Source organism: Stylophora pistillata, chromosome 2, assembly GCF_964205215.1.
Source record: "Stylophora pistillata chromosome 2, jaStyPist1.2, whole genome shotgun sequence".
Classification (NCBI taxonomy): domain Eukaryota; kingdom Metazoa; phylum Cnidaria; class Anthozoa; order Scleractinia; family Pocilloporidae; genus Stylophora; species Stylophora pistillata.
This window is the reverse complement of record NC_142520.1, coordinates 8,957,778-9,028,978: the sequence shown is the minus strand read 5'-3', so window position 1 is coordinate 9,028,978 and position 71,201 is coordinate 8,957,778. Positions and strand designations below refer to the sequence as shown.

General features: G+C 37.4%; 7 protein-coding genes across 9 annotated transcripts in view; 2 read left to right on the top strand and 5 right to left on the bottom strand.

The window, feature by feature from the left end:
• Positions 1-190, top strand: part of LOC148737019 (uncharacterized) — a 5,890-nt gene extending 5,700 nt beyond the window's left edge. The window contains exon 5 of the mRNA XM_088750783.1: positions 1-190. This exon is cut by the window's left edge and continues 1,564 nt beyond it. Within this exon, the coding sequence (XP_088606909.1) occupies positions 1-4 (4 nt within the window). The 3' untranslated portion in view covers positions 5-190.
• The window catches only part of LOC111347455 (polycystin-1-like protein 2), a 31,373-nt gene extending 13,581 nt beyond the window's left edge, over positions 1-17,792 (bottom strand). Inside the window, exons 1-10 of the mRNA XM_088749235.1 lie at positions 17,774-17,792; positions 16,500-16,877; positions 12,971-13,348; positions 6,539-6,965; positions 5,551-6,139; positions 5,071-5,232; positions 3,453-3,578; positions 2,922-3,125; positions 2,408-2,656; positions 1,145-1,876 (exon numbers count right to left, since the gene is read on the bottom strand). Coding sequence (XP_088605361.1) covers positions 1,145-1,876; positions 2,408-2,656; positions 2,922-3,125; positions 3,453-3,578; positions 5,071-5,232; positions 5,551-6,139; positions 6,539-6,965; positions 12,971-13,348; positions 16,500-16,877; positions 17,774-17,792 — 3,264 coding nt within the window. The remainder of the gene's footprint in view (positions 1-1,144; positions 1,877-2,407; positions 2,657-2,921; positions 3,126-3,452; positions 3,579-5,070; positions 5,233-5,550; positions 6,140-6,538; positions 6,966-12,970; positions 13,349-16,499; positions 16,878-17,773) is intronic.
• A 14,209-nt stretch (positions 17,793-32,001) lies between these two features.
• LOC148737018 (uncharacterized) lies at positions 32,002-38,241 on the bottom strand. Of its 2 annotated transcripts, none has more exons than XM_088750757.1 (8): positions 37,992-38,241; positions 35,497-35,627; positions 35,316-35,397; positions 35,139-35,198; positions 34,904-34,992; positions 34,350-34,470; positions 32,991-33,287; positions 32,002-32,866 (listed from the first exon to the last, which is right to left on the bottom strand). In XM_088750757.1, the coding sequence occupies exons 1-4, from the start codon at positions 38,239-38,241 to the stop codon at positions 35,170-35,172; spliced, it is 492 nt and encodes a 163-aa protein (XP_088606883.1). In that variant the 3' UTR covers positions 32,002-32,866; positions 32,991-33,287; positions 34,350-34,470; positions 34,904-34,992; positions 35,139-35,169. The 2 variants fall into 2 exon arrangements, with proteins under 2 accessions (XP_088606883.1, XP_088606884.1); XM_088750758.1 differs by having other exon boundaries at positions 32,991-33,032.
• A 211-nt stretch (positions 38,242-38,452) lies between these two features.
• Positions 38,453-47,912, top strand: LOC148737017 (uncharacterized). Of its 2 annotated transcripts, none has more exons than XM_088750688.1 (3): positions 38,453-38,638; positions 43,622-43,692; positions 44,386-47,912. In XM_088750688.1, exon 3 carries the CDS (start codon positions 46,246-46,248, stop codon positions 47,590-47,592), a length of 1,347 nt encoding a protein of 448 aa, XP_088606814.1. In that variant the 5' UTR covers positions 38,453-38,638; positions 43,622-43,692; positions 44,386-46,245; the 3' UTR covers positions 47,593-47,912. The 2 variants fall into 2 exon arrangements, with proteins under 2 accessions (XP_088606814.1, XP_088606816.1); XM_088750690.1 differs by lacking the exon at positions 38,453-38,638 and adding an exon at positions 42,036-42,058.
• A 1,635-nt stretch (positions 47,913-49,547) lies between these two features.
• On the bottom strand, positions 49,548-54,228 carry LOC148737016 (polycystin-1-like protein 2). The gene is made up of 3 exons (XM_088750785.1): positions 53,076-54,228; positions 52,160-52,328; positions 49,548-51,749 (listed from the first exon to the last, which is right to left on the bottom strand). The coding sequence occupies exons 1-3, from the start codon at positions 54,150-54,152 to the stop codon at positions 50,077-50,079; spliced, it is 2,919 nt and encodes a 972-aa protein (XP_088606911.1). The 5' UTR covers positions 54,153-54,228; the 3' UTR covers positions 49,548-50,076.
• A 1,090-nt stretch (positions 54,229-55,318) lies between these two features.
• On the bottom strand, positions 55,319-61,861 carry LOC148737015 (sperm receptor for egg jelly-like). Its single transcript, XM_088749234.1, has 7 exons — positions 61,221-61,861; positions 60,200-60,800; positions 59,625-59,795; positions 58,834-58,959; positions 57,222-57,407; positions 56,701-56,949; positions 55,319-56,143 (listed from the first exon to the last, which is right to left on the bottom strand). The coding sequence occupies exons 1-7, from the start codon at positions 61,493-61,495 to the stop codon at positions 55,319-55,321; spliced, it is 2,433 nt and encodes an 810-aa protein (XP_088605360.1). The 5' UTR covers positions 61,496-61,861.
• Positions 61,862-66,677: 4,816 nt separating this feature from the next.
• The window catches only part of LOC148737014 (macrophage mannose receptor 1-like), a 4,588-nt gene continuing 64 nt past the window's right edge, over positions 66,678-71,201 (bottom strand). The window contains exons 2-3 of the mRNA XM_088749233.1: positions 69,974-70,351; positions 66,678-67,117 (exon numbers count right to left, since the gene is read on the bottom strand). Of these exons, the coding sequence (XP_088605359.1) occupies positions 66,678-67,117; positions 69,974-70,351 (818 nt within the window). The remainder of the gene's footprint in view (positions 67,118-69,973; positions 70,352-71,201) is intronic.

Below are 71,201 nucleotides of genomic sequence, written 5' to 3'. Positions count from 1 at the left end.
CTGATTCATGTCAACTAAAATAATTTGTATAGGCTGGCTTTTACATACACTGTACAAACATAGGCTTGCATGTATGGCATAGACATGACACGCACTGTATATAACACTATCACAAGAAAAGTTTATCAATCCACTTTTAATCTACAAGTATTTAAAAATAGTCCTTTAATAAAATTTTCATGTTAAAAATCTTACAAGTCTAATATATTAGACTTTGTCTCAACTGTAACATGAAGTACATATATCGGTAATTTAGTTTCAATATCAGCCATTTATTCCAGCAAATAGCAAAAATTTCAAAACTTAATGGCTCTGTAAATTCCAAGCCAACTCATCCCCCCGGGCAATTGTCAAGTTGTACAATTGTGTAAGGTATCCGCAGTGGGTCATTTGCTAGCAAAGAGCTGCCGGCCCGTGGCAGGACATTTGACATAAAGAATTATAGAGCAGTGCTCTTTTAAGACAAAGCCCGCTTTATTAGACATCAAAAGGATTAAACCTGAGTAAAGGTTTAACTAAATAAAAACTCGTGCCCCACCACCACAAAAATTCTTGTCTTGTTGATCTTCACGTGCGAGAAAATCGAGGGGGAGGTGAGTATATAGTGTGAGTTGTGAGTTTAACAAAAGGGCATGCAATGGTAAAACAGATCATACTTTTTCTTTTTTAAATATCCACAGTTCTTGGAGAATAAAGACAAACCGCTAAGTTTATCGCTAATAATTATGTTAACAGAAGCTTACCTCGCCTGCCGCGTTCTCTTCCAAAGTACATATTTTGTAAAAACGGGTGATAAATGATTCCTGATTGCTCGACACCAAAGTAACTGTAAAAATCCACGATTACTGAAATCTTCCACGGAAAAGAACCCCTGTGTAAACCGGCCATATCTGGAAACAACACTACGACGACATATTTTTGTCCGGCATTCGCCGCCATATTTGTTTTGCAACAGGAGATTTTATAAGGGCTTGGTAACCACGCCCAAAAAAAAATCGCAGCCATGCCTTAATTTTCTTGAGTTAATGAAGATTATTATAAAACCAGGACTCAGGAAGGAGCGAAGTATCTGAAATATGTTGAAAGCAGTGCAAAAATAGAGCAAAGACGATTTCCTAAGATTCATATTTAACTTTACACTTACCCGACAGCCAGATGATATCCACTTGTCAATTTTTTCTGACCAGTAGATACAACTACCCAAGGCCACCTTTAGGGTATAGTTCTGATCTGTGTTGGAATCATAAACTGGAATTACAGGGACATTTTTACTCTGGGGTGGGGTGGGTGGTGGATCTTTGACTTCGACGCAGGAGCGCTTCCCTCGCCTTTCTCCAAAACAAGATCTTCTCTGTCTTTTGTAAGATAAGTTCATTGTGGCCTTTGCATTTTTTACGCCAATAAAGTATTTCCCAGGATGCTCAGCAAGAACTTGTATCGGTGCATATGGATAGAAAGAGCAGTTTGTTTGTCCTTGACTTTTGGCGTGCGCACTTAGCATCGAAACACACTTTTTGTCTTGAGAGATTGTTGCATTGAGGTCGTGGTCTTGAGATGTTGGCCGCTGACCAAAACGCATATAGACAAACAAATGTACGGTTGGGTCTTCGGGTTTCATGTTGAGAATCAACGTGGTGTTTTCATAGTTGACGTTTATCTCGTGGAAACGTACGTCATCATTTTTCGTAAAATACCATGAATTCTCTAGAGAGTTTTTTTGAGATTTCAAAGGCGTAACGATGACAATGTTCCCTGGAAGATTTGATACTTTAATAGGCTCGCTGTAGTTGTCTTTCAACTTAAGGGTTACAACATCAGATCCAACTCGCTCCTTTGTGCCGTCCCAAGTGTAAGGGTTGAAAGAGAATAAAAGCATCTAGAAGAAGAGCAACATTTTAGCTTTGTTTGTTTGTTTTTACAAGGTCTTTCGTCGTGCTATTGAACTTAAGCCAATGCACTGATGAGGCTTAGAAGGCTGAAACAGCACTTTCTACTTATATGTCTATATTTGGAAAAAAATTAAATAAAAATACAATTTTCTTCGCGTGGTCACTTTTTTGAAATATTTGAAAGCAAGAACTTTCGGGCCAGAATGAAAAGCGATTACTAAGGTTTTTGACAGACTTGATGCTTTTTTCAACTCAGTTTCAACATCTATTTAAGGCGATGTTAGGAAAATCAAGCTCCATTCTATTCGATTCCGTTCTTTTTAATGTACCAAGTATTAGAGTTGAACAAGTCAAAAGCAAAATAAGTAGTAGAATTGCTTCTGGTTATAAGCAGTCTTCAATGTACCTGGTGTGCTACTTTATTAATTTAACTTGTCTGGCGTCGGTATTTGCTGACACATACTTTCCCGATTTTGTCACGATTAAATTGAATTTACCTTTAGGTCCTGAGTACTTACCTGAGCATCTACAAAACTTGTTTTATTCACACCGGAGACTATGAATTTGCTTTCAGACGGTAACATAAACCGCCCTTTTCCTGCTTTTATTTCCAGTCCTGAAAGTCTCTGGGGGCTATATCTTCCAAGTGTCATGAACAATTGCCCAGCTGTGATTGATATCGCTTTTTCATCAGGGACAGTTAAGGCCAACACTGAGTCTGAAACTTTATCGAGGACCTTCATCGCAATCTTCACCAACATCTTACCCTGTAGAAATGACATAAATAAACATAGAATATAAGCAAATTATGAGTCGTCAAAAGTTCGAAACAAAAAGGTCCGAAATCTGGATGAAGAAGGAAGTGACGGTGAAGTTAAGAGCAATCTGCAGTAGGCCACTCACCTATGAATTAAAAAGTAATGACCGTAAGGTGGAAAGAGAAAAAGAGGGATTTGCTCGCATACAAGGGTACGTTAAAAAATAGTGTTTTTCGTAGACCTCTCGACACCACCTAAATGTACATTACAATACCTGTTCTTGAAAACCTGATTCTGAATCCTCTGAAGCCATCACTGCTGCCGCCTTCAACACGCTGTTTAAACATAAAGCCAAGTTTTCTGCTGACTGAGTTGTCAGCTGTATGTCTGCTATGTCTCTTTTCTGGGCAAGAGACCACAGAAGGGACGTCATTGAACGGACCGCAGATAAGGAGATATTCGCCAGAAAGGAGATATTCTGTGGAATGCAAATTAATTTCAGCAGCTGAAATTGGTTATTTTTCAGTTTTGTTTTCATTAAACTATGAAGAGATATTCTGCGATGAGCTAATAAATGTAAGTTCAAAACCATAAACCACTAAGCATGAGTTGTCTTTTTCGTGTACTGGTTTTCATCTTGTTTAATCTTTGTTGTTGTTGCTGCTGTTGGGTTTTGAGCCCGTTTGGCTTAAATTTGTCACGGTATGATAAGTCGACATAACGACCAAAGATATTCAAACATTAGTATATTGCATTTGTCATTTTCTCATTTGTGTCGCATTCAGAGAAATACAATGTAACTTACCAGTGACTCGTGGTTGACTTTATCCAAAACCTGAAGAGCAGAACCAATAACTGAGGAGCTTTGAAGCAGGTCCGCGACACTTTTTCGTTCCAAAGAAGAAATTTTTACAAGGATGTTGTGCATTACCTTCAAAGTGATAAACATGAAGAGCTAAAGGTCGATTTTAGGCAGGAAAGAGTCAAGCAGATAGACTGTCTCCCACACATGAGGCTCTTGCCAGAGGAAATCGTTCTAAAGGTATCATTAGACTCAGGCTTCCCGATAATATTGCCACTAACAACCATAAAAATGATACATTCGCAAGTATGTGATTGGTCCTAACACATCGCAAGTTCAAATATAGGTCCAAGCTGAAAGTAAGGGATGTGTCTGGGTGATTTACGCTAATGAAACATTTTTCAAACTTCATTTTCAAGACGTTAAACATACTCGTTGCAAATTGAGTTTAAGGCTGTAGACCGTTCTCCATTCTGACCATAACATAACATAACATAATATAACATTTATTCAGGACGTTACAACGCAAATATAAAAAATACATCCTGAAAAGGGAAAATCGTGAGGTTAGCCCTGTATAAAAACAATTTCCCAGACTAAAAACATACAAAAGCTTAAATTTAATGGCTACAGATTCAATAAATATTTAATAAATATTCATATAGATTTTAAGTCTACTCTTAAAATGACTATGATTCGGCCTATTTGAAGCCCTATTTGAAGTTTCAGACGCAAAAAACAATAGAGAGAAGACATAAATCATATAAGCCATGATTCTTGAGCGTCAAAGATCTCAGATATTGAATTTGTAAGCCTCTGATTTACTAAAAGAAATATGCTATACACTTAATGTAATAGACTTGTTTGTTATTCGAGAGTTGATGTTTTGTTTTTTGATTTCCAATACATTCTTATTCTGTTTTTCTCCAGGGAGAATCTTTGTTTCTTAGGCTTTAAGATCATCACGAATTCTCTTTTGCTTCATTATTTAAAGGAGCACTCTTATGAAACCTTCCTGTAATTTGAAAACCCGAGAAATCCAAATATTTTTACATAAAAACTTGAAATGTTCACTAGTTAATCGTCTCTGAATTTGTTTTCCTATTTGTCACACGGGAAGATCCTCAAATTCGCGATTTTCTTTTGACCCGCTATAAGTTTACGTAATCAATTGACAGACTCAAGAAAACTGGGGCGAGTTTTGAGCGTGACGTAGATCACTCATTTGACGCGCAAGGAGAGTGGTCTTCCATATTCAAAACAGTATTTTGATCGCATATATTGCTTTTATAACACTAAGACTAAGACAATTTGACTAAATTTCACGAGGTTTCCCTATATTAATAAAATGACGCCAACAGTCTTGTGAGTCATCTACGTCACAATGGGAGTGACAGCTGACCAAAGATAAGTTGGCCGTGAGTTTGAAAATTAATGGCGGGACGCTTTTCAAATCGTAATTTCTCACCCTATAATTGACTTTCAACTAAAATTATTATTGAAAAGACTTTATTAACCGCTAAAAACTCATATAATAACATAACTGAATTTTTCAGGTTTTGAATTGTAGGGCAGTTTCATAAGAGTGCTCCTTTAAGTATGCATTAGGCTTTTAAAGTACCGTGTATCTCTTCTGCAAATCCGTTGAGTTTTCTTTTAAAACTGATTGTAAGACAGAGTTCGCAAATAACGCGGCTTCTCTCAGGTCTCCGCCTTGGATTAATTCATTGAATGAACTGTCATTTGCCTTAAGAAGGTTTGTGATATTGAGAAATGGTTTGATCTGAAAAGAGTCAAAAGAAAGTATCGACTTGGTTACATGCCTAAAGAAAATTTGATGACATAATTTGGTTTTATTGACTAAGTTGGTAATGTAACTAAGTTGATAATGACCACCGTAAAAAGCTTTTGGAAAAGCTTTTGTTACACACCCCCACCAAGGTAGCACTGCGGTTTCTTTAAATCCTTACTCTCTTTAAAGAGAGCCTCTTAATCTAAACTAATAGAGACCAAAAAGAAATTTAATTCTTTTTGGTAACACCTTAAAAGGTGTTACCACTTCACCTCATGCTAGAAATTAAAACAATAATTATCGACCTACCTGGACCGTCAAAGGGAATGGGGAAGCAGAAATTCCAAAACTGTCGGTCACCGTAACGTTAAACTTCACAGTAAAGTTATCTGCCTTACTCCCAGGCGGTATCCGAGAGGCACTTATGGTGTTGTTAGCGCCACGATATAACACGCTAGACAGACCGTTCTGTAGCCTGTATTGAAACTCGTAGGACAGAGGGGTGCTTTTACTTTTCCAATTGCTACAGCTCAGATCGAAGTTAGTCTTTAGTGAGATACCGCTTGGCGGAGTGATCAAGCATTTTCCTCCTGTTGGGGGTGATGCCGTGGAAATGTCGTAAGCACTCATTCCCAATACATCGTCCTTAGTTCTAATTGATAATGCTAAGCGGTACTTGCTTCCACTAGTAAGGGAGCCTCCTTTAATAACAATATTACTTGAATTCAGAGGTGTAATTGTGATGTTTCGTAAGTCGATGATGTAGGAGTTTCGCTCTAATTGCTGGTAGAGTGTCCATTCAAAGGAAGCTATTTTAGAGCACTGAATTCCATGGCATAAAGACTGGACTCCAAGTTTAACCAAGGGACTTATTTCACGTTGGCAGTTAAAGAAACACCTACAACGAAGCAAAAAGATTAGGTGATTACTCAGTGGAGAAAGGGTTTTGAACTCCTCTTGTCTGACAAGGGCATGTTAATCATGAATAGCACCAGCAACAGTAACTGCGAAATAACATTAATGTGAGCACCTGCTGGTAAAGTAACTACAACAACAATGAAGACAACAACGAGTATCATTAACAAAACTATAAAAAACGAAAACAACAAAAATAACGCATACTAAAAAAAAAACGGAAAGAAAGCAGGAAGAAAAGAACAACGGAGGCATCAGCAGCGAAAATAAAAGGCAAAAGCGAGGTCAAGAATGAATAGAGGTATTAACAACGGCAGCAAAAAAAACATCAAAAACAACACGAACAACCTAAAAACTGCAGTAGACAAAATAAATCCCTAACCTTTGATCTATTTTTGGGGGGTCTCCTTCTAACAGATGGATTATTTGATAAACGGTGGAAATGCGAATGTCCTTGGTCACCTCCAGTTTAACTATGTAGGTCTGATTAGGAGACAAAGCTTCCGTGTTTAATGAAATATTTTCGCCAGATGCTGTTCCATTATAATGTATAGCTGACTCGTTTACTGCCGTTGAGAAACTTCGTTGAGAAACTTTCTTCGCTTTCCTCTTCACTTGTTTGCTGGATTGGTCTGCTGTGATTTTGCCATAATGCCAAGTAAAGTTCATTCCTGATCGGTTGCAAGGTCCAGCTTCGGGGTCATATGACAGTGAAGCACTCAATGTTATGTTTTCCTGAAGTCCTCTGGTTACCACAGCACCACCAGAAATGACTGCGACAAGATCCTGTCTTGTTTTGCTAGAATCATCTTTAGTTTCAGAAAAAAAAAAAAGGATTTTTGATGGGAATAGTCTTGATTAATGTGACCGATATTTTTTATTAAACTTTCAATGTACAAAATTGTAGCCGCTACGAGTCATTCGGTTTTTTTTTTTCTACTGTGACAGCCTATCTCAGACACCCCAACTATTTCTCGATAAGAATCGAAATACGACGATTAGAAGGGGACTTAAATTGAGCTCTGTTTTACGGCCTCTCCTCATGATATCCTGGCTCAATTTGAAAATTTAGTACTTAGCACCGTTATAAACGCAAGGTCTCGCAACTGATTAGATTACATTTTGTAGATTTGCTTGTCTGATAACGGATTCTTTATCCTACCTGCAATTGGTACATATTTTACAATATTATAATATTAAAAAGCTCTTCTTACTATATCGCTGGTTACATGGTGGTCCAACGTAGTCCTCATAGTAGCCCTCTGAATAATTTTGTCCTGAATCTGCTGCCAAAATATTACAAATAAAATGCAGGGGAAGTAAATTATTCAAAAAGGAAAGTATGTTGATCTGTTATAGGAATTTCTACTATTTCTAATATTTAATAAAGCATTGATTCATTTTTGTCAACCGCTGCTTTGCGCCTGTAACAAATTTGAAAAGGACACATGCTTTGTTAACAAAATCAATTTAATTCCAATCAGATATTTAACAATTATTCGCCTCAGGTTCGGTGAATATCGTCGAATAATTCCCGAGACGAAGTCGAGGGGATTATTCGATAATATTCACCGAACCTGAGGCGAATAATTGTTTTAGTATAGTTTCAGAGCTGAACAACAGAGAAATGTCTAAAATCATAACATTTTAGTAACATTTTAGTAACATTTATTAACATTTTATTTTAACATTTTATATAAACCGCGTGGAGCGGTTTATATAGCGTCATATAAGGAACCGCTCGACCAATCAGATCGCTGGAAACTCTTTGCTCAGCTCTGAAATTATACTATATATATATATATATATATATATATATATATATATATAATTCTTGGACTTGATTTGAATGTATTTCGAAGAGCGCTCAACTCTTAGAGGAGCATTAATAATTATTACGAACTGATTCAAGACTTCAGAGGTAGTTCATCATTTTATTACGACAGCTCTGTTTCGTATGGTCGAAAATGACCACACTCATCAGGTAATTTCAACGATTGACCGTTAACTTACAATTACTGGCTATAAAAGCTGGAGTACGGTTGCTACTGGAGGTACAAAAACAACGCTACTTATCCATAAAAGTCATGTGACTGGTACGCATAATTTCGGAGATTGTTACTTGATTATGAAGTTTTTAACGAGGTATCTGTTTCAATGGGGGCATGAGCTTGCTAGCTCATTTCGCTTGTTTAGACTGCAAAGTTCCTTTTTACATATAATCGTGAATTTTTCTGTGATGAAATTTTGTGGGCCGAGGCCAGGAACGTGTTCGATAATTGAGTCAGTTTGCTAGACATAACGTCTCGTAGTCACGTTCGACGCACTAAAAACTACTATAAAACGAATACAAGAATTGTAAAAACGTGTAAAATGGTATATAAAAAGTCACTTGTAAAAATGTAGCGGAATTCCAAATCGATTTCGATCAATTACGATCCTCATCAGTAGTACTCCGCCATATACCATTTTACACGTTTTTACAATTCTTGTATTGTATTTTTACAATTCTTGTATTCGTTTTATAGTAGTTTTTAGTGCGTCGAACGTGACTACGAGACGTTATGTCTAGCAAACTGACTCAACGTGAATTTTTCAAAAAGACATAAATTACATCTCTTAGTAATATTGTTGTACGGTTTGCATTGTTTGATGATTTTCCACGCTAGCTTGAAAGGTTTGTTATTGTCCTTCAGTGTCCATATGTGTTTAGATAATTCAGTCTCGTGTCTCATGTTTTGGTGTCGGAATGAAGCTGTGTGGTTTCTGTACCGTTCTTTAAAGTTCGTCGCGAGTCCCACATATGAATCTGTTGACGTTTCAGTTGTGACTGTTGCTTGGTAGACTACGTTTGATGTGAGGCATTTTCCCTCTAGGGGGCATTAGTCTTCAAAATAACCACCCACCTGCACTGCTAAAGAACATCCCGGAAAATATAAACAAGCGATTAACCAAAAAGCCCTCTACGAAAGTGGCTACGACTATAAGCTTACATATGATCCACAGCCAGCCCTAAAGCGCAACAAACATCGCAAAGGAAAAGTGATATGGTATAATCCACCATGGAATTCCAGCGTGAAGACCAATCTGGGAAGAAAGTTCTTAAATATTGTTGACAGATGCTTCCCGAAAAACCATCCACTACACAAGATCTTCAATCGCCACACACTAATGATAAGGTACTACTGCATGCCTAAAGTCAAAACAATCATAGCGTCACACAACAAAAAGCTGCTATCAGATTACAACCAGTCACAAAATTCACCACAAACACTAGACAAAGAATGTAACTCCCGGAAAAAAGACCAGTGCCTCCTAGAGAGAAAATGCCTCACATCAAACGTAGTCTACCAAGCAAAAGTCACAACTGAAACGTCAACAGATTCATATGTGGGACTCGCGAAAAACTTTAAAGAACGGTACAGAAACCACACAGCTTCATTCCGACACCAAAACATGAGACACAAGACTGAATTATCTAAACACATATGGACACTGAAGGACAATAACAAACCTTTCAAGCTAGCGTGGAAAATCATCAAACAATGCAAACCGTACAACAATATTGCTAAGAAATGTAATTGATGTCTTTTTGAAAAATTCACGATTATGTGTAAAAAGGAACTTTGCAGTCTAAACAAGCGAAATGAGCTAGCAAGTTCATGCCCCCATAGAAACAGATACCTCGTTAGAAACTTCATAATCAAGTAACAATCTCCAAAATTATGCATACCTGTCACATGACTTCTATGGATAAGTAGCGTTGTTTTTATACCTCCAGTAGCAACCGTACTCCAGCTTTTATAGCCAGTAATTGTAAGTTAGCGGTCAATCGTTGAAATTACTTGATGATTGTGGTCATTTTCGACTATAAGAAAGAGAGCTGTCGTAATAAAAAGATGAACTACCCCTGAAGTCTTGAACCAGTTCGTAATAATTATATATATATATATATATATATATATATATATATATAAATATTATGAGAGGAAAAAAGGACGTAACTACATTTCCCGACAAGCCTGTTTCGTGAATCGCTTCACTCTTCAGGGGTTTAATGAAAGAATATTCATGTGACTATCGTTTATATACTAGGAAAATTTGCATAATGCGCGGTAAACTTAAAAACTTTAAAGTTCAGTTGTTGCGTAGCAACGCTTTGTTTCTGTGTCGGCATGTGTGTACGCAACAACTGAACTTTAAAGTTTTTAAGTTTACCGCGCATTATGCAAATTTTCCTAGTATATAAACGATAGTCACATGAATATTCTTTCATTAAACCCCTGAAGAGTGAAGCGATTCACGAAACAGGCTTGTCGGGAAATGTAGTTACGTCCTTTTTTCCTCTCATAATATTTATTCTGCTCTGCTTCAACGTATTGAGCACTGTTCCACGCGAAAATCGACTTGCAGACTTCCTATATATATATATATATATATATATATATATATATATATATATATATAAACTTTCTTAGACGTTTTATTTGAGTATATGTCTTTCTTAGCTCGAAGTTGTCCGTCCTCGTGTACTACAATATTTTTCCTATTATTTATCGAGGTTTGGACTATGAATCCTTTTGGATCCTTCTGGCGTGGCGTCACTGTTGGGTCGAGGCCTTTTTTTTTGAAAATCAACTTTATTTATACAATGATTAGTGTTATATACAGAACAAAACTCAATTAAAACTCGATTGAGTGAATTAACGTTAAAGGGCCCGCTGTGCAGTACACCAGTGAAGGAGACGCAACACAGGGAAAATTAGCTAGGTTATTGACAGTTGCTGGGTGTTATAACTATTTACATGTTGTTTTACGGGAAGGCTAGCTCCTCTGTGCAGTACCCCAGTAAAGGGGGTACTGCACAGTACCCCCAGGGGAGGGGTCCCAGCACCGGGAGAAATCTGTTTTCTATTTACACGCGAGAAAGGTGATCTCTGTGCAGTACACCAGCTCAGGAGACCCAGCACAGGGGTGTTATGTAATGGAAAAAGTATTAACAAGGGGCGTTTTACACTTTGATTTTGAGTTGACGGTTCTCAAAGGAGCAGAGAGCGTTCCGATGAGCCCAGAGCCGCGCCTGGCGAAAGGTGGAAAGCCGCTTTAATGCGGAGGCATATGCGGGTAGTGATTTTAGAGATTACAGACTTAGCTGAGGGCCTCCAGGATTCAAAAGTCTCTAGGTTCCGGGCGGCCCACAGCTTGTTGAGCGTGAGTTTCATCAAAAAGGAGGTAACACCCAACTCCACACAGGGGACACCAGATGATAAGAGCAGAATGTATGGGCAATTGTTTCGCGCTCGCCGCAGCCCACGTATTGATCGCTCACGGCAAGCTCCCGCCAGGACTTGAGGTAAGCCGGCGTCTTGACCACCCCGTGAGCGATCCGCCACGCAATTTTGCTCTCCCAAATTGTGCTCAGACCAGCACCAAATATTTATTCCCAAATGTGGCGCCAATTAAATTGGCACGTGAACCTCCGTTCCCACTGTGTGACACAAAGGAGCCGCTGGGGATGAGGCGGGAGTTAGCCTGGAATAAAAGGTTTTAGCACTGTGGTCAGGGAGAGAATCGAAATTCCCCTCCACCCGGTCAACGAGGGTCAGTGCAGCGCGGTAAATAGGGGTTTGGTCATCCCTTAAATGTTTGAGGACGTTATTGGAGCGGAGAAACGCCCAGCGTTTAATTCTGTGGCTCAGCGGAAAGCCGACCCAATATCGGGCGAAATAGACCCATTTAGCGATGTAAGTCGCGTCGCCCACCGAAGAAATCCCCCGGAGTTTAAGGACTCGCGCCTTTTGGAGGGGATTTACTAAGGACAACCTCCCCTGTTGCCAGGGGAGCCGGCATGTGTCGCGTTTGACCAGTTCGGCCTTACCGTTCCAGAGGAACTCCCAAATAGCTTTGGTGATGTGGGTGTGAACCCACTCAGGCATTTTTACCACTGTGGCAGTGTACCAGAGGCCCGAAGCTCCCAGCGTGTTAACGATCATAGCTTTGCCTTTAAGGGACAGGGTCCTAGTGCGCCAGGTGTTAAGGCGGGTTTCGAGTTTTGCAACCCGATCCGCACAAACTTTCCTCGAGCCGGGAGAATCTTCGTATTTTTACAGAGCTCAAGAGTCAAATACGCCATTTTTAAGTACCCCAATTTTAGGAAAAGAAGAACACGAAAGATACAAATTACCACTTTCCTTGTTTTGACGTCTCGTTTAGCTTTCTGGGATAGAAAGGTACTAGGCCTTTCTCTGGCGGAGTTTTACGAAAATAGAAAGATACGTTTTCTCTTTACTTTCACCGCCGCCATATTGAATTCTCTGTTATACGATATACCGCTGACATTTCGTAACGGGCTCGAAATGTCCCCGATTTCTGGTGATGTAAGCGATCTCCCCGCTTTCAAATGGACGCTGGGGAAGCTCCCGAGAGTGTCCGCTTCATAGACGCTCCACTTTACTTTATTTTGTCGAAACAAAGCAATAAGCATTATGAAAATAAGCGATAAATGAAAGTTTTCTAGCTGCTGTTACTCGTAAGAGTGATTGTAGATACTCAAACGGCAACTGAACCATCTGTTACCTTTCCTTTGCTCTCAAGAGTAAACCTTGGACATGTAAAACATGAAAACATCCATTGAGTTGTCTGAATCTAATATACTTTTGCAAATATAAACTTGATCATGACTTTCAGAAGGTTTATAATTTCTGTGGTAAGTTTGACAAAGGCTAGCATGATAATGTTTTTGTTACCCCTAAGTGCTTCTGGTAATAAAAATAACTGATATATAACATTTGTTAATATAGAAAGTTTTTTTTACCTTTGGGAATCTCACAAATATAAAACGAACGGCCAATGTTACCATCAAATATACCCCATGTGCCATTACTAGACTGCTTGGATATGTGAGCCATATTGCTGTCACCACTTGGCTGCCCTTGTCCCCATTTGCAAATAGTCAGCGGTCTTCCATTCACCCACGTCCAATTTCCAGCCTTTTTTATTAAACCAATATTCCATCTAGCTATACCAGAAGGAGTAGTTTGCACCTCGTTACTGATGAAATTCCACTCTTCTTCGGTTTCGATGGAAACTAGGTCTCCTCCTAAGCTTTGGCAGGTGACTCTGTTCCAGGCCCGAGACCTCCCCCTCCTCGAAATCATGTACCAGGAGTTTTTAAAAGATCGAATGGGGCACTCTATAAAATAATGAAAATAAGAACAAAAGTAATTATCATGTCGAGGATAAAAAAGTGATAATTATGATAATGATCACAATCACTATAAAGGAGAAAAAAATAATAATAAGCTAAGAAACGTAACGTATCTCTATTTTCTATTTCTATCCGCATTTTTCAACATCTGCAGTGTATGTTTGATCAGTGTCAAAGGAGAAATACCCACATGCATATGAATACGAGTGGAACAAAACAAAAGTAACATGGTGTTGCAATTGAAATCGCTCTCGTGAAGTTTACATCATTTTCGTCTTTCATTAGGGTCAGTGTTGTTGTTGTTTTCTTTTTATTGTTTGTCTGTTTTTCATGTAGTTAGGAATAAAAAGTAACTTTTTTGAACAAGATAAGTTCTGCAAACCCGTAATGTTTTGTCTTAAAGGTGACATTTTCTCAGATTTGCCTATAATCCTGAGGTCAAGGAACCAGGATCTAAAAGCCACTCACGATACCTTTCTGGTATATCACTTTCCCACACGCTTTTTTCCGAAGCACTTGTATAATTATATAATTATCGCTCGCTCTTACAAGCACACACACACACAAAACAAAAACACAAGAATACTTCGATAAACGTGTGCTCGACAAATGTTGAGAAATGTATCCTTTCGATCGTTTTTCTTTTGGGCGCTTTGCCCGCCGAAAATTTGCTGTGGCTTGCTGCGCAGCAAAATAAAGGATGATCGTTTTAACAGGTGTAAAAAATAACGGGAGGCTCTTTTTCGGTGGAAAAGCGGCTCTTAGCAGGAGTGGTATTTGATACATATATCTCCATTACGGCGTCCTCTATCTAGGATATTCTTTTTTAAATTATTGCACTTTTACTATACATAAGCTGGTGCTGTTATTTTACTTATTCTACATCGCTTATAGAAAGGTTGACTTGCAGCATGAACCACCTCCCCTCCCTTCCCCGGTCAGAACGCGCTTAAAAAAACCCATAATTAAATGCAAGTGTGAGTTATCCCAATTTGAAACTACTAATAAGCACTAGACAGTTTATTTACTGCTTACACACTCAAGTTAAGAGAGGCTTTCGATATTGTGAGAGCAATATATTTACCTCTTAGAACATTGATCATTGAAATGAACTTTTAACGGGACCAGGGCTAAGCAGAAATGATTTAGCACTTAATATACTTTATGGGTGGAATGTTTCCTTACCCTTAGGAAATTCACAGATGAAGGCATTTTCATCATGTGAAGAGATACCGTTAAAAATACTTTTATTCTTGGATATTTGCGCTTTGTCGTCGTTACAATTTGGCTCAAAATCTCACCATTTCCAAATATTGAGTGGTGCTCCACTAAACTACCATGTCCAATTCCTATTCCCACCCCAGCAATCCTTGCATAAACCAATGTGCCACGTATTTGTTCGAGTCCTGCAAATACCGATCCCGATCCCGATCCCAATCCACCGTAAACGTGTACCAAAAGTTTTTAAAAGATATAATGGGGCACTCTACAGAATGATGAAAATGAAAACGGAGATAATTATCATGATGATGATAAAAGAGTGATAATTATGTTAATGGTGATAACATAATATAATCACAATTATCGTTAAAGATATTAAGAAATAGGCTAGAAAACGTGGCCTATTTTCTATTTTTCCATTTCTATTCGTATTTTTCGAAATCAGAGGGGTATGTTTGATTAATGTAAATCAATACAGAACATCTTTCTTCTTTACGGCGTCCACCCTATCTGATCTGTTCTTTTAGAAGATATTTAATTTCACACGTCTGTGAGTTCATGTAATTTTGGTAGTTGGGTTTTGGAATATCGATAAATTCATCGCGGAGCTAATCCCTCTCTCCGCCCTCCATCGTGTCGAGCTTTTAAAAAAAATTTAACTGTGAGTGTAATTTCTGGAAAATTTACAACCGAAGTTACACAGTTAACCGTATACAGTTGATACCAGAATGGTTGTCAGAAAAAAAAAAATATAGCAAGAGTGCATACGCACGCATCGGTCTCGAAAGACAATTAGAGTATCCGGGGATCAATTAGTTCAAACAAGTGAAATAGATAAAAAGATATGGAAAAAAAGATTAGAAATCAGGGGAGAAATACCAACATGCATGTTAATAAGAGAGGAACAAAACAAAAATAACATGGTGTTGCAATAGAATTCGCTCTCGTTAAGCTTACATGAGTTTTCGTCTTTTATTGGGGTAAATTTTTTTTCGTTTTTTATGCAGGTTAGAATAGAAAAGTCATTTATGTAAACAAAATAAGTTCATCAAATCTGTAATTTTTGTGCTTAAGGTGACATTTTCTCAGACTTCCTCGAAATCCTGAGGTCAAGGAGCCAAGATCTGAAGACTACCCACAATACTTTTCGGGGCTATCATGTACTCTTTCCGACACGCTTTTTCCGAAACTACTGTATATAATTATCGTTCACTCGTTCAAGCACAAAGAGGAATACTTCGATGTGTTATTTTGAACACAACATACAAACACTCACCGACTGCAGTGAACGCTCGCTCGACAAATGTTGGGAAATGTATCCTTTCGATCGAGTTTCTTTCAGGCGCTTTGCCCGTCGAAAACTTGCTGTGGCTTGCGGCGCAGCAAAAAAAAGTATGATTCTAGAATGATGAAACTTTTTATACAACATGTGTCCCGAAATTTTTCATGGGCAATGAATAACGGAAAACTCTTTTTTGGTCGGAAAGCAGCTACAAGGAGTGGAACTTGACACATATTTCTTCACAGCGACGTATTCTATTTCGGATATTCTATTTTGAATTATTGCACTTAAACTATCTGTAAGCTCATGCGGTTATTGTACTTATTGTATGACACTTATAACAAGGTTGTCTAGCAGCCTGAGCCACCTCCCCTCCCTTATTTGATCAGAACGGGCTGAAAAAAAAAACCGCATAATTAAATACAAGTGTGAGTTCTCCTAATTTGAAACCGCTAATGCGCACTAAACAGTTTATTCACTGCTTACACATTCAAGTTAGGAGAGGCTTTCGATATTGTGAGAGCAATATATTTACCTCTCAAAATTAATCATCGAAATAATTTTTAACGGGACCAGGGCTAAGCGGAAATGGTTTAGCACTTAATGTACTTTATGGGTGGAATGTTTGCCTACCCTGAGGAAATTCACAGATGAAGGCATTTTCATCATATTCACTGATACCGTTAAAGAGGCCTTCATTCTTGGATATTTCCGCTGTGTCGTCGTTACCATTTGGCTCAGAATCTCGCCATTTCGAAATATTCAGTGGCTGTCCACTAAACCATGTCCAAGTCCCATCATTGTAATGCTTGTATAAACCAATATGCCACGCAGTAGTATTCGAACTATTACGCTTTTGAATCTCACCATTGATAAATTTCCATTCTTCATCGGTTTCGATGGAAACAAAGTATCCTCCATGACTGCGGCAGACGTAACTGTTCTCCCAATAACGTCTTCCCCATTTTGTAAAGATGTACGAAGAGTTTTTGAAATGAGTACATAGACTTTCTATGAGAAACATAAATATATAAATGAATAAAAGAAAAAATACAGATTTTTAGATCGTAACGATGACAGCAATAACGATAATGATGAAAATGGAGACGAAAAATACTGTCTATATTAATAATATTCATGCCTAACTAACACTGAGCACCGAAACTCGTTACTTCACTGACGAAAAAATTAGAATTAGGTTTAAGGTGATTCCTCAGAAAATAAAGGCTATCGAACAAATTGTTTTCAACTTTCCCTACATGTTCCCTACCAGCGTGTGTTCTCGAAAGATACAATAAAAAAGAAAGATCATCGTGCTTGTGCCTGTACACCCCATTTATACCTGTACTGGCTCTAACCACACGCATCATTTCATCCGCTCACGGTACATCAACAGGACTTTTGCACACTTTTAGTTGTATATTTTTTACCGTCGACGATTTTTTTTAAACTTCTCCAATTTAAACGGGACAATTTGTACACCAAAATTATGCAGTAAGAAATACAGGTAAGCGTGCTCGTCCAAGAGCTGAGGACCATTGTACCTTTTTACCTGGTCAATGATTTAAAAACAATATCGCGTTCTCGAAATGCGCGTACTTTTTCACCCGATTCCGTGATTTCTATGCGCAATACGGGTTGCGCAATGCAATACTGAGGAATCACCTTAAGTTTTAAGGGTAAAAATTGGGGAGATCAAAGTGAAAGCGCTGTTATTCTTTATTTTTTCTTGTTCAGTTATTGTTTAGTTTCTTCAACTCACGTTTAGATCCACAATCGGACTGATGTACCAACGTAATATCTATGACTGATTATTGTAAATAATCAAAATTTATTGATAGATAAGCCTCATAATATTTTTTCCTATTCATTTTAAGATGCATAAAATTTGAATTACACTGCCTAACCTGTTCCTTGCAACTCCATCATCAAAGGAAGGATAACTGCAGAAGAGAAAATGAGCAAACGCATCGATTATTATATCAAGAATAACATTTGAATCAATGACAAACTTTATTAGATTTCTAGTTAGACTGGTACTGATGCATCGTAGCGCATTTTATTTGCTACGTGATCTTTAGGCTCTGCCAATAACTTTTATTTCCTTCCCTAGGGAGCTGACGGAGAAATTGTAAAAACGAGTGTTCTTTGCGAAAAAAATGTTAACCGGCTATTCGGAGCGCATAAACTATTTAACAGGGTACCTAAGAGATAGTAATGCTGCGGTATATTCTGTTGATAGTGACGTAGTTTACGCAGTGATTCATCTAACTGCGCGCTCACGACTTTCATTTACCTTTATTTCTTAAAGTAGTGTCAAAATCGTAAAGCGTTTCCAAAACCAAGATTTAAGAGCACCCTTTTCACAAATGATATTCTGTCGGAGCACTTTATTGCGGGTTTAGTTAGTTCATTGACTGCATACCCAGATAAAATGGAATTTTAGTATTTTTTCTATTTTTTGGCGGAAGAGGGGTCGCAATCAATACAGGATACCTAGATGTAGGTTTTGAGAAACGTATCTCTGAAGTTATTTTCTTCGGGAGAGAAAGTATATTTAATAAAGACAAAGAAAATAGTGCGCACAAAGAAACAATCTCATCCGTCCTTACCAAAATTGGGGATTGAGAAATTATCTTTTAAAACTTACCCTTATTATCACATCGCAGAGGACAGTCGTTCTGAGATATCCTAATAAGAGGTAAATTTTATTCGACAGCGAGTGGCAGGAGTCGCACAGGCGTATCAACACCACCTAACGGTCGACCGCCTTTTGCTTTACAGCTTACCGGCGTGTCGCCTCACGCACTTATTGATCAAGTGACTCCTATCATAGTCTAGTTCAAATGTCCTTCATTCAGTAATCAAGAGAGTAGACTTACCATACAATACTCGCGATTAGTTAATTTTCATTTTCTTAGGAAAGTAGATTTAAAACCTGATTGATCATGAGTACATACTGCATATGAAATATAGGGAACATCCTTACAGTAGTAATGCTATGAAACGCAATAGGTCAATAGGACAATAGGACTTTTCGCTGCCATTATCAGTCTTAAACACCAAAGCTTAAAATGCAGAAAACACCTGTACCTTTGGAGAGCGTTGGAGATTGTTTGTTCAGAGCTGTTTAAGGATCTAAGTCGCCATCCAAACGTTTACACAAGGTATTTGGTTTAAAAAAAAAAGAAAGAAAGCGAAAGAGGCAATCTCTTTTGTTCATAGAATCAAGTACTGCCGACAAACACAGAAAAAGTTTTTGACCTAAAATTGTTAAAGCGGTTCCATGCTGCAAAAAGTATTATTTGAAGAATGCTAAGCAGAACAGCTTCCATCTGAATCTATCTCTTCCCTTTGATTTTGTTTTCCTTAAAGATCAAAACGTATTTTGAAATGATTTTCATAGATATTCCCTATCTCAAGAAATTTCGGTGAAAGATGGAAAAAAATCATCCGGCTTAGACTCAGTTCGCAACTATGCCTAGAAATAACCGGGATGGGCGCTGATTCCTTTTAAGCAGCGACGTCACATCCTGGGAGCAAAGCAAATGCTAGTATAGTACCTTTTAACTTTATTTTATCGATGTATCCTTAATTGTTGCTGAAATTTGAGGACCACTCAGTTATTTTAAAGCGTACTTTATGATCAACTGAAAAAAAAGTACGATATTCTCAGAAATTTGATTCTAAAAAACCAAGAAAGTCAAACTATGGATCGTTCTGTGCAACCACTTTGTTGTTCCGCTTTCCGACCGCATTTTTTCCCTGTTCTTCAGTGTACGACGTTGTCAAACTTTGAACGTTCGCTTGAGTTAGGTGGCTTAAATGGCATAGGAGAGGCATGATTAACAGGAATATTTTGCGCGGGTTGGGATCATTACCTGTTTTTATCAAGACAAGATCTACAAAAAATAAGTGACTCGAAAGGAAATGAAAATTGTGAATTTGTAAGGTAAGTTTTTAAATGCAACTTAGCAGGTTTCACTCCAAAATTTTATCGATAAATTAAACGAAGAGGAAACGTTAAACTGAATTGATCTGTACTTTATCTAAATTTATAATTTTGAAGCTAGATGTAGCGAATCCTTTGAAAAAAAAATTGAAATCAATGAGTGATGCCATATTTCTGCCATGAGATTGATGGAAAATATGAATACTGCACTCAGGGTAAAATTCATTAAGTTCTAAAGACCTCTGGCTTCCGTTTAGAGAAAAATGGTTTACAACTCAAGTCCATGAATAGTCGAGGAAGCAGGAACTTAATCTAAACTGATGGATAAAAAAAAATGAGGCCGACACAATTGACTGTCGCTACCGGCATTAACTAATTTTGATAATTTCTTGTCCAAACTTGCCATCTGTCTATCGCAATCGTTGTTTTCTATAGAGCCTGTTTATAGAATGAGCTCGGGTGAGCACTCTTCCCTTTTCGTGCAAGATTGTCATAAGTTTTAAACGATGAACTTAATTCGTTTTTGTACGCAGTAGATCTTACAATGTGTGCTTGTCGGCTGACATCTCGTCACAGCAACTTCAGAGGGTAGATAACCAGGCTATTGTGTTCTGAGAGCCTACATGTTATTTCTGAAAGGTATTGCACCGAACTTCATTTATGACACAATAACAATGAATTATATCGTGAATTTCGATTTCATAACCGCGTAATTTTGTCATTGTGGTTAATTGTTTCCAAATCATTTTACGTTTTTACAAAACTAATAACTATATTCCGAAACAAGCTTAAACACCTCTCTTCCTATGTTTCAATCTCTATATTTATCTTTATTACCTATATTCTTTTCAAGTTTAATAAAAGTCAAGAACAGACGTTGAAGAATTGGTTTCGCCGAGAGAGCCTAATAAAAGCCGCCGATTATATCTTCTCTCCGGTTGGATTTCGCTTGGGGTTACAGGATGTTCCAATACCAAGATATCTTCATCTAACAATCCACTACTTCCCATACATTTCCAGAGCATAACCACTGGATAAAGAAGAGTTTGTACAACTTATCGACAGTGCTGTAAAAATTTTACCGGATTGAAGCCCACTTGATAACAACTCAAGCGCAATAGATTTTCTAACATTTTAACAGAGATAGTGTGTAATGGACAAAACAATACTCGATCACTTCTTACTGACATAAGTCACAATTATTTTATTCTCTTTATAAACGTACCAATGAGGCTAGAGGCTATTTCCACCAGATGTGGAGCAATAATTTGCTTCATTAAAACAAAAAATTCAAGATACTAAATAGCTTTATTCGCTTACGTTTTGTAATAACGCAGATCGTAAATGGTTGATAGATTACGCGGTTAATGAAAATAGTTCCGAGGAATCATGTTTCAAGGTAGATGTCCTTTGCGATTTAATATTTTTCCTATCGAAAGTTGTTGCAAATGTCCTATCTTTTAAATGGAAAAAAATAGCTCGTTGTAGTTGTTGACGTCTCCATCGTATGCAAATAACTTCGTCGGCATGGGAATCAGGATAAGCACGAAGGGAGGGGAGGGTGGGGGCGTAGAGGAGTCGGTCAACACGCCAAATTATAGTAAGATTCCAAACCTAATGACAGACTGAAAATATGACATAACATCGTAAAATTAAACTTCCTCATTGCTATACTATTTCATGATGGATTTTACATCTTTCCCATTAAATACCATCATATGCTCGGCTTGATGTGCTACCACCATTTTGTTTGTTTTTTTTGTTTGTTTTTTTTTTTTGTTTTGTTTTAAGAATAGATCTTTGTTGCACGCTCCGTAAACTCCGCTATGAATTATACAATTCAGTACTCGTGAGTTAAAAAAATGTTTGCTTCTCGATCGGAGCAAAATTGGATATTTTCTGCAGACAAATATACAGGTATGCTTTACAAATAGCAGCATTGTTGTTGTGTTAGTTGTTTTTCATGTAATATGTCAAAAACGAGGGCAAGTGCTTCATCACGGGTTCGAAACACCGAGAAACAGATGAAAGCACGAGGCCGTGCGCCGAGTGCTTTCATCTGTTTCGAGGTTTTTGGAACCCGTGATGAAGCACGAAGCCCGAGTTTTTGACACGTCTTCTCAAATGAAACAATAAGAAATTATGTAGTGACATTTTTTCTTAAATCAAACAATGATAAATTATGCAGTGTTACATTTTTGCCCTTAACCGAAAAAACACGTTTACATGCATGATTAATTGTTGTTGTGCAGTTGGCGTCCGACCATGAGTGGAGAAGGGGCGTTGTCTGTAAGGTTTAGAGAGCCGAAAATCTTTTGCGAAGAGGAAGAGTAAGTCGAGAAAGCTGTTCCCTCTTCAACAAAGTATAAGAACAAGTGGGCCCTGTCAATTTTTGATGAGTGGCAATTTGCTCGTACGATAAAAGTACCCGTCTTAGATACAGGAGGCCTTTTCAAGGACTATGACTTACATAAGGTCGCGACGCTCTCTACAGGTATCGAAGAAATGGACGCGTTGAGTCTAAATTACCGGTTAAGCAAATTCGTTATGGAAATGGCCAAGAAGACCGGTGAGAGATATCCTGCTAAAACTATTTACTATTTAAGAATTGTTGTTAACGACCGGTATTGCATTGTTTCCATGAGTTGTGTAATCAATAGAAATCTCATTAAAATGCAAACGTTTGATCTCGGATGAAAAACATGTTTTATCTCAGATGAAAACCTGGTGGTGTTTCATCTGGTGTTTCATTGGGTATCAAGATTCATCCACGTGACCCAAATGGAGGTTATTTATTGGCTTTTGACTGCATGAATAATCAATGAGTTTGAGAATGATTATACAACATCTCCGAGGAACAGAATTGAATAGTAATGAATGAAATTGTAATTTGCGAATGAAAATGAGCTATTTCGGCTCAGCATCGTATTTATGACTCTATTAAACGATGGAGAACTGCTCAGATGAAAAAAAATCTGTTATAAATATGGATGTTAAGATTTCTATTTGGAAACTATCCACTGTACAATGCGAATTAATTAAGAAATAGAACAGTTAAAATCGACGAATGATGTCATACTGCTGTTATGGGATCGATGCATAACATTAGCATTGTACACCTTTTTTTTATTTTCTTCAATCAATATTTGGGTGGAATTCATTCATTTCTGCAGGATACGGGTGTCCTTTTGAAGGAAAAAATTTTACATGATAAATAAAATGAAAACTCAAGGAGGCAGAGGCCGAATTAAAATAATAACGTAAAGATAAACCTGTGATGAGATCATCGTTTGCTGATAGCCTTCATTGTAAAAATTCCTCGTAGAAACTCGCGTCCTGGTTTCTATGGAACAAGATGATGAGGGGAGGTCGAATGAAATTCTCTTTTCCTTTTGCACAAGATTATTTTATTCCACAGGAGAAGCGTCTGACTTATTTCGAAAGGACGAACTTTCTTTTACCACGAAAAAAGGTCAGATACGTATTTCTCGGCTGACATCTGTCAGCCAAGAAAGTTCGTAACGAATCCACTGTGTATCTGAGATCCTACGTATTACTTCTGAAAGGTGTTGAGAAGGAAAATGATTTCGAAACAGTTAACAATAATGACACAATTATGTGGCTCTAAAATTGAAATGGCTGTTTAATTCATGTTTGCTGTGTCTTTAACTGAATTTCAGCGCAACACATCAGTTTAATTGTTGAGACGCATAATGAGTTGAAAAAGATTAACCAAAATGACCTAATTATGCAGTTTTAAATTTGAAATGGACGATATATATCCTGATTGTTATGTTTTGACGTGATATGCAGCACAACTGAAAATGACAGAGAAAAAAACCATCTTGAACATATCTGGAATACATATATATATACCACGGGATGTAGGAGTCCTCTGGTTACTCAACGTCATGGGAACTGCGATAAGCTTGCGGGAGGAGAGGGAGGGGCGGCGTGTCTCAAGTATAGGGACTTTTCTCTCTTTTTATTTATTTTTCTTCATTTACAGAATAGTTTTAGACACAGACAGCTGGCAAAGATCAGCATATGCAACTGAAATATAGAGATTTTAACTTGACTAATATTCAACCACCACGATTTTTACCGCAAGAAAAAAGTGTGTTTCAATATTTTTAAAACTTTTTTTATCGGAAATTATTGCCACATTAGTTGACGCCTGATTCGACATGGTAAAAAAATACAAACAATTGAACCATTATTTTTTTAGATGTATCTTCGCCTATGCGGGATCGGTCTACATGCGAAACATAATGTGGTTCAATTTACCAGTTGTCGTTTTAAGATCTCACGACAAAAGCGATGAGAGTCTTGGCTTTAATGTCTATTCAAGGTATCTGGTTAAAAAACAAGAAAGAAGTCAAAAGAGGCAATCTTTCTTGTTCAAAGAGGGAAGCACTGGAAGCAAACACAGAAAATGCTTTTGACCTACGATGTTGATAACGGTTGCGTGCTGCAAAAAGTATGATTTGAAGAACAATGAGCAGAACAGCTTCCATCTGTATCTATCTCTTTCCTTTGACTTTACTTTCCTTAAAGCTCAAAAGTTATCTTGAAAAGATTCTCACAGTTATTGCTTATCTGAAGAAATTTCGTTGGGAGAGGCCAAACATTATCCGACTTGTTACTCCAGTATCCGACCAAATTTTTGCCTTGTTCTTCACTATACTATTGTGTCAAATTTCGCGCGTTCCCTTGACCCTATGTAATTTAAATGGCATAGTAGGGCATAATTAACAGGCATATTTTGCACCAGTTGAGATTATTACTTGTTTTTTATCAATGCAACATCTAAAATAGAAATGGGAATCGAATGAAAATGAACATTGTGAATTAGCAAGGTAAATGTTTAATTGCAACTTAGCCGGTTTCACCCCAAAAATTCATCGATGAATGAGCGACGAGGAAATTCTAATAAATGCTTTGGCGTCCGTTTATAGAAAAACATTCAACAACTCAAGTCGATGAAAATTCGATGAGGCAGGAACTTAATTTAAAGGGAAATAAAAGGTAAGCACGTCACAAGTTGATTGTCGCTGACGGCATCAATTGTGAAAATACTATGTCCAAACTTGCCTTTTGTTTATCACAATCATTGTTTTCTATAAAGCATGTTTATAAAATGAGCTCGTGCAAGATTGTTCATTCCGCTTGTAAAACGTTGAACTAAGTTTTAAACGATGAACTTAAATCGTTTTTGTCCGAAGAAGATCCTATAATGTGTACTTGTTGGCTGACAACCTGTCATAGCAACTTCAAAAGGTAGGTAACTAGGCTGTTGTGATCTGGGACCCTACCCAACGAATTATATCATGCATTTCAACTTCATAACCGCGTAATTTTTTCATTGGGGTTAACTGTTTCCAAATGATTTTGCGTCTTAACAAAACTAAAACTGCATTCCGAAACAAGCTTGAACACATCTCTTCCTTTGCTTTTATTTGTATATTTATCTTCATTACCTGTATTCTTTTCAAGTACAACAAAAGTCAAGAACAGGCATCGACAAAGTTTAATTTGTTTTGTCGAGAGAGCCGAATAAAAGCCGCCGATAAAATCTTCTTTCCAGTTGGATTTCACTTGGGGCTACAGGATGTTCCAAGACCGAGATATCTTTACCTAACCGTTCACTACCTCCTTTATAGTTCTAGAGCATAACCACTCGATAAAGTAGAATTTGTACTTACTCAGGGCACAATGTATTGACAGTGCTGTGAACATTTTACTGGATTGAAGCCCACTTATCGCCCAGTTCATCAAGCTGATGATATGCAGAAGTTGCTTCTAGTAGAGGCCGATATGTTTATGTTATATACTTCTTGACTTGATAACAACCCAAGTGCAGCAGATTGTCTAACGTTTTAAAGGAGGTAGTGTGTAATGGACAAAACAATAATCGATCGCTTCTTACTGACATAAGTCACAATTATTTTCTTTTCTTTATAAACGGACCAATGAGGCTACAGGCTATTTTCACCAGGTGTGGAGCAATGATTGGCTTCATTAAAACAAGTTATTGAAGATACTGAAATAGCTTTAATTCGTTTACATTTTGTAATAATGCGGATATTAAGAGGTTGATAAAATACGCGGCTAATGAAAATGGTTCAGGAATCATATTTAAAGGTAGATGCACTCTACGGATTAGTATTTTCCCTATCGAAAGCTATTGCAAGTGTCCTAATTGTTAACTGAAAAACAAAAAACAATACCATCCATCCATCAAAGAAATGAGGCTGCGGTTGCAGTTTTTAACGTTTACATCGTATGCTAATAACTTCGTTGGCGTGGGAACCAGGATAAGCGTGAAGGGAGGGGAGGGAGGGGGCGTAGAGGAGTCGGTCAATACGCTAAATTATAAGAAAATTCCAAAACTTATGACAGACTGAAAATATAACATAACATCGTAAAACCTCCTAAGTGCTATACTGTTATTTGACGGATTATACATCTTTCCCATTGAATAATGTCATATGGTCGCGCGATGAACAGTTAGAATTAGAAGTAGACAATTACTCGTGAGGTAGAAATGTTTGCTTCTCGATAGGACCAAAGTTGGATATTTTCTGCAGACAAATATACAGGTATGCCTTACAAATGGAAAAATTGTTGTTGTGACTGTAGCCAGTCCAGTCCCCGCGCGGTTACTTTTCGCGTCTTTTTAGTCACGTGACAAACGCGTTTTTGAACTAGAGTAGTCGTAAGTTCGACACAAGTTTCGGTAGATTCACGCTCGTTTAGCGTGCTTTCTTTGTCTTGCTATCGCGATCCTTAAGGTTGGACAAGGTAACAGTGTATGTGCTTTATGTCTTAAGTTCGATAAGTTTTTGTTTTGAGGTTTATTTCCAATTTATTTCATGTGTTTTTGTGCAGCGTCGCTCGACAGATGTTTGCATCGAGCTTTAAGTGTAATTTTTGCGTTTGTTTTGGCTTTACGTCTTCAGTTGAAGTCAGTAAAGAACTACCAGCCTTAGCTAAGTTGGTTCGTTTCATCGATGTAGTTGCAGTTGTTGTTTTAGTTGTTTTTCACTCATTATGCAACATCTCCGAATAATTGAATTGGATGGTACTGAAAACTGTCATTTGTGAATGCAACTGAGCTAATTCGCCTCAATATTGTATTTTTGAAAGTTTAATTTTTTTCTGCAAATAAATATACAGGTATGCTTTACAAATGGGAACATTGCTCTCATTTTAGTTGATTTTCACTGATTATACAACATATCCGAAGAATTGAACTGAATGGTAGCGAAAACTGAAATTTGTAGTTGCAACTGAGGTATTTCGCCTCGATGTTGTATTTATGGAACAATTAAACGATTAAGAACTATTGAGATGAAATAATTTATTATAAACATAAATCTTAAGATTTTTCCATTCGGAAACTATTCACTTTACAGAGCGAATTCATCTAGAAATGGAACAATTAAAATCGACGACTGATGTCATACTATTGTCATGGGATCTATCAAAAACATAAGTACTATACCATTTTTTTTTCTTTCTTCATTCCGTCTTTGGGGTGTAATTCATTCATTTCTACAGGATACGAGTGTCCTATTGAAAGAAATATTTTACATCTCATTAAAATGAAAACTCAATGATGCCAAAGGCAAGTTAAAAAGATAACGTAAAGATAAATCTGTCACGAGTTGATCTGTCGCTTACAGCATTCATTATAAAAATTGCTCGTACAAACTCCTAACATTGTAAATGTACTTACTGCAAACTAATTTTGCGCTAATATTACGATACAGAATAGTTATTTAATAAATATATTTGAAAAAAATCCTTACGCCTTGATTGTTCATGTCAGAATATGGCTAGATGCTTCTTTCCCCGAGGCTTCTCCAACGAACAATTTTGATTCAAACTTCCTCTCTGAGCGCAACATTTACAAGAGGCAGTTTCAGATACCACTATGCGGTTCAGCACGAGAACCTGGCGAAGAAAACGTGGTTCTGACAACCAAGAACGCGCTCGCAGATGCTAACCGCGGAACATGTGAGTGAAAACATGAGAAGACGCACAGGCGTAAAGCATTCTTTATGGTCAACAAAACAAAAGTTTAATGTTCTTAGAAAGTTGTTTTTTAAAAAACGAAAAAAGCCATAATATGGATCGTTCTGTGCAACTACTTTGTTGTTCCGCTTTCCAACAGAGTTTTTGCCTGTTCTTCAGTGTACTACTCTATCAAATTTTGCGCGTTCCCTTGACGTCAGGTGGTTTAAATGCCATTGTAGAGACATGATTAACAGGAATATTTTGCGCCAGTTAGGATCATTGCCTGTCTTTATCAATGCAACATCTACACAAAATAAGTGACTCGAAAGGAAATGAAAATTTTGAATTAGTAAGGTAAATATTTAAATGCAACTTAGCCGGTTTCACCCCAAGGTTTTATCGATAAATGAAACGGCGAGGAAACGTTAAACTGAATTGATCTGTACTTTATCTAAAATTATGATTTTGAAACTATACGTTGCGAGTTCATTGAAAAAAAAATTAAATCGATGAGTGATGCCATAGTTCTGTCATGGGATCGATGGAAAACATGAATACTGCACTTGGGGTAAAATTCATTGGCTTCCATTTAGAGAAAAATGCTTTACAACGCAAGTCGATGAAAAGTCGAGGAGGCAGGGACTTAATCTAAACTGATGGAAATAAAAAAATAAATCCGACACAATGACTGTCGCTACCGGCATAAACTAATCGTGAAAATATATTGTCCAAACTTGCCATTTGTCTATCGCAATCATTGTTTTCTGTAGAGCTTTTTTAAAAGATGAGCTTGGATGAACACCCTTCCCTTTTCGTGTAAGGTTGTCATAAGTTTTAAACGATGAACTTAATTCGTTTTTGTGCGAAGTAGATCTTACAATGTGTGCTTCTCGGCTGACATCTCGTCACAGCAACTTCAGAAGGTGAAAGGTGTTGCACCGAACGCCACTTATGACACAATAACGATGTATTACATCGTGCAGTTCGGTTTCATAACCGCATAATTTTGTCATTGTGGTTAATTGTTTCCAAATCATTTTACGTCTTTACAAAACAAGCTGAAACACCTCTCTTCCTTTGTTTCAACTTATATATTCAACAGACATTAAAAAAAAGTGTTTCGTCGAGAGAGCCTAATAAAAGTCCTCAATACTACATTCTTTCCGGTTGGATTTCGCTTGGGATTACAGGATGTTCTAATACCGAGACATCTTTATCTAACTAGTCACTACTTCCCATACATTTCTAGAGCATAACTACTAGATAAAGTAGAGTTTGTACTTAGCGGACAATGTATTGACAGTGCTGTAAACATTTTACCGGATTGAAGCCCACTTGTTAAAAACCCAAGCGCAACAGATTTTCTAACGTTTTAAAGGAGATAGTGGGTAATGGACAAAACAATACTCGATCGCTTCTTACTGAGATAAGTCACAATTATTTTGTTCTCTTTATAAACGGACCAATGAGGCTGGAGGCTATTTCCACCAGATGTGGAGCAATGGTTCACTTCATAAATACAAAAAATTCAAGATACTGAAATAGCTTTATTCGCTCACGTTTTGTAACAGCGCAGAGAGTAAAAGGTTGATAGATTACGCGGTTAATGATAATAATTCCAAGGAATCATGTTTAAAGGTAGATGTCTGTTGCGATTTAATATGTTTCCTATCGAAAGTTATTGCAAATGTCCCATCTTTTAAATGGGAAAAAAATAGCAAGTTGTAGTTGTTGAGGTCTACATCGTATACAAATAACTTCGTCGGCGTGGGAATCAGGATAAACATGAAGGGAGGGGAGGAAGGGGGCGTAGAGGAGTCGGTCAACGCGCTAAATTATAATAAGACACCAAACTCAATGACAGACTGAAAATATAACATAACATCGCAAAGCTTCCTCAGTGCTATACTGTTGCATGATGGATTTTACGTATTTCCCATTGAATACGATCATTTGCTCGGCTTGATGTGTTACCTCCATTTTTTTTTTTGTTTGTTTTGTTTTTTTGTTTTAAAAATAGATCGAATCGGCCGAATTAAAAGATAACCTAAAGATAAACCTGTCGTGAGATGATCTGTCGCTGATGGCATTCATTGTAAAAATTCCTCGTATAGACTCGCGTTCTGGTTTCTATAGAGCAACATGACTTGGGGAGTTCGAACGAAATTCTCTCTTCCTTTTGTACAAGATTATTTCATTCCACAGGAGAAGCGTCTGACTTATTTCAAAAGGACGAACTTTGTTTTACCGCGAAAGAGGTCAGATACGTATTCTCGGCCGACATCTGTCAGTATAACTTTAGAAGGTTCGTAACTAATCCACCGCGTTTACGTATTACTTCTAAAAGGTGTTGCATATCACGTAAAAACACAACAATCATTAATTATAATTATATCGTCCACTTCAAATTTAAAACAGCATAACTGCGTCATCTTGGTTAATCTTTTTCAACTCGTTTTGTGCCTTAACAAAAATAAAAATTACACATCAAAACAACCTTAAAGATAACTTCCTCTGTTTTCATTAATTTTTTTTATTGTACATGTTTATTTTCTTTACCCTCGTTTTTCCCATATTACGAAACTTAAGAACAGGCGTTTATTACAACAATTTGGTTTGTTTTGAAAGGGTCTTACAAAATCCAACAGTTAGGTCTTTTTGTTTTGGTTTAATTCAACTGGTTTTTACAGGATGTTTCATCACAGAAACATCTATATCTAACCATTCACTACTTGCCCGACATTTCTATCACATTACCAACATATGTAGTATAGACTGTACAGTATTTAAGTAGCGCACAGGTACTGGCATGGTTGTAAACATTTAACGGGAATAAAGCCGATTCATCTCCCAATTCATCAAGCTTACGAAATGCAGAAGTTGCCTCCAGTAGATGCCGGTACGTTTATGTCTATTCTTGACTTGGTAATAACGCACTTACGACAGATTTTCCACCGTATTTCAAGTCTTTTTTGAAGGAGGTAATATGTAATGCACATAAAAATACTCGATCGCTTCTTACGAACAAGAGTCACCAGCTCTCGTTTTTTTTCTTCATAAAGGGACTAATGAGTCTAAAGGATATTTCTATCAGGTGCGGATAGATCACTTCATGTAAAACAAGAAATACTTAGTTTACACTTTGCTATAGCACACAGAATAATGATTAGGTAAAATACGTTTTCAATAATTAAAAACTAGTTCCATTATCATGCCAGTTTAAGGCTAGTTCTTTGTGAGTTAGTGTTTTGCTCAACGAAAACCATAGCAAGTATGTCCCATATATTCATCTGCGCGAATAGAAATAATTGGCATAAGCTGAGACTTCCTATGATAGTTGGACAGGTGCCTTTAACTTCGTGTATCATCAACTTTGCCGGAGGGACTTCTCTGGCAATGCATCTAAGCAAGTGTAGTAAGGCAATTCTACCATAGAATTCCACAAGTCAGGGATTATATTCTCAATTTTTTTTTTAAATCATGAGTTCTATATGAACCTTTTTAATGGTTTTGACCATCGACATTTAAAGGGTCAGTAAACTGAAGAGAAGATAAACATGCGAAAGGGCGAAGGAAGGGGAAGTGTGAATCTTTACGCTCGCGAGCAGCAAGATGCCAAACCGAACATGCAGAACATATAACTTAACAATACGTAACTTGGTAACGATTCACGTGATACATGGTCATCATTTAATATATCTATATACAATTGAAAGGGTTTTTAAAGTCAAGTCGTATGTAAGTGCTTTCTCTGAGATCAGAGCCGGAGCACTCTTCACGTGAAGAGAGACATGGAAGTGAAGTTGAAGATGAAGGACATTGAGGTACGTCAGGTTTTAATTCTGAAAATGTCAACCACCGATCGAACAACTCATAGGGACGATCTGTGACATATTGGACAACTTTTTGTCTTTTTTAGAAGACAATAATATAGCATTAATAAGAGTGAAAACCACAACGCGAGCAACCATTACGTGCCTTCAGCCGAGAATGCATTGCGCATTATTCGCGGGAAATTCGAAGAGGCTGCTTGAACCTTATTTGGAAAACGATCAAAAATCAGATCGCTTGGTAAGGCAATATTTTTTTTTATGAGAATTCCGTTGAGAAGTACATTTGAAACATTTCGATAGTTTATTTCTAAAAAGAGTAAAGGTGTCCTTTGAATTCTCAATTATTTATTCATTTGTTTTTCAACTTTAAGTCTTTCCTATAGCTGCTATTACTACATAACGACAAACTGTTTGACAAGAGGCTCTGAGCTTATTCATTACTTAAAAGGGTTAAATACTGTACCATTGTTTAAGAAGATCTTACATTTGGCACTGAAGATTTCAAAAAAGCTAACTAACAAATAGAAAAATAGTACTAATGATTTCAAAATCAAAAGACGACTAGAGACAAACACAATATTGTTTAAAAACAACTAAGTCTCAAAATGCATTAGACGAGGACACTACATATCGAGAGTAGCGTTGAACCGTTTGGAAAAATATCCTTCAAGTAGCAATTAAGCCCTGATCTCTAATTTAAGGGATGACAACTGGCCTCTGATTAGATATGACAAATGAATCAACAATTTAAGCGTAATTAATAGCGTAAGTCTATAAATATTACTTCATATCAACGATTAAAAATGGAACTAAGCCTTTCTGCGTTTAATCAATTTTTGAACGATCTCAAGGATTACTGACTTTGAAAAGCTGGCTTCCTTTGGTATAGAATCTCCGTAACTAATGCCAGTAATGACTGTCACACTACAAACGAGTTACTCCGACAGCCAACGAACCGAGCAAAACGAACTGACTTTACCGTCAGATTAAAACTGAGGATCGCATTAAACATTTGACAGCTAGTGGCAGCCTGCTTGATGTACTATTTCAGTTCAAATTCATGGCACGACTGCAACTCAACTGCCCCCTCATCGCCAACAACACTTGGATTGATTTGTGAGCCCTTCGCAGTGGAGTTTTCGATGTATGTTGATGGAAAGCAGTGTTCAGCTTTCTTTCAATCGCTCTTGAGTCTGTTGATGACAATCGAAAACAAAGTCAATTGTGTAGCTAGTATTGATATATTCAATGCAGTAAATTTAATGTATCTAACTTTATTTATCCGAAAAACCCATATCTGTTAAAAGTTCATCTCACCTGGCTGTTTCACACACAGTGTAGAGGAAAAATCAGGAACCCCTGAAACAGAAAAATGCTCTAAAAATCACTGAGGTTTTTTTTTTTTTTTTTTACTGTATGAAGAGCTGAGAGCGATTTAGAATTTCTTTGATAATTTAATTTAAATTATACTGCAGTTACACACACAAAACATTGTAGTATAACCAGGTTAGGCTAAAAAGAAATTAGCGATTGAGAAAACTGAGTTTTTTATACTTTTCATAGTAATTGCAATATGCTAATCTGGACGTTGACAAACATTACGTCAAGCCACCTCTATGAAAAAGAAAACAAAAGAAAAAAATCAAAACAAGTTTAAATAATTTAAGAGCCACTGACTGTAAATATCGAGAAACTGCCGACAGCTGCAGAATTTTGTAATTCATTTTATTATTCCAACAGTACTCTTTTGATAAATCTTTCTCCAAAAATTATATAAAAAAGTTCTATCGCGCTTTGTTTTCTTGGCAATATCGAAAAGTTCAAAATACGCGTAGATGACTGTTGTTCTCTCCGCCTCCTCTAAAGCGATGGAAAATTCTGCATTCTCGGCGACCTTGTGCAGTTTCTCGATAATTAGGGTTAGTTGCCCCCAAGCTTTGGGGTAAATGTAGTAGGAGTAGTATTAAAACGTTTATCAGTTACAATTGCCTCCCGGTTAGCTCAATTGGTATAGCGCTGGACTGTTGTGCGGGAGGTCGAGAGTTCGACTCTGGCCGGACCAACACTCAGGGTCTTTAAATAACTGAGAAGAAAGTGCTGCCTTTGTAATAATATCTGCAAATGGTTAGACTTTCTAGTCTGCTCGGATAGGGACGATAAATGGAGGTCCCGTCTCACAAGCCCTTATATGCGATAAAAATTGTGGGACGTTAAAGAACCACACACTCTTCGAAAAGAGAAGGGCACGTAGTGCCCGGTGTTGTGGTCTATCTTTGTGTAGTGTCTAATTTAGGGTGCATTGGGGAGGGAAGGTGAGATCAATACATGGACTGAAGTGGCTGCATAGTGCGCCTGATGAATTTTGACGTCCGATCTCACATTAACTGATTGTAAAGCGCGACTGATTATCTATATAGTAGTTTGCGCTATATAAATGTTAACTTGTTGTTGTTGTTGTTGTTGTTGTACAATAGATGACATAAAAACTGGCAGGAGATTCTGTTCGACAAATGATAATACAGATTTCTACCTTCTCCTCATGTTATTTATCCTTTTTTAGGACCAATTCGATCCCGCAATAATTAAAATGTACAACCATGAAAACTGAGGGATTTGTACACCAGTACTTTCTAGTGTGATTAATTAAATTTCATAAATCACAAAATTAACGCTAACCTGCGTAGAGTTGAGGATGGTAAAAATGTAGGTGAAAACTTTGTGCAATGGTGACAGAAAACCAAACAGCCACGTGACACCCAGCAGGGGAATCATCACCACGCCCGCTTTAATGCCAAGTCTAAAAGATGAGAACAATTGCAACATGGCATGGGAGTTAGTCTTTCCTTAATTTTGTTCGCATTAATTTATCAAATTTAGATAACCCACAGATTCCGTATAAAAAGGAAGTAGGCGAGTATCATAGACCAAGGTGATACCAAGATATTAGGCCGACCGTGGGGGAAACAGTGAATTTTGTTTCTCCGCGAACCTCAATGATCCGCATGGAGAAGCCGAGGAACTAAATTGGAAACCTCGTTTAAATTTGGAAAAAGAGAACGCAATTTTAAAAATTGCATTGCCCCGAGGAATGCATGTATATTTATTTGCATGTTTCACTTAAGCATATATTTATCAAACTTCCATTAGCTTGTTTTGTTCTTGTTGTTGTTATGCCCTGTTTTTTTGTTGATTTGGTGGTTTTTTTTCGTGTGTGATATTTCAAAACATACCTTATTTGCTAGCCGTAGATGTCTTCCGCCAATGGTTCTACAAGCGTAGTAATCTCCCTTATAACTCGTACAAGTATCAAAATGTTGAGCTGAAAAAAAAATTAAAAAAATTAAACTTTATATTGGAAAATGGACGTCGGATCAAAATAAACACGAAAGTCAATTGTTCACGAATGTGTGACAAAGAAAAAGTTCCAATATACGAATCATCATATGATATGAGTTACAAACTTACGGTTTCGATATTAATGTCAAAAAAATCCAGATCAGCTTATTAGTTGAAGACAACCAGCAACTGGAGCAAAGGAAAGGCAAAAAAGTAATGAAAGAAAATTAATATAATTCCAGCCGATGAAACAGTATCTCTTTCAAACCATCTACAATCCCTGGCAGAAGCTAATGATTTTCTTACTATTTCTCACTGGTGTAGTTTTGGAGTCCATCTTTTCCAGAAACGATGCCCAGTGAAATGGCCACCAAGACGATTGGAAGGCCTTCAAATAGAGAGAAAGAAGAATGTAATGTATGTTGGGGAATCATATACCAAATAAGGCGGTAAATATTCATAAATACCCCATGACATGACGTGATACCTGTGTGTCTTGGTGTTGATATTGTACACCTTTACAACAAACAGGTAGAGATAAATTCCCTCGACCAGCATCTAACAGAAAGCGGCCATCAGGAAATACTGCAAAAGAGCTGCTGCTGTGATACAGGCAGTCTGCAAAAAAGAAAGAAAGAACATAGGAGTACATTACCCGGCTGTGAAAATAAATAAAAAAAAATTTCGTCAGTGAATGTGGGAACACGCAGCTCACCATGTTTTCGGTGGCGTTTATCCCGACAAGAAAGATAATCTGTCCAGCTCCAAGGGACACAGAAATACTTAAACGTACTTGTGACAGAGGTTGACGAACATCTCTGACGAAGAAACGAAAATAAAGAAAAAAAACAAAACAAAACAAAGAGGAACGCACGACAAATCATATGATTATAATCAGAAGCAAAATTAAAGTCAAAGGAAAAAAAACCAACATGCAATAAACACAAAATATGCCAATAAATGCATAAGATATTCGACATTCCCATTATATTTGGTTGCAAAGAAGTTGGAAGGAACGCTCTAAATAAAGACTTACTATTTCATAGTTACGTTTTATTTTTTAAATGTCCTTTATGAATTAAAGGAACTGAAAGCAGATGAGCCCTACTGTCACTGATAATATGTGGTACTTGTCCCTTATCAAATATTTCATTGCTTGGCTACCCAAGCAGGAAGATGGACCCATCTTGCCCACTCTGGATTATCCACTTAAATCCCTTGTTTCATTTTGCGTCCATAAAAACGCAACAAAAGAACTCGGCCAATATCCAGCCATCTTGACCTCACGATTGGTCAGTAACGAACATATATTTTACGGACTTAAGTCACTTATTATCCAATCCAATAAACATCAAGTTTTTTTCAAATTGTTGTTGCCAAGAGAGATTTGTACAATAATTTTTTTTTTTTTTTTTTCACGCCCGGTTTAATGCCAAGTCAAAAAGATGAGAACAATTTTAACACAGCATGAGAGTTAGCCTTTTCTTTATCTTCTTCACATTAATTTATCAATATCTTTATAATAAGGAAGTAAGTGATTACCATAGACCAGGGTGATACCAAGCAATTAAGGCTGACCCTGAGTTTTTTTTTTTTTTGGTGACTTGCTGTTCTTGTTGTTTCTATTTGTGTGTGATATTTCAAAACATAGCTTATTTGCTTCCCGTAGTTGTCTTCAGCTAATGGTTCTGGGGCGTGATACCTCCTCCGGGGAATAAAATGAAACCAATTCGATCTAAATGCTGTTTTAGAGATTTTAGAGAGCATCACAAGATTAAATTTACCTCAGAGTTAGAACTTTTTGATTGGACACCTGTGATCAATGCTCCAGATGTTGAAGTAGCAACTTGCATATTAAACAGGGAACTGCAAAATCTTAGGGATAAGTGTTTCCCGGCGAGGAGAGTTATGATGTCTTCATGTGACCCCTACTGGATTACTCCACTAATTAAATATCTTCTAATGAAAGACATGAAAAATCCCAGGAAAAACCTGTAAAAATTTTAATATTCATGACCCATGAAATGTTGTGTAAGGTGACCTAGAAGCCATGAAATACCCATGAAAATTGCATTTCATGGCCTTTCCAGAGGTACTGAAAAACCAATGAATTTCATGTCAAAAGAAATCATGGTGTCAAAATTCACTAGGTTTTAATGGGTTGTAGCAAATCATGACCCATGAATATCCTGTGAATATGTAAAAAATTCATTGACCATGAAAATTTTCCCTGAACTTTCATGGCCTCTCCATGGCATTTTCATGGCACATGAAAGTTAATTGCCAGTTAGTTTTCATGGGGTTCTTGGGAATATGCAAGCACCAGGACAATTCCTTGGAAACCCCATGAATTTGGAATGAAAAAGTGGAGCAACTACAGAATACTCGTCCACCTCATTTATATGTGTCGGGAGGCTTTGAAGAATGAGGAATAACACAATAGACACTATTCTTATTTAATGACATGTGGCCGGGTATTCTGAAGTTTAGCCAAAAAAGTCTCCACTTCACTTGCACCAAAGATAATACAACAGTGTATAATTAGCTGTATGCTTGCAATACAATAACACTCTTGTGTGCTAAAATTCAAATGTAAGCTGTCAAGCAGCAATTTCATGTTATACTATTTGTTCTTGTTGATTCTGCAAATAGAAATTCAAAGATTTCTACTCAATTTTGACTTAACACTCTTGGTAGTGAAGGGCTTAGTTACAGTTGAATAGTTGATTTTTTAATTAAAATCTTGTTGTAACTGTAACAATAAATTGTAATGAAGTTATCCTAAACTGCAGACTAAGGAGCTGTTTGTCTTTTTTTGCTGGGCTGGCAGCTTGTCAAACGTGACTAAAATAATCCTGAAATCTTCAGCTTACTGATAGATTTACTTCATTGTAAAGTGTAAGTTTAAGAAATTGTGGCATGCAATTGACCGATTCGATTCTCAGTCTTGATCACGTACAGAATATTGCAATTTGTACTCACCACAAACTTTCAAAATGGTAGCTTTATAAACGGCCGCTCGACCCTTGTACCGGCCAGTCGATATGTGAACTGTTGTCCCTTCTTTTAACTCCATGGTACCAACGACTTGCTTTTCATTTATACCACTCACGCTGTTCTCGTTTTCCCATTGAACAACGGTAAAACCCATCTTTAGAGATGTTCTATTAAGCAAAACAGTCGAGAAAGAAAATAGCTTAACGCACGAGCGATTAACTGATGAAAAGCACATTCAAAGATCAGCGCCAAATGGAATTTTCTTTGCTTCCGATCACGGGTAAGATCACGTGGATATTTTGGGAATTGTCATTGGCTAATAAAGAGAGTCCGCTGATTGCTAATAAAGAAAGGCCCCTATTGCCGTCTCAACTTTTATCGTTCGAAACGACCTTCGATCGAAACAACCTTCGATCGAACTGACTGGCATTTTTCTGAACGTTTCGCAGCTTGTGGACGATGGATTATCCTTGGATCCATCTTTTGAAGATGATATAAATAATGATGTGAACTCACTCTATGCAAAAATAATCGAGAAGAATCGAACGTACAACAAATGAACGATCTGTGGCCAAAAGTTGTCGAGGAAACAAAGACTTGAAACCCTGACTCGAGTTGTGTTTACGGCAAAGGTGAGAAATAACACAAGCCAATCGCATGTTAAGATTTACTAAAATGATAAACATATATACATGTATGTATATCTCTTGGTACATTTTGTATAGCATACTTTTACCAAAACAAAATTTTAAGCCTCTCAAATTACTCCTTGTCTTAAAACCTTTACATTCAACGTATTGAGAATTTCTTGGAATTATTTGATTGCCATTCATGGGGCATGAAATTCGTTCTAGTGACTTTTAGGGGAAATTAATGGGTCATGAAAGTAGGCTTTTAAAGAAATTCATGGGTCATGGAATTCATTCTGGCGACTTTCAGGGAAATTAATGGGTCATGAAATTAGACTTGCCTCTAATTCGTGGAAAATTCAGGGCTTAAAATAACCCCATGAATCTTCATTTTGCAGTATTCATGGGCCATGAAATGATCTTCATGGGTTTTTTTACTAGAAATTCATGGAATTTTTGTAAAACTACAGTTCATGGTGACTGTAAGATGTTAGAGGTGTGCTTTCTGTAAAGTAAAATAACAGATTGGCTTATGTCAATAATATGATTAACAAGGAGAAACTTAATTGCATTAATGGCTGGAAAGTATTCCTATTCTTTGATTTCTATATTGTTTTTAGCACATAGTGCTAAACTAGAGAATCTGTCTGAAGCATGATCTTGCCTTAACAGTGTAAATGGTTGTAAATTCTCTGTTATGTGATTATTCAATGTTTATATGGTTGTACCATCAACGTTTATTGCTGCTACTCCAGTAGGTGCCGTTAGTAAGACTGTTGGTTTCTCAGGATTTATTGAAGCATAATTATTTATTACATTTTTGCAACAGTGTGGTATATTGTTTTAATCAAATGACTTTTTCCAGAACCACCACCTCCAGTTATAAACAGATAAATTGGTTCAATATTTTGTGACTTCAGACTGTTGAGGTTTTTCAGTTTATTTCTAGTCCACGAAAGTGCCCTGTTGTAAGCTTTGCGTTGCATGTTATTTAATGATCTAACTGATTGACGCAATTTGTCATCAGATATTTCTGTTGGCTGATTATACAGTGTTATTGCTGATGGACCACAATTTTCAGTAGTTCGAGAATTTGCAGCAAGCTGTGAGGGTACTTGTTCATTAAATACCTCATCTGCTGATGATTCATTTTGGAATTCTAGTTGTAGTTGATCAGCATTTTCTTGATATTTATAGGGTCATATGAATGTGTGACAGTGCCATGGTTGTTTCGTAGCCATTCTAGTGCTTCTGTGACTGCTTCTAAGTCAGGTTCAAAGATTGCTCTGTTATGTTCTACGGTGTCTTGTACTCCTAGTTCATTGAATTTTGACACATATTTGTGATCACTTCCAAGGAAGTTAGATTCATCCCTCCATGGGTAATATAGCATTAAGTAGATGATGGAAAAACAGTTCAGGTTGTTTTCTTTTATTTAGTCTATGATATCTGAAAACAGCTGTCACTTTTGTATATTTCATAGTTTCCTTAGTATTCATCAATGATATCTTTTTAGGCAAATTTGATGAATCACTACAACTGCTATTACTATGTTGTATTTCAAAAATGTGATCTGTAAGCACTTCTGGTTGTGCATCAATAGTTTCACTGTTTTCTATTCTATAGTCCTTGTAGTAATAAGCTGCAAATTGTGTATGACAAAGGTTATCTACAGCAGGAATAGAGGCTGTTCTAATACAGTAGCATTCAATGATGTTGGATTTGAATATCTCTGTACTGTCATCATCCAGGTCATTAAGTTCTTGTTTTGTCTGTTAAGTCAGTCTCAACAAATAATGTTGCAGGGAAAATTTTCCTTAGCCAGAGTTCAGGTATACAGGTCTTCAATCAATCAATCAATCAATCAATTTATTTATTTGTTAGCAATACAATATTATCACAGTCCTAGGTGACCCGCAATTAGCAAGCTATTCTAGGCAGGCCACCCTTCTAAAACAAGTGCTGTCTCTGCTAATGATCACATACGATACAATTAAACAAAGATAATCATTAAATAAAAATACACTTGTTAAATAAAATAAAATAAAATTAAGTCCATTGAATAATTAAATAATCAATTGCAAAGTTATCAAGATATATAATACAATTGAAACAAGACTTAAACGAAGAGTTACTTTATCAAGAGATATTTACAAATTTCTGAGCAGCGTATATCAACATTCATCTCCTCATTTTCCAAAAGTTTTAACAGGCGATTTTTAAGTTCACGCTTAAACGGGGTTCTGTTTTTAATACGAAGTTCTTTTGGGATGCTATTCCACAATCTTACACCTATTCTAGCAAAAGAAAATAAAAGTTGGTTAGTTCTAGACGCTTTAACGTATAGATTAGCCGTTGCTGAGAATCTTGTGAAATGGTGATGAACCTGCTCGGAGTGGAGAAAGAGCATAGAAATATTAGATGGGGCATGGTGATTATCAATGTCATGCATCAAAGAGGAAACCAAATGAGAATAGAGCATAGTTATTGGTAAGATTCTGGAGTTAACAATTAGCGGGGCACTATGAATTTTGCTATCCGCAAAACACATTAGTCGTAGAGCACGTTTTTGTAAAATGAGAACCTTATTTAAATGAGTGTTAGCAGCTTGTCCCCAGGCAATAAGACCATAAGAGATATAGGGTTCAATTAAGGAGCGGTAGATGTTAAGAAGTGTGGCAAATGGGACAAGATGTCTTAACCTGGCAATTATACCAATTCCTTTACTAACTTTAGATGAGATATAATCAATATGATACTTCCAAGAGAGGTTATTATCTATCAGGATTCCTAGATATTTCACAAAAGTTTTTTGTTCTAGAGATACACTTTTTTTAAGATCGTTATTATAAATTTTCAAGTGAACTATGTAGTCCAATTTGCGTTGGTAAGGATGGAAAATAACAAAGTTAGATTTACTAGTGTTAAGAGAAAGTTTGTTTGCGTCCAACCAGTCACCCACTTTTGCGAGTTCATCATTAACAACTTTTTCAAGATCCTTAAGATCTTTGTTTGAATAATGATAACTCATAACTTTTTAAATGATAACTCATAATTAGATCCTGGTGAAACAGCTAGTGCTGAGTAATACTGTTCTTCTGTAATACCAACAGAGTTGAAAATATCATGCTGAGTTAGTGAAGAATCATAGCTAGATTTACTTGGATTTAGGACCTCATCTATTTTCTGTTTTACCAAGGAAAGGACTTCTTTTTGTTTCTCCAAAATCATTGCATAGTGGTTCTGCAACAAGAGTAGAATTTGTAAAAAAATTGACCAAAGTTAAATCTGCATTGAATGTTCTTGTATTTCCTACAGGTTTTAGAATGGCTGTGCTTCTGGTACTTTTTTGCTATTAAGTCATGCAGTTCAGCATGAACTGCATGACTTAAGTTAGTGAAGAACTTCCTCCTTAGTTGGCAAGTAAGCCTGTACATGTTTATCTATGTACAGTCTATATATGCTTATTTATTGTCATGGGTTAGCTTGGAGCAGTCGTCACACCATATAAGGGCATGTAAATTGGGACTCCCTTGCATCTGAAATTCAATACGAAGAGCATAGTACACTATTTTACCAAACAGTTTAGCATTAGTGAGCAACACTTCAGTGAAGAATGTTTCAACTCTGTACTGGAAGTGTTTAGCAACTACAACAGGATTAAGATTGAGCATTTCTCTTGACACTTCTCACTGTAAGACAGTGAATCAACTTGTTCATCAGTTAGATTTGACTTGTATTCTTGCTAATACTTGAAAAAGCTCAGGCCATCTTAAATCAGCTCAAGACAATGTCATAAACCTTGTTGGAATGCCAAGTTGTTTAACCATTGCAATTACTTCATACATGAATTTTTGCCAGTATGGTGGTGTTCCTGGTATTTGCCTCAGAAATAAAATGCTTGATCTTGGACAATAAGGTTCACTTAAATCTCTGAGGATTGTCACTTAATTGAGAAGCAGTGACAGATTGCCCATGAACCTTCTTTAGGGCAATATTTATACTATCTGATACTTTCTTTTGTTCAATTATGAATTGTGCAAAAAAGAGGTCTTCAGGGTTTGTGGCAAACCTTCCAGTGCAATGTAAAAGTCTAGCATTAAAATATTTCACTGGTGAAATTGTAACTTGTTGTTCTGCTGTGTACCCATACCTGCCTTTAGGAAACAATACTGGAAATGCTAGTTCTTCATCAAATATAGGGGAGCAATAGCCTGGAGCAGCCTTTTCAGCAAAGAATCAGCAGCAAATAACTTAAACCAATTTAAGCATCTGCTCTCAAAGTTTGACATTAGGAAAATAAATTTCGATCCAATTGCCGCTTTAATCAAGTGTAAAGACATCAACTATATTTTATTTTTAGGATTTTAAATTTTGCAGTCTCAGCACATAGTATATTATTTAAACATGATTCTAGGTTGATGAATCATTAATTTTTTAACATTTGGTTTTTTATTCCTAAACACAACCCCACCAGGTCTGCTGAATACCCCATCATGTTTAAATAAAGTGTTCAGTTCAGTTCAGTTCACATTGTTTATCAAGCATAAATGAGACAGGATGTTTGTTTTCTCCTGGTGCTATACTGTAGACTTCATTTCCTGTTGACTGCTCACTATCTGTAATAACTGGATAGTTTGGTATAATTGACTCTAAGCATGTGTCACATACTGTGGCTCTGTATTCATTTAAGGGGTCATCATTTTCTTCTTCGTTACTATTGAATTTATCATTTTCTCTTGCATTATACTCTAATGCAGGATCACTATCTGTTGTTACACTGTTTGAAGTAGCTTGTTGATTTGTATCATTATCATCTGCATCATTTTGTAAAGCTGTAATGTTGCTATCAATATTGTTAATTACAATTACTATATCTTTGTACAATGGATTATGTACTTTGAGCCAGTGAAGACCTTGCTGTATTAACTCTGGTCGTACTGCTTGAAAATAAACATGTCCTCTAAATTGTAACTTTCTTTTTAGCTTTATGATTATTATACCAGATCTGTCTGGTGGACGAGGGACGTGATTACGTGTCTGATCACATTCTACAGGTACATTGCATATTGCACCTTTAATTTTTCTCTATTGTCCTTTAGGAATGACCACAATCTTCTCAAATACTATGTGTTCAGCTATTAGTATTTCTTGTAGTTTTTCTAGTGAGAATAGTTCTGTGGGTATTTCATCCACATACATATTGTTCACTACCGCCTGACATGGTAATTTTCCTTTTATAACCTTTGAATGACATGTGTTGCGTATATACTGTTTTCCATCAAATGACTGTCGAATATTGAAATATATTTTGCAAGAGTACTTCTTGTTTATTCATGTTATCACTGATTTCCTATAACTGAAGTATTCGATTACAGGCAGTATATATAAAATAAGGGCCTTATCTTAAACTGGTTAATACGCAATTCAACTGATCTGGCTTTCATTAATTTCTCATTGCGTTGCAGGGAAAGTAATTATGTGTTCTTTGTAACATGCAGAGTTGAATATTTTCTTTTAATTTCTTCTAGACACCTTTTTTTTGGCAACAGGTTCCATGCTGTCATACATGTGTTTTTGCCTGTGTTTTCTCGTGATGCGTTTCCTTTCAATTTCAGTAATTTTATATGAACGGCAAATAAATTGTATATCATATTCCAAAGTCTGACATTCTTGTTTATTTTGAATATTATTAATTTCCTCTACTAGATTATTCACACCCCGAATGTGTTTTGTCTGTTTCATTGCAGGTGAATGACTGTCTTCATATGTTAGAAGAGAAAACAATTGCTTTGCTGTTGTATTTTGTTGATATATACAAGCTATACAGACAGACAGACAGACATCTATATTTAATCCACATTAAAAAGCCTGTTTTCCCAGTGTGGTTCCTTAAAATCAAGGTCTCTAAAGATATCCTGCTTTCAATTAAATTACTTAATTCTCCTTGATTTACGCAAGGAACGCCTGGGACCATGACCCCCTTTTGGCGACTAAAACGGCTTGCAATTTCAGACTCGGTCGTTCCTACGGAAGCCTGAGTAACTAGGCTATTATGTTCTAATACCCTACACGTTATTTCTGAAAAGGTGTTGCCCCGAGCGTTATATATGACAGAACAATCATGAATTATATCGTGCATTCCTATTTCATAACCGCGTAATTTTGTCATTGTGGTTAACTGTTTCCAAATCATTTTGAGTCTTAACAAAACTAAAAACTACATTCAGAAACAAGTTGAAACATATAATTATCCTCCTCTGTTTTTACTCATTTACTTACTTTTATGTGGGTGTGGACAAAACGTAGGGTAGGCTCTCGTGTAGGCCATAGCCTACCCTGGGGCGTACCCTATGGCCTACTGGTGGTCAGATTTCTAAAAACAAAAATAAAATCAGTAAGAGTCGAACGAATACGCTGGCGTACAATTTTGTCTCTAAAAAGGGTATACTAAGAGGTCGCTAACACGATTTTCAACGTTCGAGGGAACGAAACAATGCAACTATTACTGCTCTCACCCAAGCTCTCAACCATAACGATAGGTTAATGGGGGGAGGGGCCGATAGTGCGTGGTCGCAGAGGATATGTAAAAATCGCGGCTTCACGGTACAGGCTGTTAGTTGGTAACATATAGTGGAGTGCTAGTGCAAAAATGTGTGGAGGCGCGGTGGCCTCATGGTTAGTGCGCTTGACTTCGGATTGAGTGGTCCGGGTTTCATGCCCCGGCCGGGACATTGTGTTGTGTTCCTAGGCAAGACACTTTACTCTGACAGTGCCTCTCTCCACCCAGGTGTATAAATGGGTACCGGCAATTTAATGCTGAGGGTAACCACTAGGCTCGTAAACAGACTTTAAAAATGTAAAAGTGTAAAAATGTAATGAACTGCGTTATATCGGAGAACATATCCAAGTAAGAAAAGGCAAACATTACTTGCCAGGCCAATTTTTTAAGCGCCGCTTAAGTGCTGTAGATTATTAAATTTGCAACGAGCATTCCGGGACACGCACGCATCGCCGTCATAAACATTTCGCAAACTTTACTTGCTTTTTCCAAAGGAAGGGCCAGTATTGCACTAGTTTGAAAGGAGAGATGATATGATGTTTGCCCAAAAGTTGCGTTTAACAAGCTTCTGTTCCTCGATTTCCTATCAGAAGGTAAAGAAATTTTGATCGGAATGTGGCCGCCAAAACAGCAGAAGAAAGAAAGTCGTTGGTAAGACTACTCAGCAAAACATTCAAAGGTTTCCAGCAATGATATCCTTTTAAAAATCTGACCACAGGTAGGCCACAGGGTAGGCCACAGGGTACGCCACAAGGTAGGCCACAGGGTAGGCCAGGGCCAACACCATGGCCTACCCCACGTTTTGCCTACCCCACGTTTTGTCCACTCCCCTTTTATTACCTGTATTCTTTTCAAGTGTAATAAAAGTCACGAACAGATATTAACAAGGTTTGATTTGTTTCGCCAAGAGAGCCTAATAAAAGCCGCCGATAATCTTTTCTTTCCGGTTTGATTTCGCTTGGGGCTACAGGATGTTCCAATACCGTTCACTGCTTCCCTAACAGTTCTAGAGCATATGCATAACCACTAGATAAAATAGAGTTTTTGCATGCAAATGACGGTCGGTCACGTTTTTACCGGCTCCGCTGTTTTTGCCTTATTTGTTATTTTTCTTATGGCTTTTAGTTCTTATAGCTTGCTATATACTATTCGATTGGATTTATCTGAAGTTTGGCTTTCTCGAAGAATAGATCTTCCTATTTTTGGCAGTGCAAATCGTTGTCACTTCAACTCATTGCTGATGTATCAGACTCGCCATCTTGCATCTAGGCGTGCACGGCGTCGTGGCTTTTTCCTGTTGTCAATCAGTCATTATCCGAATTGGACTTCCACTTTTAATCTCATCTGTTTGGTTATCAGTGGTGACATCAATGTCAATCCTGGTCCAGATGATTTTCAATTTATTCCTTCAAGAATCACTGATCGCCAGTGTTGTCGTTTATCGAATGCCTATCGTTGTCGAAACATTTCAAACCTCACTGAGATCAGATGCGTTTCATCTACAGCCACGCCCATTCAAGTCCAGTGGACCTTATGTACTTTGAATGCTCGTTCGCTCAAGAATAAATGTGCTCTCTTCTTTGACTATGTCTGTGAACATAAAGCGGACGTGTTTGCTATAACCGAGACTTGCCTTTCGCTTAATGACTCGGCGGTGTGCAAGGAGATTACGCCTGCTGAATATAATTTTGTTCACTGCCCAAGGAGCGATCGTGTGGGTGGTGGCATTGGTCTCTTATTCAGGGATGGCATTCATGTTTCGAATATTTATTCTGGTTCCAAGTCATCTTTTGAATTTGCAGAATATTTATTATTTAATGAGTCTTTGCGGTTTAGACTTGTTATTGTTTATCGACCACCTTATTTTTCGTCCCACCCTGTTACTATATCCACGTTTCTGGATGAGTTTGTAGTCTACCTTGATTCGATCATTTTGTCGTCTGAGCCACTTTGTTTAACTGGCGACTTCAATGTTCATGTGGATGATCCTAATGATTCTTCTGCTCATTGTTTCCGCGAGCCACTGAAGTCCATGTCCTTAACTCAGCATGTAAACGTATTAACACATGATCAGGGTCACACATTAGATCTGGTTATTACCCGGAATTCTGACAGTGTCATCTGCGGGGCTCCATTTACTGATTTCCCTATATCGGATCATTTACCGGTGGTCTATTCATTGAGAGTAGCCAAGCGGAACTCGGCTGTTTCTTCTGTTTCATTTAGGAAAGCACGTGTTATTGATACCGCTACCTTCAAGCGTGACGTCATTGATAGGGATTTGTTTTATCACCCGTCTGACAACCTTGAAGAGCTTGTCGTGCAATTTCATAATACCTTGCGAACATTGATGGATCGTCATGCTTCTGTCAAGACAAAACAAATTCGCGCTTGACCCTTCCCTTCATAAACGGACCAATGAGGCTAGAGGCTATTTCCATCAGGTGTGAAGCAATGGTTGGCTTCATTAAAACAAGAAATTCAAGATATTGAAATTGCTTGGTTTACAATTTGTTGTAACGCAGATAGTGAAAGTTTGATAAAAATGCGCGGTTAATGAAAATAGTTCAGGAATCATGCTTAGATGGGGATGTCTATTGTGAATTAGTATTTTCCCTAAAGAAAACGATTGCAAGTATTCCATTTGTCAAATGGAAAAAAAAAATATATCCATCCATTCATCAAAGAAATGAAGTTGCGTGTTGTAATTGTTAACGTTTACACCGTATGCCAATAACTTCGTCGGTATGGGAATTAGGATAACCATGAAGGGAGGGGAGGGAGGGTGTGTGGAGGGGTGAGTCAATAATAAAATTCCAAACCTCACGACAGACCGAAAAATATAGCATAATATCGCAAAATTTCCTCCGCACTATACTGTTTGAACAGTTTTATTTTTCATCTTGATGTCCTATTACCATTTTTTCTATGTTTTTGTTTTAAGAATAGGTCTTCGCTACACGCGCCGCAAGCTTGGCTATGAATTAGACAGTTACTCGTGAGTTAAAAAATGTTCGCCTCTCGATCGGACCAAAGTTGGATATTTTCTTCTGACAAATATACAGCTATGCTTTACAAATGGCAGCATTGTTGTTTTGTTAGTTGTTTTTCACCGATTATACAAGATCTCCAAAGAACTTAATTGATTGGCACTGAAAACTGTAATTTGTTAATGCACCTGAGCTATTTAGCCTCAATATTAAATTTATGGTCACTTAAACGATGAAGAGCAGTTCAGGTGATATAATTTATCATATATATAAATTACAAGGTTTTTCAATTCGGAAACAATCCATTTTACAAAGCGAATTCATTGGGAAATAGGACAATTAAAACTGTGACGACTGATGTCATACTGCTGTAATGAGATCGATGGAAAACATAAGTACTATGCCATTTTTTTTCATTCTGTCTTTGGGGTGTAATTCGTTAATTTCTACAGGATACGGGTGTCGTTTTTAAAAATTTAAAGAAGCAGGAGCCGAATTGAAAAGAAAACGCAAAGATAAACCTGTCACGAGTTGATCTGTCGCTGAAAGCATCTACTGTGAAAATTCCTCGTTGAAACTCGTAGCATTGTAAATGTACTTACTGCAAACTAATTGTGCGTTAATATTACGATATAGTATAGTTATTTAATAGATATATTAGAAAAAAATCCTTACGCTTTCATTGCTCGTGTCAGAATATGGGTACATGCTTCTTCCTCCGACGCTTCTCCAACGAAGAGTTTTGATTTAAACTTCCTCTCCGGACACAACATTTTCAAGAGGCAGTTTCAGATACCTCTATGCGGCTCAACCCGAAAACCTGCCGAACGAATGTGGTTCTGACAACCAAGAACGCGCTCGCTGAAGCTAACCATGGAATCAGTGACTAAAAAGGTGTCACTTCCCCAGGAAGCACCATATTGCTCACCAGGGACTATAGGTTTCGCGACGGCGGCGGCCCACAACATGATTTCGCTATTAGTATAATTCTCCAAGGACGCGTGAAATGTCCCTTGTTGGAGTCAGTCATTGTTAATGGCCTAGTAGGGGAGTGGCATATTAAAGGGGAACCCATGGTTTTCAGGGCGAACCGTGAGGGGCTAAGTCGTTACCAGCAAAGTATAAAGGGAGAACAGACAATTTCTGTTAAAAGCTGTTTAAGAGGACTGTCACGACAAAACGATTATGAATTGAAAAATGCATAACTGTGTCGTCTCCAAATTAAAATAACTTTTTAACATGCGCCGAACCACATCTCGTTCATTATTCTCAGCATCCTCCTGGTGTCTGTGTCGTAGAAACTTGGACAAGCATAAGGGAAGAGCGGGTCAACACGTTAGAGACCAGCAACATGATGTCAATACATAACTTTATTTCCGTTCGAATTTCAGCGAAGCATGGGTGGTGCTAGTTTCTCCGAACAAAAGCGCTAAAGAAATAAATTAGTAAGTCCAATTCAATGAACACACCTAATCAATTTCATCATTACAATACAATAAATAAAACGAATAAAAATGTTGAATACGAGAAAGAGAAATCCCCAGTTACTAAGAATAAAAGTGATTAAAAATATTTACAGCAAGTATCATGAAACTCTAAGACACATATATCATCCTTCAAATCTTGAATACAGGCCTTCAAATCTTAAGTACGGGCAATGTTAATATACAATCACTTGGCTCAAATGAAAAGTCGTATACAAGTTCTTCCTCTAGGATCAGCTCAGAAAACTCTAAAACAAAGTTCGGTTTTTTTTTTTTCCTGTTTTTGCTACAATCCTGCGACACGCTGAGGAACTAATTGCGTCTCTGCAAGATTTCTTGTGCTCTAGTATCCGCGTTTCATCTTAGTTTTTGATGTAGTTCTTTACTCTTTTTCACATTTTCCTATCATTGTCTATAAACCTTGAGGTTTCGAGCCTTTGCTGTTTTTAATAACAAATTAAAATCTTCGTCTTCTTCTGAGAACTCTGAAACAATTCTCTCCAGTCGTTGTAACAGGTCATGCTTTCTCCGGCCTAATTTACGGAGAGAAGACTCTACGACATCCTCTTGAAATCTCACTTTCTTTTCTTTTGGACGTTTGCTGCATTCTTCATTGCTTTCACCTTTGAGAGATTTTAACATGTTGCTTATCTTGTCAAAAAATGATTGTTTCCTCGTGCTGCACTGTTTACTTATTGTTTCTCTAGATTTTTTCTCCCTCAAAACTACGGTAGCCTGACTTTTTAAATTAAAGTTCAGATTCAAATTGTTCTTGGAGTCAAGGCCAACGTTTCCTAAATGCTTGTCTTTTGCGTCCTCTAATTTTTGGAAGGTTCTCAACTGACTCAGTGAGTTACTGATTGCATCTAAAAACTTTTTTCTTTCTTTTGAGGCCGAGCAATGGTGCTCATCAATAAGTTCATACAGCTCATCCCCGTTCACATCATTCTTAGCATCCGAAAGGGCATCGTTCATTATAACGATAAAAAAGTTCATGCAAAGGATAGTAAGAGATAAAAGAATTAAATACGCGAATACTCTGGCGTATATGGTGTTGGCCTCTGCTAGTTCATTGATTGGTCTAGCTTTCACTCGACCAAGAGTTAGCTCAATCTGGAAATAAGCTCCTTTTAGCATCGAAGAGTAGCGCTCAGATACACAACCAAACATCAAGACACCGAAGTGCAAAAATGCAACAAAGAAAATTAAAAAAACAAAACTAAACGAGGTCAAAGATCGTGCAGACATCTTCAATGTTTTGGAGAATAGAGCCACATGGTTGTTGAAGCGAATCATTCGCAAGAGTTTGGTAGTGACGATGAAAATCAGAATACCAAGGACGGCGTTTTCTACTTCTTGGCAAGTGATAGCTTCTTGAAAACTTGGATTTGCGTAAATGTTTTTATGCACTTTGCCCATGATTGAAATAACTTTACTCTGTCGTATCATATAAGTTACCACGGCAAACAGAGAGAAAAAAATTTGGAATATCTCGATCCAGTTCCACATGGACTTAAAATATCGAGAACGATGATTATAAAGCCTCAAGGTTTCTCTCCCAAAATACAAAAAAACAGATACAATGAAGAGAAACGTGCAAATCGAATAAAACTGATGAGAGGAAGTGTCAGTAGAATCAATTGACAGACTGTGGGTTTGCATGGAAGCTGTTTTCAGCCCAGATGCTTGAACCTCGTAGAAGTATGTGGCAACACCTAGAACATTTGCTGATGGATTAAACGTAGAAAACTCTGCGATGACCACTCGAGTTTTTCTGTCAAGCCAATTGTTTTTTTGTAAATCTGTTACTATGCTGAATCCTGTATGATTCTGATATCCGAGGTCTGCTACAAATCCTCCTCCATGATAATAGGAGAACTGTCCCCACCTAGGTATAGTGTCGGTGTCTTCAACATGTTGATATCGCCATGGCCTCGGGCAAAGACGTAGCAACTCGTCATTCCTCGTAGCATTGTCAACAGGCCTCCAGCCTGGTTTATTGTACGCGGCCTTGTCTTCGTTCTTTACCGAGTATCCCTCGAAACATTCTTCGATATAGTTCGGGACTTTGCACTGTGCTGCATTTTGAAAAACAAAAGATTATTACCAAAGAAGCTTGTTTTGGTATTCATTGTGCTCAGCGGTTTGTGTCATTTCAATCGTACTTTTAAAAGGACATGGACATCTCTGCTATGAAAAATAAAAGATAGTTGTAGAACCCTTAGAATTTACCTAAGGGGAGAGGAATGCCGTTGATCGATTCTAACTTTTACGTTGAATAAAAAACGCAGCTTCCCCTAGTCACCAACGCTGTTAGAATGGTCAGAGGCCGAGAGATTTGACACTATTATTTCACTATCAGTGCCGGTTTTTCGTGTATGACTATAAAGTGTAAAATTAAGTGTGTGTGTAAATAGCCTTGTCACTAAAATCGAAAACAATGAATGAATAAATAAATAAATAAACATACAAACAAGGAAATGCTTACTCGCTTTCACTTTGAGTTGCCTTATACGAGCCATACCGACAAGAAGAGAGTGTTTATTACCAATATACATTGTTTTCTTCTCCTCTTGACCGTTGTACCATCTTCCGGAAAACACTCCTGGGATGTAAACTTTCTGTAACCAGTTCCAGTACATAGTGCTGTTTTTCACCTGAATTAATACAAGATCGTCAGATTAGATATATTTCGTTTGGTTTATACGTTTAGCTGTATGGATAGATGAGAAGTTCGATCCACGCAAACGAGTAAGTATTTTTAAGCCCGTTTTTAGACTATTATTTCTAATTCCCAAAATTATTTATATTTCCCATTATACCCCATTCCCTCGAAAATTAATTTTTGTTTATTTATTTCAAGGATGTTTGTATGAGTTAGCAGCCACTTTCTGAATATCCTCCTTTAACCCTGTATCTCCCAGAAGTGATTAACATAGAACTTCTCCCCAAGTTATCCATACATTATTCAGTAAACAGATAATGAGAATGCTCAAAGTTATCATGTAGAATTTGAAGCTTTGATCTAACACTAAATTCTTGTAACTAATTAACAAGGAAATGTGTAGCAGCAAGAGGGGAGAATTAACAAAAGGATCTTGGGAGTTCAAAGGTTGATATAATGTCAATCTCTTGATGACTTTATACCACTTTGCTTGGAATCTCTCCTTAGTCTTGAGTCTCAGTCTTGCTCAATACGTCAATCACTATAGCAGAAAGTGTCTTAGCCAATGTCTGAATTGTCTATAAACGATTTTATTTTCCAGTTCTTCAGCAGGCCGTCAAAGTAACATTTCTCCTTGTATACTCAACTTGGAACCACACATAGGAATAAAAGCTGTAAGATCAATCAAACACAGAAATTTCAGCAATATATTAATCAAAATCAACTAACGTCTACTCACCCTGCTGAAGCTTGGTAGTCCATCTCTGATTGATTTCGTCATCAAGTACCGATGATCATTTCTATTTCCATAGCACACTACCATTAGCAAGAAAACGAAGACCAGGTATGCAACCAATTCTGTGAAGTAACGTGTCAGGTTCTGTTTCTTAGCTTGTTGTCTTCTCATCTTTTCCACATCTGATAATTGCAGTGCCCAAAACTTTTGTTTAGAGTACTCAGTCTTAGCTTGCTGAGGGCTTTCAGAGGCATGTACTTTTGATCTCTTTGCCTTTATCCTTAAAATGGCTGCAATAGTTAGAGCTGTGAAGAACACCTTTACTGGTTCCTTGATTGTTACGTCCTGGGCGAATGAGATAAGCATCGAAGATAGCCACTGCTCGCTGACACTCTTTTCCCAAATTAGACTGTAGAATATTGAAAACGCAGCCGAAACAGTACAAGAACAGAGCAACAAAAACCAAGCAATACCAGTGATAAAGGTGCCTTTATGACAATAGCCGTTGTTTGTTGCACACTTTTCAGCTCCTTTCTGAAAAAATAACGCTATGATAATATTTATGGGTGCTACAACAAGTGCGCTTTCAATGCCAGTCACAACTTGTCTCCACGACATTTTAAGCGGTCCAACCTGGATAGGCAGTTCGTAATTTCCTTCTAACTTATAGAACATCGCGTTAGCAAACATGGATGTCAAAAGCACTGACAGGCAACAAGAAAGCCGCTGTACTCTTGTGAAGCGGCTTCTTCGTAGCTTCGCTGCAACTGAAATCCAAATATGCCACTCCGCGAGGCCTCTTCGCCAACGTCTTGCGACTTCACTGCCGAAATCCAGATGATTTGAGGTCTTGTAGATTGTTCGCTCGATGCGCCCATCTCCCCGCTCAAGAGCAAACCACAGATTCGCCATAAATTTCCACGACTGGTTAGTTTGTACGTCCCGAATCAGAATTTCCTCAAGAAACCACGAAGGATTATTTCCAAAATTATCATGACCAATCTGTAGTCCTTGAATCGAACCAAGTGATTTATTAACATAAAGTACAAAAACATCGGAATTACCTCGAGAAAATAACATATTAACTGCACCAGGCTCTTCTTGGGTGAGATGAAGAATGCCACTCTTTCCGTCAGAACCGTAAATCTCCAAAGCAACATGAGCAGTCGTGCCCGAATTTTTCCACGCACCAGTAGTAATCACTATTTCGTATTCGTATGTACTGTTTGGAGAAGATGGAAGGTGGATCGGGGATTCCTCCTAAAAAAAAAAACAAAACAAAAAATGAAAAAGCATAATTTATTTACTTGACTAGCTAATTCATATTTTCAATTAGATTTTTTTGTTTCATTCCAAAAATACATGGTAAACCCTGGAGACGGTTTAATCTAATTGACTACTAATTCACAATCAACATATTCACCTCAACAAGCCTTTAAAGCAAATAATGTAAGAAAAAAAAAATTAAAAGCCTTTTTTTTGCTAACCCTTTAACTCCCAACGGTGATCCATATGTAGTTTCTACCTTTTATATCCAAACATTATCCAGTAAATAAGGAATGAGAATATTCAAACTTATCAAGTAGAAGAATTTTTATCTTCATCTATTAGCAAATGTTCATGACTTATTCACAAAATAATGCTTAGCAGTTGGAGGTACGAATTTACAATGAGATCTTGGTTGTAAACAGTTATACAGTGTAGTGGAGAGCAAACCCCGTGAAAATAATGGTCAAAAGCAAAATCTGGCTCTTTACTGACATTTTTCGCGTCTTCCTTGTCGAATTTCCTTACGATAACAATTGCAGACACATAACACAACAGAACCACCGCCATAGCCACAATTACTGCAATATTTCCAGTTTCCGGTAACTGCTGGAGCTCGACTAGAACCTTGTCAAAGTCAATAGGATTCGGTTCAACTAAAAGACTTCCTCCAAATGATGTCAAATGATTGCAGCTACAATTTATGAATCGGTCTGATGCTGCCAAAACCTGGAATTATAAATTAAAAGGAAGATGTAAGTGATGAAGTTTATCATAATGATTTTGGCTGCAGCTGCTTATCACTCTGTACCTTTCTCTTTTAAGGCGCTGCTAAGCTTATGTTGGTTATCAAATTTTTTCGACCTTTTACGATAGCAGAACCAACGGAAAATGTTATCAAAACAACGTTTGGCCTGAATACAATGATAAGTCTAGTGAATGAAGATTATTACAATACCGTAATAATTTTTCAAAAATTACTAAGAAAGGAACGACTTTTCTGAAATGTGTTGAAAGCAGTGCAAAATTATAACAATAATTATTGTCCTAAAGTTCATTTTTAACTTTTCACTTACCCGACAGCCAGATGAGATCCACTTGTCAAACTTTTCTGACCAGTAAACACAACTACCTAAGGCCACCTTCAGAGTGTAGTTCTCATCTGTTGTGGAATCATAAACTGGAATCACAGGGACATTTTCATCCTGGGGTGGGGTGGATGGTGGATCTTTAACTTCGACGCAGGAGCGCTTCCCTCGCTTTTCTCCTAAACAAGATCTTTTATGTCTTTTGTGAGATAACTTCATTGTGGCGTTGGCATTTTTTACGCTAAGAAAGTATTTCCCTGGATGCTCAGCCAGAACTTGTATCGGTGCATTTAGGGAGCAGACTGTTTGTCCTTGTCTTTTGTCACGCGCACGTAGCATCCAAACGCACATTTGGCCTTGAAAGATTGTGGCATTGAGGTCGTGGTCTTGAGATGTTGGCCGCTGACCAAAACGCATATAGACAAACAGATGTAGGGTTGGGTCTTGAGGTTTTATTTCCAGGATTAGCAAGGTGTTTTCATATTTCACGCTTGTCTCGTGGAAACGTATATCGTCATATTTCGTGAAATACCATGACTTCTCTAGAAATTTATTTCGAAGTTTCGAAGGCGTAACTATGACGACAATGTCTTCTGTGAGATTAGATACTTTAATAGGCTCGCTATAGTTGTTTTTCAACAGCAGGGTTGCAACATGAGAGCCAACTCGCTCCTTTGTGCCGTCCCAAGTGTAAGGGTTGAAAGAGAATGACAGCATCTAAAAGAGTAACAATATTTCAGCTTCGTTTGTTTGTTTGTTTGTCTGTTTGTTTGTTTGTTTTTACAAGGGATTTCGTCGTACTATTAAACGTAAGCTTATGCACTGATGAGGCCCAGAAGGCCGAAACAGCACTTTATACTTACATGAATAAATATATATTTAGAAAACAATGAAAGAAATATACAATTTTATTCGCCTGGTCACTTTTTTTGAAATATTTTAAAGCGAGAAATATCGGACCAGAGCGAAAAGCGACGACTAAGGCTTCTGAGAGACTTGATGCTGTTTTTAACTCAAGTTTAAAATCTATTTAAGGCGATATTAAGAAAATCAAGCTTGATTCGATTCGATTCTTTTTGCTATATTAAGTGTTAGAGTTGAACAAGTCAAAAGCAAAATAATAATTAGAGTTGCCTCTGGATATAGGCAGTCCTCAGGGTACCTAGTGTGCTACTTTACTACTTTGACTTGACTGGCGTCGGTATTAGCGGACAAATACTTTTCTGATTTCGCCACGAATACATTAAGTTTACCTTTAGGGCATAAATACCTACCTTAGCATCTACAAAACTTGTTTTTTTCACTCCGGAGACTATCAACAGGCTTTCAGACGGTAACCTAAACCGCCCTTTTCCTGCTTTTATTTCCAGTCCTGAAAGTCTTTGGCGGCTATATCTTCCAAGTTTCATGGACAATTGCCTTGCTGTGATTGTTATCGCTTTTTCATCAGGGACAGTCAAGGCCAGCAATGAGTCTGTAACGTTATCGAGGACCTTCATCGAAATCTTCACTAACATCTTACCCTGTAGAAATGACACAAATAGACATAGAATATAAAAAAATTATGAATCGTCAAAAGTTCCAAACAAAAAGGTCCGAAATCTGAAAAAAGAAAGGAGTGACGGTGAAGTTAACAGCAATCTTCTGTGGACCACTCACCAATGAATTAAAAAGTAATGACCGTGGGGTGGAAAGAGAAAAAATAAGAATTTGCTGGCACACACGGATACGTTAGTAAAGAGTGTTCATTTAATTCGTAGACTTGTCGACACCACATGAATGTACGCTACAATACCTGTTCTTGAAAACTTGATTTTGAATCCTCTGAAGCAATCACGGCTGCTGCCTTCAACACGCTATTTAAACATAAAGCCAAGTTTTCTGCTGACTTAGTTGTCAGGTGTATATCTGCTACGTCTTTTTTCCGGGCGAGAGACCATAAAAGGGACGTCATTGAACGGACCGCAATCAGGGAGATATTCTATGGAGTGCAAATTAGATTGAGCGGCTGAAATTGGTTACTTTCAGTTTTGTTTTCATTAACCTTTGTAGAGATATTCTGGCGTGAGTTAGTTAATGTAAGTTCAATAAATCACTCAGTATGACTTGGTGTTTTATGCTTGCTTTTTTTTTAATTTTTTTCATCTTTATCGTTGTTGTTGCTGTTGGGTTTTGAGCCCGTCTGGCTATAAAAAAAAAAAAAAAAAAACGACATATATAGCGACCAAAGTTACTCAAACATTAATATAAAATATACATATATGTGTCATTCTTTCAGTTGTGTCCCATCCAAAGCAATATTATAATAAATAAATAAATAAATAAATTTTAATTAGTTGTATAGCCCTATTTACATGTACAGATCAATAGTGCTTTACACTGAATAAAAATTAAAAACCTTATATATCTAAATAAAAATTTACAATAGTAATGGTAGCTAAAAATACATAGGAATAAATTATTTTAATGTAATATATCTAAGTTAATGATTACAAAAAGCTTCATTAAACAGAAATGTTTTAATAGCTTTTTTAAATTTATCCAAACACTTAATCATTTTAATTTCATGAGGAAGTCTGTTCCATAAGTATGGTGCTGCTGCCTGAAAAGATCGATCACCAAATGTCTTCAGCATCTTACCCTTAGGGGGCTCTAAGTAAAGACCGTCATTAGATCGAAGACAATAAGAAGATTTTGATTTAATAGATATGAGGCTGTTAATATATGACGGAAGTAAATTATGAAGCGCTTTAAAAGTAAGTAGAAGAATTTTAAATTTAATGCGAGCCTGGATTGGAAGCCAGTGTAACTCATATAGAATAGGAGTAATATGCGAGTACCTTCCAACGTTCAATAGCAGTCTTGCGGCTGCATTCTGTACACGTTGTACTTTAGCTATCAGTTCCTTTGAGGCACCATACAAAAGACTGTTACAATAATCTAATCTATTCGTTATAAACGCATGAACTAAAGTATGGAGACTGTCTTCGTGTAAATATTTCTTAATGCTTCTAATGTTATGAAGATAAAAGAATGCAGATTTGCAAATATTTGTAATATGCTTAGACATGCTTAGGTTAGCATCCAACCAACAGCCTAGACTTTTTACCTCGGAGCTATTATTAATTACCGAGTTGCCAACGGAGATACTGATTGGCTGTAGTTTAGATAATTGTTGTTTTGAGCCTATTAAAATCAGTTCAGTCTTGCTATCATTAATTAACAGTCTATCATGAATCATCCACTTCCTGATCTTTCCAATACAGTTCTCCATTGCTTGCAAGGCTTGGTCTTGAGATGTAGTATTAGGTTTAAAACTCAGATATAACTGGGTGTCATCAGCATAACAATGAGCACAAGGGAGCTCATGTTCAATGATCTTAAAGAGCTTAGATTATGTAACTTACCAGTGACACGTGGTTCACTTTATCCAAAAGTTGAAGAGCAGAACCGATAACTGATGAGCTTTGAAGCAGGTCCAAGACATTTTTCGCTTCCAAGGAAGAAACTTCTACTAGGATGTACTCCATTACCTTGAAAGTAATAAACACGTACAACTGAAGGTTACTTTAGGCGGGAAAGAATCAAGAAAGTAGACTATATCCCACACATGAGGCTCATTCCAAAGAACTGAAATCCTTTTAAAGGTATGTTTATACTCAAAGTATCAGGTCTCCTGATGATATTGATACTGACAACTATCAAAATGATATAATCGCAAGTGTGTGATTGATCCTAAGACATCGCTAGTTGGAACATACGTCCAAGCTGAAACTGAGGGATGTGTACCGGTTATTTACGCCAATGGAATATATTTTAAACTTCATGGTAAGATGCTGAAAGTACTCTTTTGAAATTCAACTCAAGGCTGTACAGCGTTTACATTCTATTCATAAGAAGCCCTCTTTGTTCCGGCGCAAGAAAAATGTAAAGACATAAAACCTGTAAGCCATGATTCCTGAGCATCACAAATTCCAGATATTGAACATATGAGGCTCTCATTTACTAAAAAAGTATGCCAATACACTTAGTGTAATATATTTGTTTGTTATTCGAAAGTTGATGGTTTGATATATGATTTTCGATACAATTTTATTTCTGTTTCTCTCCAGGGAAACTCTTTGTTTATTGGATTTTAAGATCACGATGAACTAGATTTGCTTCACTATTTAAGTATGCATTAGGCTTTTAAAAATACCTTGTATCTCTCCTGCAAATCAATTGAGGGTTCTTGCAAAACTGATTGTATGATAGAGTTCGCACATAGCGCCGCTTCTCTCAGGTTTTCACTGTTGATGGATTCTTTGAATAAACTTGCCACGAGGAGGTCTGTGATATTTGTCATGTTTTCTTGCTGATATGGCTTGATCTGTAAAAGGTCAAAAGCAGGTATCGACTTGGTTACACGCCTAAAGAGAGTTTGACAGCATAAATACTTGTTGTTCACAAGCTGGGAGGTCCGTATTGTAAAAAAATCTACCCAAGGTCTTGGAAAGCCAAGACAGAGGGCACAGTTTTTCCCAATACGGACCGACCCAATGGTGAATATCATCAATAATTTTTTCTCAAACTCAACGAAATGTAATTTGGCCACAGTAAAAAGTTTTTGGAAAAGCTCTTTTTACACTCCCCTACCCACGCGCAGCATTATAGTTTCTTTAGAACCTTGTCCCTTTTAAAGAGAGCTTAATCTAAAGTAATAGAGACCAAAAGAAATCAATGTGTTCCCACTTTATCTCATGCTAGAAATTAAATTAATAATTATCGACCTACCTGGACTGTCAAAGGGACTGGGGGAGCAGAAATTCCAAATTTGTCAGTTACTGTAACGGTGAACTTGACAACAAAGCATTCTTCCTTGTTCCCAGGCGGTATCTTAGCACTTATGGTGTTGTTAGCGCCACGATATAACACACTGTAAAGACCGTTCTGTAGCCTGTATTGAAACTCGTAGGACAGAGGGGTGCTGTTACTTTTCCAGTTGCTACAGCTAAGATTAAAATAAGTTTTCAGTGAGGTACCGTTTGCCGGAGTGATCGAGCAGTTCCCCTGTGTGGGGGGTAATGCCGTGATAATGTCGTAAGCACTCATTCCCCCTCTAGCGTCCGTAGTTGTAATGAGTAGTACCAGGCGATACCTGCTTCCGCCAGTAAGGGAACCTCCTTTGATAACAATATAGCTTGAATTCAGTGGTGTACTTGTGATGTTTCGTAGATTATGTTTCCTTTGCCAGGTGATGGTGTTTTTTTGCTGGTAGAGTATCCATTCAAAAGAAGATATTTTAGAGCCCTGTAATCCCATGCATAAAGATTGGACTCCAAGTTTAACCAAGGGACTCGTTTTAGGTTGGCTAGGTTGGCAGTTAAAGAAACATCTAGAATGCGACAAAAAAAGATTAGACCATCACTCAGCGAAGAAAAGTTTTGAACTCCTGTTGTCTGACGAGAGCATATGTTAAAATTATGAATAACAGCAGCAACAGTGACTGCGATGTAGCACTGATATGAGTACCTGCTAATGAAGTAACTTCAACAAACAATAACGGCAATGTCAGCAACAACAATATCATTAACAGCAGCAAGAAAGCAACAAAAAACGAAGACAGCAGAAACAACGAATACTAACAAAACCAGTAAGAAAATAGGAAGAAAAGGACAACAGAGGCATCAGCAGCGAAAATAAAGAGCAAAAGCAAGGTCAAGAATAAATAGAGGTATAAACAACGGCAACATAAACGAAAGCAAAAACAATACGAATAACCCAAAAACTGCAAAAGACAAAGGAAATCCCTAACCTTTGATATATTTTTGGGGGGTCTCCTTCTAACAAATGGATTACTTGATAAACGGTGGAAATGCGAGTGTCCTTGGTCACTTCCAGTTTAACTATGTAGGTCTGATTCGGAGACAAAGTTTCCTTGTTTAGGGACATTGTTTCGCCAGATGCTGTTCCATTATAATATATAGCTGACTCGTTTACTGTCGTTGGGAAACCTTTGTTCGCTTTCCCTTCCACTTGTTTTCTGGAGTGGTCTGCTGTGATTTTGCCATAATGCCAGGTAAAGTTCATTCTTGATTGGTTACTACGCGGATCTTCCGGGTCATATGACAGTGAAGCATTCAATGTTATGTTTTCCTGAAGTCCTCTGGTTACCTCGGCGCCACCAGAAATTACTGCAACGAGGTCTTGTTCTGTTTTGCAAAAAATTGTCTTTAGTTTAGAAAAAATATATTTTCTGTTGTTGTTAGCAGTCTTGGTAAATGTGACCGATATTTTGTTACCAAACTTTCAATATACAAAATTATAGCCGCTTCTAGTCATCCTGATCTTTTTCTCACTGTGACAGCCTATCTCAGAGACACCCCAACTATTTCTATATAAGACTCGAAATACTTATATTAAAACGAGGCTTAAAATGAACTCTGTTTTACGGCGTTTCCTCCCTTCCTCTCTCCTTGCTTAATTTACAAATTTTGTACTTAGCACCGTTCTTAGAGTAAGTTTGTTGGATCTAGGCACTTAGCAGTTTACATTTTGTAGATTTGCTTGTCTGATAACGGATTCTTTATCGTACTTGCAATTGGCACATGTTCTACGTCACCTTCAGCATTAGATGGTGGGTTGCAAGGTGGTTCAATGTAGACCTGGTGGTAGTCCTGTGAGGAATTTTGTCCGGAAGCTGAATCTGCTTCAAAAAAATTACAAATGAAATGAAGGGGAAGTAAACTATTAAAAAAAAAAAAAAACAAAGAGAATGTATATTGGTCTCTTCTAAGAGTTACTACTATTCAGTAAAGCACTTATTCATTTTTGTCAACCGCTGCTTTGCGCCTGTAACGAAAGGAACGGATGTTTTATTAACAACATCAGTTTAATTCCAATCAGTATGAGATCATCGTGCGTTATTTTCTTACACTTGGTATTGACCACTACTGAATTAAGCGGACCCCCAATTAAATGGGCACCCTCTTATAGGCGGACACTAAGCATGGTCGTGAAATAAATGTCTTACTTTTCCTTCTTTAACGAGCCCCTATTTAGCAGACAGCTCTATTAAGCGGATGCGGCTCTTAGCTCTTAAATAAATTATATCTTGCTAGTTTCCATTGTAAAATAATCTATATTAAGTGGACACCGGAATGAATTGACATTGTAGTGTATGTGATTACGTCCCCGCGTATAGTGACTGTTTTGCTGTCTTGTTTTTGCATTATTACCAACAAATTAGAGTTGTTGATAAAAGTTAATGAAATTGAACTCTGGATAGCTTTGTTAGCGATGTGGAACTTTATCACAGTTCAGAGTAACCGTTGAATGTCAATCGTTTACATAAATTGCGCAATTTTTACAAAACTCTATTAAGAGCAAATCTGTGCAAAAATCAAACATTGGACGGCAAAGGCAAGAAACTAAAATTCGCTGTTCTTTTGCATACAAGTAGCCTTAAGAAAGTATACAATTGCTGTGCAGTTATTTCCTCAAAAAAATTATTTGCTTCCGAAACTATGAAAACGTGTTGTTTTTAGTCCCGGGATCGATTTGGCGACACCGAACAGGTATAAAATAGGTCATGAGTCACTCGACTCGCGTATCAAAAAAACTGCGCTAGAAAAAGCTATCACAGTTCCAAGTTGTTGTATAAGTTGTCATTGTCTAGACACCGTGATTTCATAAAGATTAGATTACTTCCAGTATTCAAGAAAAGTGAAAAGGTTATGGCTCTCCATTGTTGCGTAAAACGGTAGGCGAAAAACAACGATAATTTTTAGCATGTGCCTCCGCTCAGAATTTCGTAAGATTACAAATGATAATACTAGAGTTGATGATCTTTCATAATATGTAAAGTTTACTTTGGGGAAATGAATTTGGAATTTTTTACATTTTTTTTTAAATTCGTGAAGAAAGACAAAAAAATCACGCCGTCCTGGGGTGTTCATGTGATCATCAAGACATTGATATGATAAAAATTAACACGACTCCGATGCATGTAGCAAAGTAAATATAATAACCTTAACTCAAATATTATATTCTTAGCTGTTCATATGAGTCCAGAGTTTCAGTCTGTTTTGCCGTTTTCTCCATTCTGCGGTCTCTGTAAGTTTGACATCTGCACCGTCACTTCATGTCGCGGCTCCATCAAAACAGCTGCTCCTGAAAACGTCTAAACTTTCCGATTTGTATTCCTTGTGTGCTTGATACGACGTGTTGGTGTTCTTTGCGACAAAATTCATTAAAAGACTGATCGAGCCGACTATTCAAGGCTTACGTTTAGAGTTTTCTGCCATCGGTCCTGTTCATCAATTATCTGTTTGACAGACTGTATGCAAATTTGTTTCGCTTGAATCTATAAAAAAAATTTGCATAGAGGCCGAACGAGCTTCAAGTGCTTGACAGTCGAATTTGTTCATGGAGTTGGGGGGGGGGGGGGAAAGGAAGTATGCGGTCTCTTTCTAAAGTGCGTTACTTTGGGGTAGCAGATTTCTCTTTAAATCGCTAATAAAGTATTTTACCAAAAATTTATCTTTCTTTTTACTTACTTTTGAAGAATCGAACAACTCAATTTATGTAATTAAATCAACCTCTTTAGTGCATGTTTATTTCCCACGTGAACTAAATAAAAATTCTGAATTTAAGAAAGACAATACTTTGCGTGTTCCTGCTCTTGGAGAAATGGTGGAGGTTTTTGCTCTATCGGGAGTATAGTCGCCAGTCCACGTTCGCAAATCTATCATATTATATTGTCGCGCTATGCAAATTAAGTAAGGTAGTTCTGTCAAATGAAAACCATCGAGACCTCTTTCCTGCTTTGAACTGATTTGATTGAAAACCTCGGAACAACGATCGTCGAAAACAAAAGAAAAGAGACATATGGCTAAAAGACCCAATCTTGGCCACTGGGATTACCTTATCCACTCTATATACCAATTACTGTCACGAACTCTTGCTCAGCCTGATATACAAATTTTGTGTTGCTTTGCAAGCAAGACTTAGTCTGCATAGAATCTCAAATCGGTCCACGGTAAACTGCATAGCACATGCTTGAACTAGTTGGCTTTATTGTCAGCCCTTTTATGGTTTCTTTCAGAATTTTCAGAAAAATTTGTAATAACAGTATCAAGAGTACAAATGTGAAAGGTGAGCTAGGAAGAATTCGTTGAAAACTAAGGTCCTGACTACATGAGCCGGGCTGGCCCGGTTAGCCGGGCTGCTTTGGTGTGCCTAGATGACATTCAGCCCGGTATTACATGAGGCTAGCCAGCCCGGTTGATGACTGGGGTGATAAACCGCGGGAGACCGGAGTGAACTTTGATTTTATTGATCCTCCCCAGTATCTTTACCATTACATCATAGAACTCCATTACCAACTTTCCAGAACCACTTCTAGATCCCATTGTCACAGCATTACTAAATTTTTGCAGCAATTCTTTTATCTTTTCCATCAACCTGGAATAACCTTTCTTGATCAGCGCTTTCTCTGACTTGGCTTTTTCCACCAACTCTTTCCTCTGAGACTCCTCAACATCCTCGAGAATGGCAGTAGTTTCTTCTGGCCCAAACAAGTCAACATCGCCAGGAGAATACTTTGTCGCTATCGCCTTTCTCACTGCTTCATATTGCTTATTTTTATCAGCATTGAAGTCCACGTTGCGATACTCCATATTAGCTTTGAATTCACCGAGCGCGCGAAGAAGGTCGTCAACCATTCCAAAATCGTCCACTTAAATTTCGTGGCCGCCATGTTTGCATGAAATTGAGACCATTGCGCATGAGCATTGTATTACCCGCTAAACTCTTGCTGGCTTAATCAGCCGGGCTGACCCACCTAAACACGATTATATGGGAAAATTTCAACCCGGTTGGCAGGGATCCCGGCACCGCGATACTGGGATCTCGGCTTACCGGCCGGCCCGGTTGTCATGTAATCGCGAGGTTGATTTTTGTTGCGTTTGACAAACGTGCCGAGATCCCGGCAAACTGACGCCAGCCCGGCTAACCGAGCCAGCCCGGCTCATGTAATCAGGTCCTAAGCCGATTTTGATCGTGGCAGCAGAGGCGGGCTTCTCTGTTCATGATAAACCTCATGAATGAAATTAAACAAACGGTAAAATGAAGCACTTTAAAAACTCGAGAATATCATATCCAAGTTCAGTCAGTATATTTGCATTTTTCTTTACGCTTTTTGAGTTGCCATGATTTCTTAAACAAAAACGATTTTGTTTTTGTAATGGCACGCATACACAACATGGCGTGATTTTAGGTATTTCGTTTTTCAACGATTTTCAACAAATTCTTAAAAATCCCACATTCATTTCCCCAAAGTAAACTTAACATATTTTGAAAGATCGTTAACTCAGGTATCGTCATTCTTAATCTTACGAAATTCTAAACACGGGCACATGCTCAAATTTATCGTTATTTCTCGCCTACCGTTTTACGAAGCACGGTGGAGCCATAACTTCTTTACTTCTCTTAACTCTCAGATAAATCTTATGTCTATGAAATCATGGTGTTTAGACCATGGAGAGTTATACAACAAATTGGAACTATGACAGCTTTTTCTAGGGAATTAGCTTTGACAAGCGAGTCAAGTGAATCACGACTCATTTCCATCCTGTTTGCACGTGTTTGGGATCGCCAAATTGTGTCTATGTTGAAAACGGCCTCCATCGTTTTTCTCAGCAATTAACAGCTATTTCAAGGAAAAAACTGCATGGCATTCATATAATTACTAAAGGCTATCCATATGCAAAAGACGAGAGAATTTGATTTTTTTGCAGCTTTGCCGAAGATTTGCGATTTTGATTGATGCTTGCACGGATCTGCTCTTAAGCGGTCACCCCCTTTTAAACGGACACCGGGGAAGGTCCCGTGGGTGTTCACTTCATAGAGGCTCCACTGTATTTTGTTTAGTAGAAACAAAAACAAATTGAGCAAAAATGAAAATAACCGATAAATGAAAGTTTTCGTAAATGCTGTTCTACTCGTAAGGGTGGTTGTAGGTACACAAACCGTAACTGAACCATCTGTTACCCTTCCTCTACTTACAAGGGTAAACCTTACACATGTATATCATGAAAACATTAATTGAATTGTCTCAAATCTAATCTATCTATGCAAATATAAATTTGACCATGACTCTCAGAAGGTTTATAATTTCTGTGGTAAGTCCGAAAAACGCTTGCATGATAATTTTTTGGCTGCCCCTTAGGGCTTCTGGTGCCTTTTAGTTTACTAACTCTTAAAACAATTATTAAAATGGTAAATTTGTCTTACCCCTGGGAATTTCACAAATATAACCGGCGTTAAAATATTCACTGCCACTAAAAGTTATAATCCGTTCGCCATTACAAGACCGCTTGTATATGTAAGACATTTTGCCGTCACCACTTGGCTCCCCTGCTCCCCACTTGGAAATAGTCAGCGGTCTTCCATTCACCCAGGTCCAATTCCCAGCCTTTTTTCTTAAACCAATCACCAATCTCCTCAAATTTTGAAACCTATTTCGCCTTTGCATCTCGCCAGTGATGAAAGTCCATTCTTCTTCGGTTTCGATGGAAACTAGGTCTCCTCCTAGGGTTTTGCAGGCGGCTCTTATCCAGTCCCAGCGCCGGTACCAGACCCAATGGTAAAACCTCACATACCTCGTCGCAAATGTGTACCAAGAGTTTTTTAAAGATACAACGGGGCACTCTACAAAATGATGAGAAGGAAAACAAAAATAATTATCACGATGATGATAAACAAATTGATAATTATGATAATGATGATAACATAATGTGATCACAATCACCAAAGGATAGAAAAAAAATAAGCTAGAAAACGTGGTTTCTTCTATATTTTCTATTTCTATTCGCACTTTTCAATATCCGCAGTGTATGTTTAGTCAGTGTAAATCAATACAGTATATTTCTCTTCTTTATGGCGTCCACCCTCTCTGATCTGCTTTTGTAAAAAATATTTCCCTTCAGATATCTGTGAGTTCATGTAATTTTAGTAGTCGGGTTTACGAATATCGGTAACTTCATCACTGAACTGACCCCCCCTCTCCCTCCTCTATCTGATCCAGCTTAAAAAAAAAAAGAGTAAACTGTGGAAGTAATTTCTCATAAGTTTGCAACCGGAGATACACAGTTAAGCGTATGCAGCTGATACCGGAATGGTTGTCAGGAAAAAGAAAAAAAACAAAAAGGAGCAAAAGTGCACGCGACAGTCTCGAAAGATAATTAGGGTATCTCGTGGTCAGTGAATTCCGAAAAAACTGTATATAACTATCGTTTACTCGTACCAGCACAAACAAGAATACTTCGATGTGTTATTTTCAACACAACATGCAAACACTCACCAACTGTAGTGAACGCGCGCTCGACAAATGTTGAGAAATCTATCCTTTCGATCGCGCCGGTCTCTTTCTGCCACTTTGCCCGTCGAAAACTTGCCGTGGCTTGCGGCGCAGCAAACTAAAGGATGATTCTAGAACGATGAAACTTTTTTATATAGCGTGTCCCGAAATTTTTCATGGGAAAAAAAAAACAAAAATTCTTTTTTGGTCGGAAAGCAGCTCTTACCAGGAGTGGTACTTGACACATATTTCTTCACAGCGACGTCTTCTATTTCGGATATTCTATTTTGAATTATTGCACTCAGACTATCTGTAAGCTCATGCGATTATTGTACTTATTGTATGACACTTTACAATTTGGCTCAAAATCTCACCATTTCCAACTATTCAGTGGTGCTCCACTAAACTACCATCTCCAATTCCTATTCCCACCCCAGCAATCCTTGCATAAACCAATGTGCCACGTATTTGTTCGAGTCCTGCAAATACCGATCCCGATCCCGATCCCAATCCACCGTAAACGTGTACCAAAAGTTTTTAAAAGATATAATGGGGCACTCTACAGAATGATGAAAATGAAAACGGAGATAATTATCATGAAGATGATAAAAAAATGATAATTATGATAATGGTGATAACATAATATAATCACAATTACCGTTAAAGATATTAAGAAATAGGCTAGAAAACGTGGCCTATTTTCTATTTTCCATTTCTATTCGTATTTTTCAATATCGGAGGGGTATGTTTGATCAGTGTAAATCAATACAGAACATCTTTCTTCTTTACGGCGTCCACCCTCTCTGATCTGTTTTTTTAGAGGATATTTAACTTCACACGTCTGTGAGTTCATGTAATTTTGGTAGTTGGGTTTTGGAATATCGATAAATTCATCGCGGAGCTAATCCCTCTCTCCGTCCTCCATCGTGTCGAGCTTTTACAAAAATGTTAACTGTGAGTGTAATTTCTCGAAAATTTACAACCGAAGTTACACAGTTAAACGTAAACAGTTGATACCAGAATGGTTCTCAGAAAAAAAAATATAGCAAGAGTGCATACGCACGCATCGGTCTCGAAAGACAATTAGAGTATCCGGTGATCAATTAGTTCAAACAAGTGAAATAGATAAAAAGATATGTAAAAAAAGATTAGAAATCAGGGGAGAAATACCAACATGCACGTTAATAAGAGAGGAACAAAACAAAAATAACATGGTGCTGCAATAGAATTCGCTCTCCTTAAGCTTACATGAGTTTTCGTCTTTTATTGGGGTAAATTTTTTTTTTCGTTTTTTATGCAGGTTAGAATAGAAAAGTCATTTATGTAAACAAAATAAGTTCATCAAATCTGTCATTTTTGTGCTTAAGGTGACATTTTCTCAGACTTCCTCGAAATCCTGAGGTCAAGGAGCCAAGATCTGAAGACTACCCACGATACTTTTCGGGGCTATCATGTACTCTTTCCGACACGCTTTTTCCGAAACTACTGTATCTAATTATCGTTCACTCGTTCAAGCACAAAGAGGAATACTTCGACGTGTTATTTTGAACACAACATACAAACACTCACCGACTGCAGTGAACGCTCGCTCGACAAATGTTGAGAAATGTATCCTTTCGATCGAGTTTCTTTCAGGCGCTTTGCCCGTCGAAACTTGCTGTGGCTTGCGGCGCAGCAAAATAAAGTATGATTCTAGAACGATGAAACTTTTGATATAACATGTGTCCCGAAATTTTTCATGGGAAAAAAATTACGGAAAACTCTTTTATGGTCAGAAAGCTCCTCTTATCAGGAGTGGTACTTGACACGTTTTTCTTCACAGCGACGTCTCCTATTTCGGATATTCTAATTTGAATTATTGCACTTAAACTATCTGTAAGCTCATGCGATTATTGTACTTATTGTATGACACTTATAACAAGGTTTTCTAGCAGCCTGAGCCACCTCCCCTCCCTTATTTGATCAGAACGGGCTGAAAAAAAACGCATAATTAAATACAAGTGTGAGTTATCCTAATTTGAAACCGCTAATGCGCACTAAACAGTTTATTCACTGCTTACACATTCAAGTTAGGAGAGGCTTTCGATATTGTGAGAGCAATATATTTACCTCTGAAAATTAATCATTGAAATAAATTTTAACGGGACCAGGGCTAAGCGGAAATGGTTTAGCACTTAATGTACTTTATGGGTGGAATGTTTGCTTACCCTGAGGAAATTCACAGATGAAGGCATTTTCATCATATTCACTGATACCGTTAAAGAGGCCTTCATTCTTGGATATTTCCGCGATGTAGTCGTTACCATTTGGCTCAGAATCTCGCCATTTCGAAATATTCAGTGGCTGTCCACTAAACCATGTCCAAGTCCCATCATTGTAAGGCTTGTATAAACCAATATGCCACGCAGTAGTATTTGAACTATTACGCTTTTGAATCTCACCATTGATAAATTTCCATTCTTCATCGGTTTCGATGGAAACAAGGTATCCTCCATGACGGCGGCAGACGCGATAGTTGTCCCCATAATTTCTTCCCCATTTTGTAAAGATGTACGAAGAATTTTTTAAATGGGTACATAGACTTTCTATGAGAAACATAAATATATAAATGAATAAAAGAAAAAATACATATTTTTAGATCGTAACGATGACAGCAATAACGATAATGATGAAAATGGAGACGAAAAATGCTGTCTATATCAATAATATTCATGCCTAACTAACAATGAGCACTGAAACTCGTTACTTCACTGACGCAAAAATTAGAATTAGGTTTAAGGTGATTCCTCAGAAAATAAAGGCTATCGCACAAACTGTTTTCAACTTTCCCTACATGTTCCCTACCAGCGTGTGTTTCGAAAAATACAATAAAAAAGAAAGATCATCGTGCTTGTGCCTGTACACCCCATTTATACCTGTACTGGCTCTAACCACACGCGTCATTTCATCCGCTCACGGTACATCAACAGGACTTTTGCACACTTTTAGCTGTATATTTTTTACCGTCGACGATTTTTTTTAAACTTCTCCAATTTAAACGGGATAATTTGTACACCAAAATTATGCAGTAAGAAATACAGGTCAGCGTGCTCGTCCAAGAGCTGAGGACCATTGTACCTTTTTACCTGGTCCTTGATTTAAAAACAATATCGCGTTCTCGAAATGCGCGTACTTTTTCACCCGATTCCGTGATTTCTATGCGCAATACGGGTTGCGCAATGCAATACTGAGGAATCAGCTTAAGTTTTAAGGGTAAAAATTGGGGAGATCAAAGTGAAAGCGCTGTTATTCTCTATTTTTTCTTGTTCAGTTATTGTTTAGTTTCTTCAACTCACGTTTAGATCCACAATCGGACTGATGTACCAACGTAATATCTATGACTGATTATAGTAAATAATCAAAATTTATTGATAAATAAGCCTCATAATATTTTTT

Coding starts and splice junctions, on each gene's coding strand:
- LOC148737015 (XM_088749234.1), bottom strand. CDS start 61,495: ATGAACTTTACCTGGCATTATGGCAAAATCACAGCAGACCACTCCAGA. Junction 57,408..58,833: donor AAGTGAACCACGTGTCACTG/GTAAGTTACATA, acceptor TGCACTCCATAG/AATATCTCCCTGATTGCGGT. Junction 56,144..56,700: donor CAAGTTTTGTAGATGCTAAG/GTAGGTATTTAT, acceptor TTACTCTTTTAG/ATGCTGTCATTCTCTTTCAA.
- LOC148737017 (XM_088750688.1), top strand. CDS start 46,246: ATGCAAATGACGGTCGGTCACGTTTTTACCGGCTCCGCTGTTTTTGCC.
- LOC148737016 (XM_088750785.1), bottom strand. CDS start 54,152: ATGTTATTTTCTCGAGGTAATTCCGATGTTTTTGTACTTTATGTTAAT. Junction 52,329..53,075: donor GACTACCAAGCTTCAGCAGG/GTGAGTAGACGT, acceptor GTATTAATTCAG/GTGAAAAACAGCACTATGTA. Junction 51,750..52,159: donor GCAACTCAAAGTGAAAGCGA/GTAAGCATTTCC, acceptor TTCAAAATGCAG/CACAGTGCAAAGTCCCGAAC.
- LOC148737018 (XM_088750757.1), bottom strand. CDS start 38,241: ATGTGCTTTTCATCAGTTAATCGCTCGTGCGTTAAGCTATTTTCTTTC. Junction 35,398..35,496: donor ATCAACACCAAGACACACAG/GTATCACGTCAT, acceptor CTCTATTTGAAG/GCCTTCCAATCGTCTTGGTG. Junction 35,199..35,315: donor AACTACACCAGTGAGAAATA/GTAAGAAAATCA, acceptor CCTTTGCTCCAG/TTGCTGGTTGTCTTCAACTA.